Below are 72,089 nucleotides of genomic sequence, written 5' to 3' on the forward strand. Positions count from 1 at the left end.
CACCCACCAATGGTTGTGGCTATTACAAGTCTACCTTGGGGGGTGATTGATAGAGGCTTGCTTTTGAGGAGATCTTGTGGAAGTTAAGGCCTTGAATGTAGCCACGGCAAGGTTGGATTTAACAAGGACATGGTTGTCAACTTAGAGGCCTTGAATATGGTACTACCCACCACCACCAGTGGTTTGACTATATTAGGTTAACTTAGGGGGATGGTTAATGTGGAGAGGCTCACTTTTTGAGGAAAGCTTATGGAAGTTAAGGCCTTGAATGTGGTCATGAAAAGGTTGGATTTAACAAGGATGTGGTTGTCAACTTAGAGGCCTTGAGTTGGTAACAAGGATGTGGTTATCAACTTAGAGGCTTGTAAGCATAAGGTTGAGGCACTTGTTTGAGGTCTTTGAGATTTAGAAGCCATGGTTCTAATTGGCAAGGTTTAGCCTTGAGGTGTTGGGGAAGTAGGGGATTCATTACTCTTAGAGACTACCATTGTGATGATGAAGACTAATCTTGAGTAGAGGGGTAGCCAAGGGGGACAATTATCGAGGATGAGGCTTTTTCTTATGGAAGGCTATAGGAAGATATACATTCCATTGCTGATTCTAGAGTGGGCTAGTCTTCCACATATTCTCCCACATCGTCAACTTTGAAACCACTATCATCCTCATTGAAAAGGACTTTAAGGAGACCCTCAAGTACATAGATATGTATCATGGACTTTGAAACCACTATTATCCTCATCCGAAAAGGATTTTAAAGAGACCCTTGAGTACAAAGATATGTACTTACAACCATTTACGATGACCATGTTCGATAGTGACACCCTTTGTGTCCCTTACAACCTCCTACGTTACATTAACAAGGGGATTCATACTATCCCAAGAGGACACGTAGGTACTAGCAACAAGGGGTGTGAGAAGATGGGCACTTCAAGGTGCTCACCACTCAGGAAAATCCCCTTGCTTACTCTCTAACCCTTTGATAACATCATTGATTAACTTGCAAACTAACCTTTGTTCCTCCAAAATTCCCTTACTCTCTAACCCTTGGATGGCATCACTAAAACCAACTTTGCAAACGAACCCTTGGATAGCATCATCAACTAACTCTTTTGTAAACTAACCTTAGATAAACTCCATCACATACAAAAATTGAAAAAGCATGCTAGATTAAGAGGAAGCGTACTTTGATACTAAACTACCATTATAATATATTCTAAAATTTTGTAGTGTTAAAAGAAACCATGTTTGGTCATATTTACTAGGATGCACATTCTAAAATTGGTGCAATTATGTAGATGAAAAAGGTGAAAACAAGCTACCTTTGGTGTATCTTGTTGCTCTCGTGATGTTTAAATGTGGAATGGAGTGATTATTTATTTCTTTAAATTCTTATGAACTCAAACTCTCTTATTGTTTAAAAAAATTTAATAATATTCTCCTTGAACTCTTTTGCAAACTAACCTTAGAGCATAGGTGATCCATTGCTCTAAAACTCAATATCAAAATGATATCAACTAACCTTTGGAGAATTGGTGGTTCATTGCTCCAAACAATATCAACCATACTCTAAGCCTCAAAAAAGCACAATAAAACATAAAAAACAAGAGGCATAAATAAAAAGAAAGCAAAGACAAAAAAAAAAAGGGAGAGGAGAAAAAAAATCTCCTCAGTATGTAGGACACAAAGCATTATTGTTTACATTAATGCCTACCCTTAAGTAGATTCATTTGTCCCAATCACAAATGAATCTATCCTCAGTATGTAGGACACAAAGCATTATTGTTTACATTAATGCCTACCCTTAAGTAGATTCATTTGTGATCAATCACTCACTAATACTCACTAACATCGGTCACACTACCATCTTTCCTTCATCACTAACATCATTACCCTGTCTCTTCTAGAGGGACATATACCAACTGTACCATACCTTTTATTGTTACAACATCTTCACCACTACCCATCGGCCATTCTTTTCAAATGATCGTGAGGATGTGATTATGTTTAGGAAGGGGCTATGCTAAACAATTTGGCTAACAAGGAGGGATGCATCGACGTGGATATACAATTAACAATCTACAATCAAAATGTCCAGCTTGATTCAACCAAAGACGTCCTCATCAAAATGTCCAGCTTGATTCAACCAAAGACGTCCTCATCAAAATGTCCAGCTTGATTCAACCAAAGACGTCCTCATCACATCACCATTATATTATAAAGGCTACATTGTAAAGGTATCTTTGCCATGTTGTAAATATCTAAAGGATGTCTACAAATCTTGGGCATTAAGCTTGTATCATGGAGAAATTGAAAAATAAGGCTAAGCCTATGTAAAAGAGCTAATACTAGCCATGGGCACCCTCATGCCACTTTCTCTTGGTCAACCTAGTGAGAAAAGGCTTATGAAGTATAAAAGCCAACTCCTTATTATTCTCATACTACCCATTTGTGCAATAGATTGAGTGTGGTCTCTCTACTCTCTCTCCTTGTAACTATATGTTAGTATGTGTGGATATGTTGATGCTATGGGTTTGGGAAGGCAATGCCATCCATTAGATTGTGCGTTCTTATGTTCTTTTCTTTTCTTTTCTTTTCTCTTCTTCTCATCTCTTCTCTTGTATTCTCTCATCTTTGATTCTTCGCAGATCTCTCTTTTTGAGGGCCTAGACATTGCAAAAGCGAGTAGATTGAAGCTTGAGCAACCACATAAGCTTGCTTTGGTTTCACCAATTGCAACACCTACAATATGAGGAACTACCTCGTTGTGAGAATGAGTGTGGGAAGATTGCTTGAGAAGCAAGCTTGCCAATATGAGGGTTGAACAGTAGGTCCAACAACTTGTGGTAAGTAATGTGTAATCTCTACGTATTAAATGGTGTTTTTACCAAGAACTAGGAAAAGATAGACCCATAGGTCTAAATTACAAGAATTGTAAAAAAGAGCATGTAATTTCCTTCCAAAACTTTTCTATATGATGACTTTTATATATTTCCCTCCTAGACTTGTGTGTGTGTGTGTGTGTGTGAGAGAGAGAGAGAGAGAGAGAGAGGAGGGGGGGGGAGGAAGGGACCTACTAGTCATGCATAATCTATATGTATCAAAAGTTTTCTTGACAATGCTTAGGGACAAGGATTGTAAAATAGCATGTAAATTCCTTTAATTACCCTCATAAAAGTTTCTATGTGAGAAGTTATATATACCAAAAACCACTCCAAAAGGTTTAACTAGTATAGATCATTATCTAAGTATGTAATTTTAGGATACCTTTGCAAGTACACGTGCCATTAAAGACTTTACTTTCTTTTAAAGTTTACCATTAATAAAAAGATTCACATTTATAGGGTTTAACATTGAAATAATGCAACGTGTGGGGCACCAAGCGAATGGAGGCGGAGTAACGGAAGACGGCAATTAATTAGCTGGGTCCCTCCCACCCAAACATCCCATGAGCCACCAATAAAAGTGGGGGATAAAGGGATACCAAGGGGCATTTTTCCCTATATAGAGGGGTTAAGTTGACCCCAACCCACTATGTGGGATAATAGACTGCCACATGGCAGCGTGAGAAGCAGAGAGCAAGAATCCATCCAACACCCCTTGGATGCGAAGCCCAAAGCCGAGCAAGAGATAACTTGGCTTTGATACCATGAAAGAACGTGGAGAACCAAGCGAACAAAGGCGCAACACAAGGAAGATGGCTATCAACCAGCCACGTCCCCCCACCCAAACATCCCATGAGACCAGCAATAAAGGTGGGGGATAATGGGAGACCAAGGGGCATTTTGCCCTAGATAGAGGGGTTAAGTTGACCCCAACCCACTATGTGGGATTATAGACTCCCACATGGTAGCGTGAGAAGTGAAGGGCAAGAATCCATTCCAACAAAGATAACCTTTTTTTTTGGGGGGGGCGGGAGTCATGTGTAATATATACGTACCAAAAGGTGTTTTACAAGAAATAGAGTAAGACAAATCCATAGGTCTCGATAACAAGATTTGTAAAAGAGTACATAAAGACTCCTCTAATCCCCCTCCCAAAAAATTTCTACATGATAAGAAGTCTCACATGTAGAGAACTATTTATTGTAGAATGTTCCACTAATGGATGCTTATGTAAGTAGTATGTAAATCTTATACACATTTGCAAGTAGAATGTTCCATCACGCCCTTTTTTTAAAGTCTGCCAACAAGAAAAAGATTCATGTTTGACGATTCAACATAACCTCTCAAGGTCATCCTGTAAGGATGAAGCACCCCCTATATAAACTCAACTTATAAATATTTATACATACATGCATACATACACACGCATATACATATATACATGCATACATGCATACATATACATACATACACACATACACACATACATATATACATACATACACACATACATATACATATACATATATACATACATACACACATACATACATACATACATACACACACACACATATATATTTGTACATACATACATACATACATACATGTATATATATATATATATATATATAATTTATACATATATATATTTGTACAAATACATACATACATACATACATATATATATATATATGTACATATATATCTGTGTGTGTGTGTGTGTGTGTGTGTGTGTGTATATATATATATATATATATATATATGTACAGATATATATGTGTGTGTGTGTGTGTGTATGTATGTATGTATGTATATGTATGTGCATGTATATGTTTGTATGTGCATATATGCTTGTCCTTGAAATTTACTTGCGTTATCTCTCTCTCTCTCTCTCTCTCTCTCTCTCTCTCTACACACACACACACAGACAAGTAAATTTCAAGGACAAGCATTGTTTTTTAAAAGGGATTTTTGGGTACATTGGCCCTTTATTACCATGTCACACCCCTCCACATCGATATTTGTTTCACCTTGCGCACTGTGTTGTTATGAGTACACAAAAGGCACATAAAATATTCAAATCAATCACACAAGTATTCTTGAATGTACATGTTGTCTAACTTCGTATGATTTATGTGTTGAAAAATTCACTTAAAATAGACGTAGGAAGGAAGGGGGGGTGGGGGGAGGCATGTGTAATATATATGTACCAAAAGATGCTTTACAAGAAACAGAATAAGATAAATCCACTGGTCTTGATAATAAGGATTGCAAAAAGTACATAGATTCCTCTAATCCCCTTCCTACATTTTTCTACATGATAAGTAGCATATATAGTTTGTGATCAAAAGAGAGATTGTGGTTACCTTTTAATGAGCTAACTAGTGCATACATGTATGTGGCACATGTGTAAGCATGAGCATTGCGTGTTTATGTGCATAAGCATAAGCATACTTATTTGGGTTTGCTTATGCATGCGTTAAGCATGAGCATTGCGTGTTTATGTGCATAAGCATAAGCATACTTATTTGGGTTTGCTTATGCATGCGCGTGCGCGCGTGTGTGTGCGTGTGCATGCGTGCACGCATAAGCATAAGCATACTCATTTAGGCATGCTTAGGTGTGTGTGTGCATGTGCATGCACACACGCACACACACACACACACACACATGCACGTGCTTTGCTTTGATATTTAACATCTTTCTCTTAAATAACTTGATCCACAACTCATTACCTTTTCTAGGTTTCTAGAAAGCATCAAGAACGAGGACTCTTGCATACTTCTTGGAAAAATATTTTTAATAAGGGTAAAGGCATTATACTTGCTTCATCCACCTTAAGTTTTAAGAGGTTTTGCAAATATTAGCATAGTCACATAATTGTGCTCAACATAGGCCACAACTAAGATACCTTGCCATTATAAACATTTTGATTATTACCATGATGTAGAGTTCTAATCTTTATGTCATCTAGTCTACCAGGTATAGAGGCAATGCACCCTTTATATCATCTAGTCTACCAGCTATAGAGATAATGAACCCTTTTAGAAAACAAGACTTAAGGCCATATAATAAGTAGCATTACCAAGGTCCCTCACTCTTATTTTCAAGAAGTTTAGAATGCCAAATCATTATATTAGCTCCTTTAGAATCAATGCAAGCGCTCATGTTGGACGATGGTTGTTTGTCAATTGCAATATAAAAAAGTTGATTGGTGTGTTATATGTTGGGAGGCTATAAAAGATAAATAGGGAAATTGGAGAGAGAGAGAGAGAGAGAGAGAGAGAGAGAGAGAGAGAGAGAGAGAGAGAGAGAGCCATGTTAATGTTTGCTAGAAGCCACAATGACCTATGATAAGACCATGTACAAACATAAAGACCATGAAATGTTTTAAACCAAATCAATAGTACTAAAAAAGAAACATTGAAAGAAAAGGAAAACCTACTAGTTAGTTGGTGATGTTGTGTCTCAAGGGATAATCATAATAATTGGAGGTTGAGGACCAATTGGTTTTGGCTTGCAAAAATCTTGGGTAAGGGATATCCATTGTGAAAGATTACACATTTGCCTTCTTTGTAAGATGTCAAACTTTAGCCACGTTGGTGCCTTTTTCCTTCATTTGTGCTTCCGTGACCTCCTCTTCTATCCATGGTTTCCCTTCAATTTCTTCAATGAGATGAGATTGCCAACATTGTCAGTTCCAGTGTTGTAGGTGATTACCAAGTTGGTTGCACCTTGTATATTCCACTTAATTGTCCATATTGCTAGGATACGTTCTCCCATGTTGAAAAATACTAACTTAAATGTAATGTTACTTGGGTAATCCTCCTACTCGGACATGCTTGCCTCCCTCATTTGTTTTCTTGGATTTTGGAGAGAGAGAGAGAGAGAGAGAGAGAGAGAGAGAGAGAGAGAGAGAGAGAGAGAGAGATGATCCTAAACATCTATTGATGAGATGGTTCTTTGACTTGTTAGTCTTCCTTAGGATTAACCTCCTTAATCATTTAGCCCCATGAGTTCACAACTTTTTGGGGAATATGCATACCCGTCAACCGAGCACACTATCTTGAAAGGTGTAGCTTGTTTGAGCTTTGAACACGTGTACACACACACACACACAACACCCCTTAGGGCCAAGTGCCTTAGCATAAGACGCCAGAGCGTGTTTATGCCATTATAGTGGACCTAGCTTTGGAGGCCAAAGTAAGCACACGAGTAGTCCTCTCATTGTAAAGCGTGCACTAGTAAGCTCACAACACTTGATCGAGCTAAATAGTGGTAACTAAGATATTAGTTTTTGTATAAAAAATAAAATTTTGTAACTCATACACAATTGCACGAGCACCATTGAGATGCAACAAAGCTTTTATAGGCTCCCTCATTTTCTTAAGTGGCCCCAAAACGTTCCATGGAGTTTGTGCGGAAGCGCTCACACTGGCACCTAAATTCAACCTAAAGCTTTCCATGATGGCACTAGTCTCATAGATCATGTGGCAATGTGTTCACAAACCTTTTACTTTCCACTACAACATACATTATTCAATTTGCGTGTAAAACTATCAGGTGAAAGATCATTTTGCATGGTCATGTACAACACCTATCATGATTCATCATCTCTGTCATTGTATCTATTAGCACATGCATAGATGATAATATCATGATAGTTGAAATTTGAATGTTGACCAACTCACATCCCAAAGGCCAACTCATCTTTTGTGTGGGATGTGAGTTGGCTTTTGTGAAAGGTGGACTATTGTATATGTAGTTGGACAGTTTATAAATATAAATATAATTATATTCTCCATTTTTTTTTGGAATGTTGAATGCTTCATGGTCCATTGAAAGTGGACGCTCGTGCGTGTGGTATATGTAGTTGGACAGTTTATAAATATAAATATAATTATATTCTCAATTTTTTTTTTGGAATGTTGAATGCTTCATGGTCCATTGAAAATCGAAGCTCGTGCGTGTGGTGCCCGGAGGTCACATGGAGTCAAAGGGCTGAAAGGCCAAAGGGGGGGGGTGTCGGGACCCAGGAATTGGTCAACGTCAACCGCTTGGGTTAATAATTTTTATGATAACCTTACAAAGGCTTAATAAATGACAATGTAGATACTCCCCTTCTGTGTGTTAGTTTGCAGAGAAAGAGAGCGAGAGCCGCTTCGCCATGAGGAGGAGGGACAGTCCGCGCGGCCTCAAGCTTACTGTTCCGGAGCAGCAGACGCCCATATCAGACTTTCTGTAAGCTCTCTCTCTCTCCCTCGCTTGAAGTAGGCCACATCTTCTTCATTTTGTGTGGATCGCTCCGTCTGTCTTACCTTAGCTCGCGTTTCAGTAACCCCAGCCTCAGTACATACCTTAAGTATTGTCTTATCTGTTTCCTGTACCCCCCCCCCTCTCTCTCTCTCTCTCTCTCTCTCTCTCTCTCTCTCCCCCCCCATTGCATGAAACATTGTACGGCAAAGCCCTAATTTCTTTGGAGGCTGTGCTTCTGATGCTTTTTTTTTTTGGGGTCCTCAAAACAGGACTGCAAGTGGAACTTTCCGGGATGGAGATCTTCTTCTCAACAAGGATGGGTTAAGGGTTGTTTCTAAAGAGGCCACTTCATCCGTAAGTGGCAAAATCCAGATCAGGCTGCCCTTCCATCTTTAACTTCCAGATGGAGCGAAGACTGCCATTGTTAGCATCCAAATTAAGCTAAGACCTCTATTGCATCTAGATTAAGTTAAGCCCTCCATGTTCACATGCAGATTAAGGTAAGATCTTCATGGTTAACAGCATACTAAGCTAAGCCTTTCATTGTAAACATCCAGTGAAAGCTAAGACTTTTTCTTCCATTTTCTGTTGAATTTTATTAATGTAATGTATGTTGACACATAACCTCATTAAGCATGTCTTAATTAATTGTCTAATCATGCAGCCTGCGGTGGCCCAACCTCCAGATACCAGCTTCTCTTTGGAAGATATGGAGACTGTCAGAGTTGTAGGAAAAGGCAGCGGAGGAATTGTTCAGCTTGTCAGGCACAAATGGACTGGTCAATTTTTTGCACTGAAGGTGATCAGGCCTAAAGTTTGGTTTTATCTCCTGTTTTCAAGTAGGATACATATTTGTGATGATGTTACACACATATCTTATTTGCCAATTAAAGCTGAATGGCTACATCTGATTAATTCCTATATGGTTGAGTACGGATGGCATGAGTAGGGATGCAATGGCATGTAGTCAAAAATGTATGATAGAGTCGATGCTCTCAAAGTTTTTGAGTAGACTGACATGATATCAAGATTCCTTTCTCTACCTTGTTTATTTATTTTGGGGGGTAAATCGAGCCTTTTGTGCTTTTCACAGGTCATTCAGATGAACATACAGGAAGAGGTTCGGAAGCAAATTGTCAGGGAGCTGATAATCAATCAAGCTTCGCAGTGCCCATATGTGGTAGTCTGCTATCATGCATTTTATAACAATGGCGTTATCTCCATAGTATTGGAGTACATGGATGGTGGTTCTTTAGCTGATGTCATAAAGGATTTTAGGAAAATTCCTGAGCCATATCTGGCAGTTATATGCAAACAAGTAAGTGTTTCACCATGTCTTTTAATTGTGTGAACATGTGGAAATTGGTCAAATTTGGCTGATAGGTGTGATCTTCAGGTTTTGAGAGGCTTGATCTACCTACACCAAGATAGGCATGTAATTCATCGGGACATAAAGCCGTCTAACCTTTTAGTGAATCACAAGGGTGAAGTAAAGATTACAGACTTTGGTGTCAGCGCCATCCTGACAAACTCTATGGGTCAACGTGACACCTTTGTTGGAACATACAATTACATGTCGGTAGGTGCTTGTGGACAAATGGCTTAGTTTTTTGTGCTCTTTTAACATTACCGTTATCTGAGTTTCAAATAGCTTGTACAGCCAGAGCGAATCAGTGGAAGTACATATGGTTATGACAGTGACATATGGAGCTTAGGCCTTGTCATTCTGGAGTGTGCAATGGGGAGATTTCCATACTTGCCTCCTGGTCAAGATGAGGGGTGGCTGAACTTCTACGAGCTTTTGGAGACTATAGTCGAACAGCCTCCTCCATGTGCTCCAGCTGATCAGTTTTCACCCGAATTCTGCTCATTCATCTCAGGATGGTCAGTAACTTGCCATGACAGCATGTTGTAATAGTTCTTAGTAAGCTTTTCCCATGTGCAGTTTTTTTGGAATAACAATGTGAAATAGATAAGTAATGTATGAAAATGAGCTAATGCTATGGCTCATCATGATAGCTTACCTCTTCACAACCAGCCTTTGCCAAGCAAATCAATTTAATCTAGTATATGTATATGTGTTTATAGCTTACCTCTTTACAACCAGCCCTTTGCCAAGCAAATCAATTTAATCTAGTAACGCCAGAAGGTATATGTGTTTTCCTTTACTGTTTGGGCTACCCGCTGGGCTCCATTTACTGTCTTTTGATGTGCTGGGGGGGTAAGAATGCCCAAAACGGCTGGGGTATTCCCTGTATGGGGTCTCATTAACCCCTATATGCAGGTTGGCTGGGCTTGCATCCAACCTGTACTGGTTAGAAATATGTGCATGGTGGGCTGCCAACCTGGGTGGGCCACAGTTCTTTGACCTGTCTGGGCTGCTTAACATGGCATTTGTTTGCCCCAGAACTGTGCGTTTCTACCGGGGTCACTTTCTTCTGCATGGTTTTGTCCTTCATCTGCAACCTTTCTCCATGTTTCCATACCACACACACTTGTGACTTTATAAGCCAGTAACTTTTGCTGATTTCCATTCTTGGTGGCACACTGTGCATCGTACTTGTTACGTTCCAAGGCTAATTAGTATTGAGACCTTCAGGTTAGGTTAACCATCGTAGGGGTTAGGCATCTTAAGTGGGGGGTTAGTACCTTTTAGGAGACAAGTGCTATATATTTATTTGGCTCTTGGTTTAGAGGAGGCCTATATAAGTGATTTAGATGTGGAAGATGTACCAATCATGTCTTCAAATGTGATATGCATGTAACCTGGTAAGCATCGAAGACAATGATAGTAGTACATAATTTGCTCCTCTATAGGCCCCCGCTATTCATGTGAAAGCATAAGACTTCTTTATTATAATTCTCCACCATAGTGATAGCACATCTTTTGCGATGGAGAGGATTCAACTTGTGGAAGATGGTAAGAGTTTCAAGAACTAATAAAGTTGTAAAGGTTATGAGAAAAGCTGGCCAATGACCAAGCTAATTAGTTAGTTTTGGCGTCCAAATGTGAATAAGGACTAGTTATATACAAGACACTTTCTCATAATGCAAAGACACAATCCCCCTTTGTGCTAAGTGAGTTCTTTCTATCTCCTTGCTCTTGCTCTTGTCTATATGTGTGGGAGAGAGAGAGAGATGAGAGTAGATGCTTGCTTGCTTCTACCACATGTGCCTTTCTATGCTTAGTTAGAGATAGTGGTGAGAGTGAGAGTGGTGTTATGTATCTGGTTACTAATCCTCGGATTAGTGGACCCGATCTAGCAGGGCTAGGAGAGCCCTGGGATTAGGAGAAAGCAAGCTAATATGTGTGGCTAAGGTTATTATTAATAAATCCATGTGAATTGGCTATTTATAACTCTTGAATTGTTATAAATAGCCAGTACACATGGATTTATTAATAGTAATCTTAGCCACCCATATTAGCTTGCTTTCTCCTAATGCTAGGGCTCCCCTAACTCTTCTAGATTAGGCTCACTAATCCGAGGATTAGTAAACAGGTACATAACAAGTGGCGAGTCCTTGCAAGGAGGTGTAGCAAACCTCTCTTGTTGACAACAAGAGAGAGACTTGGAATCTCAAAGCTAGCAACCATTGGTGGAGCTTGGAGGTCACGGAGATCTCGGGCTCGGAACCAAGATGAGTATTTCATGACGGTTATTGTTTGTTTCAATACTTGCATGAATGAGAGAGAGTTCTTCAAAGGGTAGAAACGGACCATAACATTTTTGGCACTAGTGTTGGAGACTTAATCTTCCTTCTTCCTTTTTAATCTTCCTTCTTCTTTCTTCTTAGAGCACTTAACTCCTTCCTTGCATGCTTAAAAGTCTATATTTTTAGTTTTGGTGAAGTTTTGTGTGAAGAGTGGAATAGTGAAAAGTATATTAGAAGTTTGATTTTTTGTTATTCTTGGTTGAAAGGTTAGTTTGTGAGTATTTGGGAAGCTTGGAGGGAAGTGATCCAATCAATTTTTTGTTTGATTTATTTTTTATTTTTTATTTTTTATTTTTTTATTTTTTTGTTTGCAGCATTTTTGCATTCTCACATGAAAAGCCAGGGTGTTGTGTTTTCTTGCTTTTTTACAAAATCACAAAATTATAAAAAACATTGTTGTTTAAGTCTTGCTGAAGTATTTGTTGGCTTAGCTATGGTAAGGAGGCTCAAATTGCACCTTTTGAGCGGGTAAAAACAACATTTGGATCCCCAAAAATTAGATGAAAGACAAGAATTGGTTTTTCACGATTGAGAGTTTTTCATGGCCGTGAAAAACCAGGAAAATTCATGCTGACAAAAACCTCTGGCCACCCAAGGTTGCATCAGTGCGTACGTACCTTATTATAAGGTACGTTTTAGTGTAAAGTACAGTACTGTATCATACTGTACGGATCCGTATGTGCCATTTTTTTTCCTCCCTCCCTTCCCCCTCCTTCTTGACTGACCTTTGGCCCAAGATCCTCCCGTAGTTACTGATTTTTCACCACCCATAGGCGCCCGCCTATAGCCGCTTATTTATCCACTTGTAGGTGATGCCACCGAGGAAGCACCAATGGGGATTTTGAACCCAAGACCTCTTGTTCCTAGGCAAACACCTTCACCACTTGAGCTATCACCTCATTGGCAAGTACGTGGCAGTTTTTAAAAACATTTTGGGCCAAAAAAAAACCTAGGCCGGCCGCCGTCGTCGATCTTAGTCTACTTATGCAAAGTGTGAACATAGCCATTTCTCTCATTGATACAAACATTGCAGCGAAAGATGATGATGATGTGGTGCCAGCGATAGCGAAGGAAACATGCTGGCTGGTGGAGCTCTCATTTTGGTAATTGTGTTGTTGTTGAATGTTCAGAAATGAATTGTTTTTTCATTCATTTTTTATATATATATGTAGTATATTTTTTATGTTTTTACGGACCTTACATATTTAACGTACCTCAAAATCTCAACCCGTACCTGAATGCGTACCTTACTGTACCTCTCCACCTTGTGGCCACCAATCACGAGTGGGCAACGTCCCATATGTACTTGGACTTCTCTCTCTAACATAAAAGATAATTCCCAAAGGGTGGGCCGTGATTTGAGAGATCGCCTTGTCAAAAATAGAAATTCTTAAACTTGAAATCGGATCCGCTTATCTTAAAAATTTTTTGGTGTGAAAACTAGAGTTTTTCACGTTGTGAGTTGCTTGAGAAAATCACACCAAAATAATTTCATCTATTGAGGTCATTAAGGTGACTACAAGATCTAGATTGGTTGTCTAAGTTCATTGCAAGAGAATTTGATATTGAGAGATCAAAATATTTGATGTGAAAAACTAGAGTTTTTTCATGATCGTGCATTTCTTGAGAAAATCACGTCAAAATTATTTCATTTGTTTAGATTGCTAAGGTGACTATAGGCTAAGGCTCGACTGTGAAAGTCTGCTGGTAAAGTCTGGGTTATTCACACATGACTATCTCTTAGATATTCACCTCATGATTATCAATTGGAATAGCTCAATTATGGATGGTGCTTAGTCTAATCAGTCGTGTGGGAACAATACTAGTCCATGTTATGACTTTAAATTTAAAGAATAAGTGAGATGGAGGTAGAAATGAAATTCAGAGAGACTAAAAGGCAAATGCAATTCTTAAATCAAAGGAAACAAGAACTGGAAGATGGACCTTAGCAAAACAAAGAAACCTGGAAGGAATGCAAACTCTAGAGCTAGACGTCTAGGAAAAGGATAGAATGGAGGCTGTGGCGTAAGCCCAAGCCCATACACAAGCTTTGGTAGAGGGGATTTCATCCTTATAGCCAATCTGGGAAGATCCAAAGGGAGAATGGAAAACAACTACCCCTCTTGGGTTTGAAGGACCCAAGAGGCAAAATCTAAAGAACAGCTCTATACCAAGGAAGATATCAATAGAATGATGACTGATCATGAGTTTCTCACATACATGTAATCAGTGCTATTTATGTAAGCCCAACGGGGCGTGGAGTGACAGATTCAACCACGTGTCCAATAGATAAAGATATATAGAGAGAGGGGAGAGAGAAGGGAATAGGGATCTTGCACAATACACTACACTGAGCGGGGAATAGGCCCCGCCTCCTTTCAGGAACTTATTTAGGAACAATCCACGGACACGTTGGCTAGGATTAATACAACTAGTGAATACAAAATCAACAAATATGTCGGTGTAGAAAGTTGAAACCCAAGGAGTCACGAGATCTCTGATGCCGAGCACCCCACGGGGATGACCCACAAGTATCTCTCACCGGGCTAGTACCAGATCCAAAATCCAAATCCAAGTCCAAATCCCAAGGCCAAGTTCCAAGTCCAAGTTCCAAGTCCAAGCTCCAAGTCCAAATCCCAAGTCCAAGCTCCAAGTCAAAATAAGACTGCCTGAGAGTTCGCTCAAGGCCATCTGGTGACTAGGACCGCTCGAGAATTCGTCGAAGGCCATCTGGTTCACTAAGACCACCTGAGAGTTCATTAATAGTCATCTGGGCCATTTGGTCGCATTGACCGCTTGACTATGAAATCCAATACAGTCATCTGGGCCATCTGGTCGCTATGACCGCCTGACTGTGAAATCTAATACAGTCATTTGGGCCATCTGGTCGCAATGACCGCCTGACTGTGAAGTTCAAGATATTTGGCATCGTTGTCATCCAATGGGTCATCTGGAATCTTTCTTGATAGCAAGAAAAGTCAAAATTTATATTCTACAATCTGTTTCAATACAATCCTAGAAATCCTCATCTAAGACTTTTATAGGCCACAACATGGCCCTCATGGTACAAGATTGCTCCAATGCAATCTCCTCTTGACAAACTTCTTGGCGGAATGTCAATCTGATGATCTTCTGAGCACCTCCCCTTTGAGGCGTGGCTGGCTGTATGGTAAGTGGGCGTGTGTCATCACCACACACGATGCCCCAAAGCCCTTTGGCTGCCAGCAAATTATGGATCATGAAACTCCAGAGGGAGTAGTTAGATCCATCCAACTTGTCCTCCTGGGTGAGCACACCAAATACATCTGAAGCATTCTGTGCCATGTCAACAAAATATACCTGCAAGCAAACCAAGCACCAATGTGCACTGCCAGGCAACCAAATGTCGTGTGCAAATGTATGCCTGCAAACCAAAGCAAGTGTAAACCTGCACCAAATTGTCCAATTACACACAATGTGTATACATACGCGACAAATCACAGTTGTAATGTCCAATTACATGCTCCAATCTGAAAATCCCCAATTTTTATGCACTCCAATCGCTTCAATGTGCATTTAATTGGCCAATTTTCACAAAAGCCCCAAATTTCTGCAACTGAAAGAGGTTCAATTTGCTGATTTTGACCTCAATTTTGAAAACCCCCAAATTCCAAACCAAACAAATTGAATGGCACCACCTGCAATTTTTTTGGCAGAGGGTAACCTTTGGCAAATCCCAAGAGATTGCTGAACCTGTACCAGAATGCTTGCAACCCTTTTTTTTAAAAAATTTTGTTTATTTTGAAATAAAAGTACCTGCAGGCTAGAGCGTGGATGTTTCAGTACTACGGAGTGGGCCTGGTGTCAGCCTGCCAGGTACAAGTGGCACCGCTGGTTGGCTGGCTGGCTGGTGCGACTATATGCAGACGGAGGCGCTGGGCGCGAACAGGGGACCGAGGCGGGCTTGGATCGCAGCAGCAGCAGGTGTGGTGGCTACCGCCAAGCTCAAGGTTCCGGAAATCGCAGACAACCCTGATGGCTGGGGACCTCCAGATGCGCCAGCGACGGTACAGAACCAGCTACGGGCTGGAGTCGTGAGGAGTGACGGCGATTGTAACGGAGTAGCGACGGTGCGGCTGTTGGGGAACCGGAACGGAGCAGCAACGTCGACGACGGCTCTGGGCGGCCGGAACGCAACGTCGACAGCGAGGCTCTGGGACGGAACGGAGCACCGAGGGACGGACGGCGGGTGGGAGGCGCACGTGGGCGCAGTAGCGCCGCTGGCTGCAGAGGAGGGTGCTGCCCGCGGGCTGAGCGGCGGTGGTGGGCTCCCCACTAGTGCCGGAAGCGGAATTGTTTGACGGAACTGTCGGACGGAATTGTCTGACGGAAGCGTCGGCGACGGAAATTCGCAGGGCGACGGAATTATGCAGGTTTTTTGCAGCTGTTCAAGGGGCAGATTCTAGGGCCAGCTCCCTGCTCCTAGCTCTGATACCAATTGTTGGGTGTTGGACTCACACTCACACACACAAACCTGCACATTAGGGTTAGGTGCAGGATGGAGAAGCTCACACACAGAAAATGAGAGAGAGAGAGAGAGAGAGAGAGAGAGAGAGAGAGAGAGAGAGAGAGAGAGAGCCAAAAGTGTGGTATCCACAAAATGCAAGTCAACCCTTGCATGTGTGCCACATCCATATAATATAGAAGTACAAAATATTATATGTTAAGAGTGTCCTTTCACACTTGATATCCAAGGGGAAAAACCACATGGGAAAAAGTGCCCTTGGTTAAGCCCTGTTCACACATAGCACTACCATAAGTGAGCATATGCCTACAGGTCACAAGATAAGCATAAAATGGCTGCTGACAAGCATAGAAGCGACATGCAATGGTACATTAATGCACATGAAGGCATCCAGAGTCTTCACAATGCTTCCCCCTGGCCACATATACATCCAATACATAAAAGCCCCTTGATTTACTGGCACATTGAATGCTTGACAGGCATCAACACATTGCCCAAAGCATCAAATGCCAGTGCCTGCATGCAAATCAACCCAATTGGCACAAAAGCCCTTTGATTTGCACTCCAATTTCCTGCAATTTAGCCCCGAATGTGAGATTGCTCACATCATACAGCATGTATGAATGCCCAATGGCACAATTACATCAAAAGCCCCAAATGTTAACACCCAATTTCTTGCCAATTGACCTGGAATGTGACCAATGTCACCCAATGTTGCCAATTGTGCTCAAATCTAAGCCATTAGGACCTGTACCTGCTCAATTGATGATAATGGACATGCAAATCCCAAAATTGAAGCAAATACCTCTGAAAATTTTTGATTTCTGTTGCAGAAAGGGGGGGGGGGCGTCGTATTTCAAGTTCTTCAGGCAGGCGGAGGTTTTCTGTACGGGGAGCTGGTGATGACGATAGACGGAACTGCAGGCTGGTTGCGGCGTGACGGGGATGGAACTACAGGCTGGCAGTGTCGGGGATGGAACTGCAAGCTGGTGGCGTCGAGGACGGAACTGTAGGCTGGCGGAGCTTCGCTATAGGCGCCTCATGTGCTGCGAGCGCTGCCCCAGCGAGTCGGGCGGCAATGGTTGTCTCCCCACTAACTCCGTCGATGTTGGAGGCCGGACCGGGCGAATGGTGGATGAGGAGGAGCTGAGCCTGCATGAGGCGAGTTGCGCTATCAAGGTCGGCGATGATGGAACGGAGCCTCTCCCGCACGGCGCCCGACTCCTCCAGCTGCGCGCGAAACTCCTCAAAACTGCCGGTCCATAGACACTACAGACGAAGCCATATGACCTTGTTTGCCAGTGTACACAGCAGTACAATGTGCCCTTCTTCCCTCCACAGAGCAGTAGTAGAAACACCCACACAGCCGATGTCGCTTTGAGTAGTTGGAGAGAAATGCCCACCTTGCCTTCGTGCTAGCACTGATACCAGTTGAAGGGAGCTAAAGAAGCTCAGCTGAAACAGTTAGGGTTTCATGTGGGAGACACACACAGAGAAGAAGGGAGAGAGAGAGACGTGTGGGGATAAGTCAACTCACAAAGTATGAGTGTGTGACTCCCCTATCACACATGTATATTTGCTCTAGTGCACATAGTGCACTTGGTACATTAAAAGTACTAAGTGTTGTAATATGCGGAAGCTTCGGAGAAGGATCGGTACTTCAAAACTCAGAAATCAGCACTCTTTTCGCGACGGAATTAACGCACAAACTGAAAGACGATGTGCAGAAAATAGAGAGAGAAAGGGGAGATGGAGAAGGACACAGTATTGGGTCCCAATTACCCTCTGTAGGGCCCCCACCACGGATGGTGTATTTGCTTTATTAGAATGATGTAAATCTGAAACAAATACAAAGTACTTGACCTTTTCTTGGCTGGAAAACCTGCCCTTGACCTTCAGTCCTTCACCCCTTTGCTTTAGCAATGTTCTTGGCTGTCCTGGCCCTTGGTTGCTTGGAGCTCTTGGTGAATTATGAGATGGATTCAATGAGATCTTGGCTGGGCTTTTATACCCCTCCCTTCATGCAGTCGGCTGGCTTCAAGAAGCTCCACGACTGAGTATTTTAATAAAATACTTTCACACTTTAATAACTGCTGCTTTCACACTTATGCAATAATCTGGCCATTCTGCGCATGCTTCTGGGCAGCACCCTGGCTGCTGGGCATGCTACGCATGGGTGTGGGGACTGCCCCTACATCTGGCCGCCTGCTGTTTAGGGCTTTGGACCCAGACGGCTGCCTGTCCAGCAGTAGTACAGCTGGCCGACAGCCCCTCCAGCCCAAGCCATGGCTGGTGGGCACAATGTGGGCCCTCCTGGCCCCTTGGGGGTGGTTCTATACCTCCCCCATGCCCATCCTAAGAATGCAAATGCATATCCGTGCACTGGGGTAGCCCTATGGGCTGGCCCCCATCTCTACATGCAACCTACATGCCTACAGAGGCCTGGCATCCAGTTGCAAACCAGATACTCAGCACATCTGACATCATTCCAGAGGGAGACTCACAGCGCGGACTGGCACTGCTTCATGTGCAGGACAGTGCACACCTGACCTTGGACTCATGTGCAGGACAATGCACACCTGACCTCGGACGACTGAGATGGTGTCACCAATTGGCCGACCATTTGGTCCATTCCTAGTTTTTGCGTCTCGTTCACTTGAGGCCAGGCCGGTGTCTCATGTGAAGAGGCCAGTATTTTGCTGACATGGACGGGAGCCAGACTGGTGCCACCCGTGTGTTAGCAGGATGGTGTCGTATGGACGGGAGCCAGATCAGTGCCACCCGTGTATGACCTGGACTGTGTTCGATCCATGGGACTGTCACGCCATGGAAGAGCCAGTATTCATGCCGTGTTTTACCTATGGGACTGTCACACCTAGGGAAACTCGTGCCTGGAACTGTGTCTTACCTATGGGACTGTCACTCCATAGGAAGACCAGGTTTTTATGTTTTATGTCGTGCCAGTTTTGTGCCGACAGATATTTTGTACATGTTCCATGAACGGGAGATATGTCCATGTTACTATTTGCACATGCACACATATTTTGCATGTTTGAAACTGTTTTCGCATGACATGTATTTGTGTGTTTGCCTGCTTGACGTGTTACTTACTGAGCGGGGACGCCTGCCAGTGAGTCGTGAAGTTTGCCCTGTATTCTGACGAGTTTCAGTGCATGTGAACAGGTGGTAAGTATATGGTACATGTTGTTTAATGTTATTATATTCTAACCCTTTGATTTATAAGGTTAGGGGTTCACACTTATTTAAAAGTGGGCACCCCCTTTGGGCACCCACTTTGGGGCCAAGGTGGGGAGCCTCACTTTTAAGTGAGTGTGGGGGTGGGCATGGTCACCTACCCCCACTAATCCCCCACATGCAAACGTGGGTATGACCAAGGTTAACTCCACTTTCAATTTTATTAAAAAAAAGGGCCCCCTTCAAGCGTTGAAGCCATCGCATCTACCTGGCGTTGATCCTTCACCCATCGCTTCATCTTACGTGAGAATCGGCTGCCATCTCCTACAGAATAGCAGCGCATACTCCCCAGGCAGCCATGAAACTGCTGCGCATGTTTTCCACAGGCAGCTACTACTGACAGGCTGCGCCTCTTTTCCTACAGGCGGCCAGCACAGACTGCAGGTGTGCTACACACAGGCTGCGCATGTTTCTTTGAGGCGGCTGAATACTCTGCTGGTGGCTGCGTGGAAACGTGCAGGGAACTGCTGACTCTGCTGCTGGCTGCGCCTGACTCTCTACGGCTGACCCTGCACTACTGGCTGCAACCAAACTCTCTACAGGCGGCTGACTTTACTGCAAAGTGGGCTGCGCCTGACTCTCTACAGGCGGCTACTCTCCCAGGTGACAGTACTTGCTAGTTGCCCATCCCCTTCCGGCTGCGGGTTGCTCATCTTCTACCGGCTGCATCTCTCCAAGCTACGCATGTCCCTACAGACGGCTGGGGTTATGTGCTTGTGTTCCGGCCAGTAAGAACATTGCCCTCAGGCAACTCTGTTTGGGTTCCTCTACACTGCAGCCAAGCCTCTCCTCCTTTGCAAGTGGATACCTTTTCTCTCAGAGCAGGCGGCTGTACCCTTCGTGGTGGTGCTTGTCTTGATGCTACTACTTGAGGCAACTCTTTCTTCGACAAGGGTGGCTTCATAGTCTACACAAACACCACAAGTTTTGGTTTTCTATCAACCATTTGCAAGTAAGTAATTTTCAGATTTGAGTAAAGTATTATATGTTTAAATCTGATAAAAGATTCGTCCCGCTCGGCCAACACCCGTTCGGTGCCGGGTTGTCCAAGCTGTATTGGCGAACCTCGGTCCAAAGGTGCTGAGATCGGGAGAGCCAGGCGTTAGTACGAGAGCGCCTGTTTGTGCGTGGTCTCGGAACACCAGTGAGGCGCTCTCCGCGGAGTCCAGTGAAAGCACAGGACCGTAGAGATTAGACCACACTAGTGGTCGTTCTGCTTCGAGTTTTCTTCATCGAAATTCGAGCCTACTTGTTTGGTACTGTTTTCATATGTACATGGACATTATCTGGTTCTCAGAACCCATGGAGAATTGTATTCTTTAAATACTCCCAATAAATATATCATATATTGAGGGGGGGGTCGGCCCGTTCCGGCCCCAGTGCTGGTGTCCATCTTTCCATTTCTGTTCATTTAAATTCAAGTTGTTTTAAAGTTGTCCATTTCAAATTTGTGGTTTTAAAGTTGTGCTATTAAGCGTGTGGGTGTCCAACGGAGTCCTTCCCACTTGACGGGATCGGTTTCATTGGTATCAGAGCACGGTTGTTTCCCTCTTCCTAGTGGGGAAACGAACCTGTGTACTGGACATCCCGCTTTTAGCAAACTTAAAACACAATGGACAGCCAAGGCAACCCTTTGGAAGTACCAAATTCGAGGGGTCCCTCTAGTGCTTCTCGTGGGTCTGATGCCCTGCGTGGTAGGCACAAGCCCCTTGAAAGGGTTATGGATAGTGAATCCAAGGGTCAACTGTCTCCAGGAAAGACAGTTATGCTTGAACAAGACCCTGATGCTATGAAAGCTGAAATGGAACATATGAGAAAACTTTTGCAGGCTCAAGAGCAAGAATTGAAGTTTTTGCATGAAGATCCTCATCTACAAAGTGCTATTGAAGCCAGGAAGGCTGATGCTATGGTTGATGTAACCTTTGAATCAATGGCTCGTGAAGTGGGCAAGAAACCAAGGGAGTTGGCACTTGCCTATCTCCTTCGCAAAGGTGATATCAAAGAGGGGGATGACGGGGAGCTGATTTTCAGAAATCCACCTCGTTTGAAGCATGGAGATCCCGCATCCTAGAGGCTGAAATCTTTTATGCAAAAGGAAGAGGTGACTGTCACCTCTCGACATGCATCCTCTCCCCAAGGCACTAAGCCTGACAGATTTATGTATGCCAGTGCTCATGGAGGGCACGAAAGTCACATGCATGCAAGATATATATCTCATGGTGACAGGTCTACTTCCAGAAAAATTTTGCCTTCTGAGTTGTCTCATGGAGAGACCATGCCACATGCAGGTAAGTCACATGCATCTGAGCTTCGAGTTCGTGGAGCACATGCCACCGTGCCCCATGAAGCTTCTATGACGGCCCATGGAGCCCATGCAGACAGGGCTACCCTGTTGGATAAGGGGAAAAGAAAAAGAGAGGACCATGAGCCTCATGCCAGGAAGCTCAAGGAGTTCAAAGCAGGTGATAAATCTGTCAAATTTGATGTCTTTCATGGTGAACATGATGCTTCTAAGGTGCTAGCGTTTGTGGCACAGTTCGACATTGCTTTTAGCGATGAGGACTTTACAGAAAAGTCAAAGGTGCGCCATGCTAGCATGTTTCTGAAAGGCACTGCTGCCCATTGGTGGATCACCGAAAAGATCACCAAGGATCCCATTTCTACTTGGAAGGAATTCAAAGATAGATTTTATGCTCAGTTCTTGCCACCCAATGCAGAGCAAACTCTCACTCAAAAGTGGGACAGGCTAGAACAAAAAGATAATGAGAGTGTGCAACAGTATGTTAACAAATTTTGGAAAGTGTTGCTGGAAGTGACTCCCTTCATGCTAATCACAGAGGATGAAAGAAAGAGGAAGTTTCGTTCTGGATTGCAACCTGCATATAGATCGGGTATTGAATTGCACCCAAAACATACGTTGCAACAACTCACAGCTTCTGCCCTTGCTACAGAGCAATTGGTGCTCAAGATCAAGCAGGATCAAGGAGGTTCCAAGGGGAAGGACAAGGCTGCCCCAAATCAGCAAAAGGGCGGACAGCCATCTAAAAAGAACTTCCGAGAGCCTTACAAGGGTGGTAAAGCTGAAATTAACACATCTAAAGAACAGGGCCCAAGGAAGAACAAATTTGGACTAACTCCGGAGCAAAGAGAGCAATATGCTAAGGATGGAAAATGCTTTTCTTGTGGTAGCAAAGACCACATGTTTCGACAATGCCCAGATCGCAAATCAAACCACGAGGACAAGCACACCAAAGCAAATGTTCATGCAGTTCCTGATGTGCAAGGTAATACAGGTCATGATGCAAAAGAGCGTATGGTTTGCAAGGCTTGGGGGCAAATCAAGGATCAGCCCGCACTCTTTATGTTTGATGACTGTGCAACTGACAATTTCATCTCTATGCAAATGGCAGCTGCATTAGGTATTGAGGTTGAAAACATGGGACCTCAGATTGAAGCTGAAGCTGCATTTATTGGCAAAGAGGTGCAGGTTACCCCTTTGATTGGGAAGTTGCGTATCCATATCCAGGGCTACCTTGACAATGAGCATTTCCTAGTTGCTCCACTGAATGGATGTGATGTATTGTTGGGCAAGCCGTGGCATCATAGGCTTGAGCCCCGCAAAGACTACAAGTCCAATATGATTTCTTTTATGCATAAAGGCCGCATGCATTTTATTGATGCTGGCAAAGAAGGGGATTCTATCCCAGTTGTATCACACATCCAAATTAATGAAGCAATGAAAAAGAGTCTTTCAGCGTACTTGATTTTTGTGCGTGATAGTCTTGTGCCAAATCATCAAAATGTGGATGCTATGTCTAATGATAGGCTGAATTTTCTTAATGCATTCAAAGACTGTTTTGCTGACTCGTTGCCAGGTGAATTACCTCCCCAAAGGCCCGAAGATCACCGCATAGATCTTGTGCCAGGTAGTTCTCCACCTAACAAACCCGCATACCGAGTGAGTGCTGCACAACAAGAAGAAATTATGAAGCAGGTAAACGAGCTTTTAGAGAAAGGTTTGGTTCAGCCCAGTTCCTCACCTTACTGCTCTCCTGTGCTTCTAGTTCAAAAGAAGGACGGATCATTCCGTATGTGTGTGGACTATAGAGCTTTGAACAAGCTTACCATCAAGAACAGATTTCCTATTCCACGTATTGATGATATCTTGGATAAGCTTGATGGTTCAGCTTGCTTTAGCAGACTTGATTTGAAGAGTGGTTATCACCAGATTCGCGTGGTGCCACAAGATGTCCATAAGACTGCATTCAGGACAGCCTTCGGATTATATGAATTCTTGGTAATGCCTTTTGGTCTCACCAATGCTCCTGCTACTTTTAATCGTATGATGGATAGGATATTCCGACCCCATCGCAAGTTTACAGGAGTCTTCTTTGATGATATCTTGGTTTTCTCCAAGAATGAGCAGGAACATGGCCGACCATTTGGTCCATTCCTAGTTTTTGCGTCTCGTTCACTTGAGGCCAGGCCGGTGTCTCATGTGAAGAGGCCAGTATTTTGCTGACATGGACGGGAGCCAGACTGGTGCCACCCGTGTGTTAGCAGGATGGTGTCGTATGGACGGGAGCCAGATCAGTGCCACCCGTGTATGACCTGGACTGTGTTCGATCCATGGGACTGTCACGCCATGGAAGAGCCAGTATTCATGCCGTGTTTTACCTATGGGACTGTCACACCTAGGGAAACTCGTGCCTGGAACTGTGTCTTACCTATGGGACTGTCACTCCATAGGAAGACCAGGTTTTTATGTTTTATGTCGTGCCAGTTTTGTGCCGACAGATATTTTGTACATGTTCCATGAACGGGAGATATGTCCATGTTACTATTTGCACATGCACACATATTTTGCATGTTTGAAACTGTTTTCGCATGACATGTATTTGTGTGTTTGCCTGCTTGACGTGTTACTTACTGAGCGGGGACGCCTGCCAGTGAGTCGTGAAGTTTGCCCTGTATTCTGACGAGTTTCAGTGCATGTGAACAGGTGGTAAGTATATGGTACATGTTGTTTAATGTTATTATATTCTAACCCTTTGATTTATAAGGTTAGGGGTTCACACTTATTTAAAAGTGGGCACCCCCTTTGGGCACCCACTTTGGGGCCAAGGTGGGGAGCCTCACTTTTAAGTGAGTGTGGGGGTGGGCATGGTCACCTACCCCCACTAATCCCCCACATGCAAACGTGGGTATGACCAAGGTTAACTCCACTTTCAATTTTATTAAAAAAAAGGGCCCCCTTCAAGCGTTGAAGCCATCGCATCTACCTGGCGTTGATCCTTCACCCATCGCTTCATCTTACGTGAGAATCGGCTGCCATCTCCTACAGAATAGCAGCGCATACTCCCCAGGCAGCCATGAAACTGCTGCGCATGTTTTCCACAGGCAGCTACTACTGACAGGCTGCGCCTCTTTTCCTACAGGCGGCCAGCACAGACTGCAGGTGTGCTACACACAGGCTGCGCATGTTTCTTTGAGGCGGCTGAATACTCTGCTGGTGGCTGCGTGGAAACGTGCAGGGGACTGCTGACTCTGCTGCTGGCTGCGCCTGACTCTCTACGGCTGACCCTGCACTACTGGCTGCAACCAAACTCTCTACAGGCGGCTGACTTTACTGCAAAGTGGGCTGCGCCTGACTCTCTACAGGCGGCTACTCTCCCAGGTGACAGTACTTGCTAGTTGCCCATCCCCTTCCGGCTGCGGGTTGCTCATCTTCTACCGGCTGCATCTCTCCAAGCTACGCATGTCCCTACAGACGGCTGGGGTTATGTGCTTGTGTTCCGGCCAGTAAGAACATTGCCCTCAGGCAACTCTGTTTGGGTTCCTCTACACTGCAGCCAAGCCTCTCCTCCTTTGCAAGTGGATACCTTTTCTCTCAGAGCAGGCGGCTGTACCCTTCGTGGTGGTGCTTGTCTTGATGCTACTACTTGAGGCAACTCTTTCTTCGACAAGGGTGGCTTCATAGTCTACACAAACACCACAAGTTTTGGTTTTCTATCAACCATTTGCAAGTAAGTAATTTTCAGATTTGAGTAAAGTATTATATGTTTAAATCTGATAAAAGATTCGTCCCGCTCGGCCAACACCCGTTCGGTGCCGGGTTGTCCAAGCTGTATTGGCGAACCTCGGTCCAAAGGTGCTGAGATCGGGAGAGCCAGGCGTTAGTACGAGAGCGCTTGTTTGTGCGTGGTCTCGGAACACCAGTGAGGCGCTCTCCGCGGAGTCCAGTGAAAGCACAGGACCGTAGAGATTAGACCACACTAGTGGTCGTTCTGCTTCGAGTTTTCTTCATCGATATTCGAGCCTACTTGTTTGGTACTGTTTTCATATGTACATGGACATTATCTGGTTCTCAGAACCCATGGAGCATTGTATTCTTTAAATACTCCCAATAAATATATCATATATTGAGGGGGGGGTCGGCCCGTTCCGGCCCCAGTGCTGGTGTCCATCTTTCCATTTCTGTTCATTTAAATTCAAGTTGTTTTAAAGTTGTCCATTTCAAATTTGTGGTTTTAAAGTTGTGCTATTAAGCGTGTGGGTGTCCAACGGAGTCCTTCCCACTTGACGGGATCGGTTTCAGATGGATCCCTGGCTGACTCGTCCCGGACTGGGCTCACATGGGACCAGTTCACCATCCCAGGTCCTGCACCTACTGTACAGAAATGTCTACGTGGCATCCAAGTGCGGGATGCACGTGACATCCCCTTCCGCTTAACTTGACGGAAGCTGCATAGCCTCGAAATAATCCGTCAATAAAGCCGGATAGTCTTCGAAAAATTCTTTGTCGAGCCATACCGCTTCATGAGTTCCTCGGTCCTGAAACTTCGTGAGGAACTGTCGTAGTCTTCGGCCTGAGCCATGCTTGAAACGGTGCAGAAGGATCTGTTCTGGAACCGTTACTTCTGCTTCATCAATGATGTCTGGTTCCGCTTCGTCTTTGACCTCTGAAGGGGGTGGACCTGCATATGGCTTTAACCAACTGACATGAAATACATCGTGCATAGTCCAACTCGGAGGTAGCTTTAACTGCATAGACACCTCATTAATCTTTTCCGGATGGGAAATGGTCCGAAGCTCCTGAAAGACAACTTTGGGCATCGCTTGCCCACCTGCTTCAATCTTTGCTTCATAATCCGAAGATATACCCAATCTCCTTCCGAAAACTTCATGTCCCTTCGGTCTTTATTGGCCTGTCGAGTGTAGACCTCTTGCGCTTTAGCCAATCTGTCTTTAACGGACTCTAGGATCTCCTGGTAAGACTCCGTCACTCTGTTCGCCTCCGGTACTGAAGACGAAATCCTGGTTAACAACGACTGGAAAGGCCTTCCAAACGCTGCCTCATATGGAGTCCTGCCAATAGCTGAAGAAAAAGAGTCATTCAAAACAGCTTGAACTAAAGGCAGAAACGATTCCCACTTACCTTGCTGATCGTGGACATAACACTTCAGCACATCAAAGGCCAACTGGTTGTATATCTCTGTCTGGCCATCTGTCTGTGGGTGGAATGCACTGGAAAAATTCAACTTAGTACCAAAATTATCAAACAATGCCCTCCAAAAATGACTGGTAAACTTGGCATCTCGGTCTGACACTATGGTCCTAGGAATCCCACCAATCGGGTACCAATGCTGAATGAATAGCTGGGCAACATCCTCGGCGGTCACATTGGCCCTGCAAGGAATAAGCATCACAAATTTGCTGAACCTGTCAACAATAGTCAAACACTGTGTATTACGCTTACTCGGACTGGGAGGCAGATTTGTGACAAAGTCCATCGAAATGTCTTGGAAAGGACCCTCAGGAATTGGCAAAGGCTGTAACAACCCTATCTTCTTTCCACGAGGAGCTTTCACCTTTTGACAAATGTCACAGCGTTGTACATATGTAAACACATCACGCCTCATCTTTGGCCAATAGTATTGCCGTTCTAATTTCTCCAGAGTCGAATTCATGCCCCTATGACCACCTGTAATGGCGTCATGGGCATCATGGAGAAGAGCTGCCCGGAATGATTTCATGACACACAATCGACCTTTGTAGTAAAGCCAACCATCGCGTATCAGAAAATGGCATGGTCCTGTGGCATCCAATGCCTGTTTCCACTGTGTACCGAATTCCTCGGAATCCGCGTACGTGTGCTTCATGTCTTCTAGTCTTGTACCAACAAGGTCCAGTCTAGTGGTCTGAATCGCAGATACTTGTCCCTTCCTGCTCAAAGCATCGGCCACTGGATTGGCCTTTCCTGGAAGGTACTCAATCATGCCACCGAACTGCTGGAATATTTGACTCCAGCGGTGTTGTCGATCACTCCACTGTGCACTTGGCATCGTCTGAATCCAGCGCAATGCCTGATGGTCAGTGCGAACCTCGAAATCACGGCCATACAGGAAATGTTTCCAATGTTTCAAGGCCTGTATAACTGCTAGGAGTTCACGATCGTAGACTGAGTAGTTCTTTTCGGTGGGCAGTAACTTACGAGACATGTAAGCTACCGGATGACCATTCTGTTGTAATACACCTCCAATTGCGATGTTACTCGCATCGGTGATCACCTGAAATGGTTCGTCCCATGAGGCAAGGGCTAAACAAGGCGCTTCAGACAAAGCCACCTTGAGGTTCTGGAATGCCTCCAACGCTCGTGGAGTCATTCGAATCTTTTGCCTCCTTGTTTTCACTCCCTTTAGCAGATCGGTGAGGTCTGCCGAGAGATCAGAAAACTTGTCAATGTGGGTGGAATATGCCTGGCATATACCCACAAATGATCTAATGTCATAAGCAGTCTGAGGTACTTCCCAGTTAACAATCTCGGCTACTTTAGCCGGATCAAGTCGAATGCCTTCGGCACTGATTATATATCCCAAGTAATGTACCTGGAACAGATAAAATTCTGACTTCTTTTCATTGATATAGAGCTCGTTGCTTTCCAGCAACTTAAGGACTTTCTCCACATCAATGTCATGCTGCTCAACTGTAGCTGAAAATATGAGTATGTCGTCCAGAAATATGAACACACACACTCCAATCAACTCCCGGAAAATACGCATCATCATGCGGTTAAATGTAGCTGGGGCGTTCGTCAAACCAAATGGCATGACCACAAATTCATAGTGGGCCCGTTCTGTACGGAAAGCTGTCTTGGGGATGTCCCCCTCAACAATCCGAACCTGGTGGTACCCACTCTTTAAATCTAATTTAGAGAACACCTTAGCTCCATTCAGCCTCTCGAGAATATAGTCAATTCGAGGCATCGGGAATCTGCTCTTGATAGTCAGCTTGTTGAGTGCACGATAATCGACACACAACCGAGAAGACCCATCTTTCTTCTTGACAAATAAGATCGGTGCTGCAAATGGCGACACACTGGGGCGGATGAAGCCAGCTTGCAACAATTCTTGGAGTTGGCGGTCCAACTCCGATTCCATTGCCTTAGAAAGGCGATACGGAAACTTGCTCGGGGGTTCCGAGCCTGGGAGGAGGTCAATCTTGTGATCCTCCGGTCTGGACGGGGGAAGCTGGGGAGGGAGACTGTCCCGAAGAAAAATCTTCTGGAACTTTTCATGGAGAACCGAGTACTTCTCGGAAGCACTGGCCACCGTCTGGGCTGTCTGGATGTAAATCATCGCACACTGTGCGCCTTTCCTAACTGCTCGCTTAGCCTGCAAGTGGCTTATGAGCGGAAAGTTTGGAATACCTGGCTCACACTTAATGGTCACAGGGGTGTTTGACACATTCCGATCGATCTGGAACGTGTGCTTGTCCCACTTGACATCAGGAAGAAACTTGTGAAACCACTGGATACCCAAAATTATGTCTGCTCCTACAAGAGGGGCAACCATAAAGTCACGCACAAACTCTATGCCCTGAATGACTAACTTAGCACCTAGAGCTTCATACTTGACGCTCGTTGTCATACCTGTGCTAAAACCCTCAACTTGTTTGTCCACCGGAGTTAGCTCGAAACGGGCACGCCTAGCGGCCTCTTCCGTGATCACATCCTCCGTGCTGCCGCTGTCAAACAAGACGACGACTCTCTGGCCACCTATGTAGCCAAAGGACTTGAGCAATTCGTTGCGCTCATACTCCTGGTCATGGGCGCCCTTCTGCTTATCTTCAAGCTCCCGGCTAATAATTGCTCCAACTGAAGCACCGGGGGTTGAAGAACTAGGGGTAGCCACTGGGGTCTGTGTGGGAGCTGTGCTCACCACGGAAGCTGTGGAGGCGGCGGCGGCCTTTGGAGGCTTCTTCGGACAATCCCGAGAAGTATGTCCTTTTGTGTGACAAAAGTAACATCTACCCTCCTTCCTGTACTGAGAAAGCTCCTCAGCACTCAACTTGCCACCTGTCTTGCCTGCCTCCGCTTTCTGGTCTGGAGTAAGCTTAGACGCATTGTTCGAGTTCTTGGAGTCAGAGGCTCCCGGGCTCTGTCCTGGGGAAGACCCCGTCTGGTTCTGGCTTTTGCCCCCCGAGGTGTTAGCCTTAGGAGAAGCCGGCTGGGAAGTCTTGGGCTTGCCACCATTGTGTTTCATTTCTGCACTCTGCGCAAGCGAGAGTGCGTCCTCAAAGGTGGCTGGCCTAAACATACGCACCTCCCATTGGATTTGCGTGTCCAAGCCATACAAAAACTGCCCTTTCTTGTCCGCATCAGATAAGCCTAATTGTAGACACAAGGTCGAAATTCTATTGGCAAACTGAAGGACTGGTTGCGCATTCTGACGCGCACCCCTGAACTCGTCTTCGAGTCGCTCAAGGTAGTGGGGCGGTAGAAACCGCTGCTTAAGGTCACGGACGAACTCGTCCCACCCATAAGCTGCCATACCTGATCTGGTGTGGGCATGAGCCCACTGAGTCCACCAAGGAATGGCCTCACCTTCCAAGTACCAACTAGCTAAGATCACTTTGTCAGTATCTGTTTTCCTAACTGCGGCAAAGTAAGCTTCAAATTGATGTAACCATGAATACAGAGTAGTGGGATCGAGTTTACCATTATACTTGCTGAAGTTCATTTTCAAGGTCAATCTGGCGTCCAAAGCTCGGAGGTAACGCTCGTGTTCCACTCGTCGCATGGCTTCGTCTTCTCGTTGTCGAATCTCCAATGCACGCATCTGCATCTCAAGCAAGGAGCTTGGCTGCGGCTGTGACCCCTCGAGAGGGTCCCTGTGACGAGGATCTGGTATCTGGGGTATGGAAGGAGAGGGAGGAGGAGATGGAAAACGCGACGCTGGAGAGTGAGAACGCTCCTCCAGAGCCAAAATCCGCGCCTTCTGCTCATCCAACTTGGTTGTCTGGTCTGCGATTGCTCGCATCATCTGCTGGAACATGTCTTGTACACTCAAGCCGGGTGCCCTCGCTGGGCTGCCTGGTGCACTCTGGTCCCATGGTTCTGGTTCTCTCTCGTCGCCAAAGCTCCCCATAGCGGGAATATGCAATTCCTTTCCGGAACGCAATTTGACCATCCACTATCTGTGTGGGAGACTTCCGGAGGCTAAAAACCAACCGTCCTTCGAGGGACAGGAGTCACTCCGAAAGGGGTAGTCCACCGGCGTCTAAAAACCAACCACACGAGCGAAAAAATTTTCTGGTTTTCTTTGCTGAATCTTTGTCCTTCAAGTGAGCTCTGATACCACTGTAATATGCGGAAGCTTCGGAGAAGGATCGGTACTTCAAAACTCAGAAATCAGCACTCTTTTCGCGACGGAATTAACGCACAAACTGAAAGACGATGTGCAGAAAATAGAGAGAGAAAGGGGAGATGGAGAAGGACACAGTATTGGGTCCCAATTACCCTCTGTAGGGCCCCCACCACGGATGGTGTATTTGCTTTATTAGAATGATGTAAATCTGAAACAAATACAAAGTACTTGACCTTTTCTTGGCTGGAAAACCTGCCCTTGACCTTCAGTCCTTCACCCCTTTGCTTTAGCAATGTTCTTGGCTGTCCTGGCCCTTGGTTGCTTGGAGCTCTTGGTGAATTATGAGATGGATTCAATGAGATCTTGGCTGGGCTTTTATACCCCTCCCTTCATGCAGTCGGCTGGCTTCAGGAAGCTCCACGACTGAGTATTTTAATAAAATACTTTCACACTTTAATAACTGCTGCTTTCACACTTATGCAATAATCTGGCCATTCTGCGCATGCTTCTGGGCAGCACCCTGGCTGCTGGGCATGCTACGCATGGGTGTGGGGACTGCCCCTACATCTGGCCGCCTGCTGTTTAGGGCTTTGGACCCAGACGGCTGCCTGTCCAGCAGTAGTACAGCTGGCCGACAGCCCCTCCAGCCCAAGCCATGGCTGGTGGGCACAATGTAGGCCCTCCTGGCCCCTTGGGGGTGGTTCTATACCTCCCCCATGCCCATCCTAAGAATGCAAATGCATATCCTTGCACTGGGGTAGCCCTATGGGCTGGCCCCCATCTCTACATGCAACCTACATGCCTACAGAGGCCTGGCATCCAGTTGCAAACCAGATACTCAGCACATCTGACATCATTCCAGAGGGAGACTCACAGCGCGGACTGGCACTGCTTCATGTGCAGGACAGTGCACACCTGACCTTGGACTCATGTGCAGGACAATGCACACCTGACCTCGGACGACTGAGATGGATCCCTGGCTGACTCGTCCCGGACTGGGCTCACATGGGACCAGTTCACCATCCCAGGTCCTGCACCTACTGTACAGAAATGTCTACGTGGCATCCAAGTGCGGGATGCACGTGACAAGTGTACTATGTAATATAAAACTTATGGGCTTGTACACACTACAAGGGTGGGCATAATGCCTTTACCCCAACAGTGGAGTGCCACAGCCAAGGTGAAAAGGGCATGTCAAGAACAGATCTTTGGATCTACAGATTTGCGTTATTGTACATCATTCTAATAAAGCAAATACACCATTTGTGTTGGGGGCCCTACAGAGGGTATTCAGGACCCAATACTGTGTCCTCTCTCTCTCTCTCTCTCTCTCTCTCTCTCTCTCTCTCTCTATTTCTACACATCTTCTTGTATGTTGTGCTTTATCTTCATCACGATCGATTACTGAAGTCTGAGCATTGAAGTTACCAATTCTTCCACCGAGCTTCCGCATGTTACATTGGTATTAGAGCCTTCTTTAAGTGTGAAGATTCAACCAGAAAACCAGGAAAAAAAGAAAGAAATTTTTTTCTCGCATGTGTGGTTGGTTTTCAGACTCCAATGGACCACCCCTTTCGGTGTGACTCTTGTCCCTAGAAGGATGGTTGGTTTTCAGCCTCACCCTCCGGAAAGTCTACCACACACATAGTGGATGGTCAGATTGCGTTTCAGAAAGAATGTGTATATTCTAGCTATGGCGAGCTTCGACGAAGAGAGAGAATGATGAACTTCTTGCCGTGCACATCACGTGTAAGGACCATTCTTGTATGACCCTTGGGCCTCAAGTTCATTTTGGAATGGCCCTCACCTTCTCTCAAACCCTTGCACATCTGCATGAGGGATTTCTCCTTTTCTTGCTTTCCCGTACATCCATGTGGAGAAACCATGGCTCTCTCGCCAAAACAGCCCACATGAGGGTACTATCTTGTACATCCTGAATGCCTCGGGTTCTATCTTGTCAGATCTGCGCTCTGATACCAATGTAATGTCTCCACAAACCAAGCCCAAGGATCATTTGACCTAGAACCGAAACCCTAACAAGGTTTCATAGACCTGACATCGTACGCATCGCATGACTGCGATGGACTGTGGCTAGTGACTCACCACCACAGACCCAACATTGTATGCATCGTATGACCGCGATGGATTGTGGCTAGTGACTCACCACTCAACTGTAGGTTCAATGCCTCAAACCATCACTGAGTCCGAGGTCTGATTTTCCGTGAGCTTGCTTGGTATTGATAGCCCCAACCTAGCATCCCATGCCACTAGGCCGAACCACCCACCTTGTAGCTCCATGGCCATGAGGTCTTGCATGCCCTTGGTAGCCCCCTTCTGTCTAGCACGTGGAGATACTTGAATAACTTGTAAGTGTCCCCAAGGTCACTTATATAGCAATAAATTATGATCGACTCTTTATTTATTTATAAGCGTTCTTGCTTTATTTATAAGCTTTTAGCTATTATTAGTCTTCGGCTATTAATTATAAGCTCTTAGCCAATCTAGACCTCATCTTGTTAGAGTCCTTAATCCGCGTGTGAACCATCTAGGTCCCCATGTTCTAAGCCCTTAACCTTAATCTTGGATTAATCTTAACTTTAATCTTGGATTAGTGTAGGTCCCTAGCCCTAACCCTAGGCTTGTTGGCCATTGGGACATAACATATCCTTACCCGTGTATTACTTCTTTTGCTTGCCTCTTGAGCTCGTTACGTGAACCAACACTCTGATATCGTGAGAAGAATGCGGGGGGGGGGGGGGACGGTGAGCTTAAGCTTCGTACTTCTCTATAGCCATAACATAAAGATAAGAGTATATGCTACAAGGGAAAGTACTCTAGTACTAAAACATACAAGGTTCATAGTGTGAACCTGACTATATGAGTCGGCACTTTAACTATGCCATAACTCTAGTAACCAAAGTGGTTTTTGTCATACAACTTGTAAACCACTCGCGGTATATTAATCATAATATCACCAACCATGCCAGTGGTATCAGTGTGGAGGTGTCATCTTGGCATATTATCCATATTTGCACTAGTTGAGCTTGATATCTCAACACACCCCGCTTTCTTCCTCACTCCCTCCCTTCCCCCTGCCGTCTTCGCCCTTTAGTCGCCTCTCTTCCTTGCACAGCTTGCACGCTCCCCACCTCCCGTGCCTTCACCTTGCCTTCACGTGCCTGTTGCTTGCTCCTTTGCCTCCCGTCCGTCTTCTCCTTAGCCTCCCGTCTCCCACCCGCTTGCCTTTGCGCACCTGCCTCTGGCCTTTCCGCTCGCCTGCCCATCCCTTAGCCACGTCAATTAATCTGCCTTCTTGCACTCTTCCACATAGTCTTCATCTTTGCAAAGTTGTAACACATACATTTGTCCTATATTTCTGAGCTCTCTCTTGAGTTGAGCTCCATTAATCAATGTCAATGCAGCAAAATCCATGCAAAGTGAAACTCCATTGTCCATGCATAAACCTCATGAAACCTTGCTGCAAATTCATGGAGAAAATTCCTAAGAGTGGATAGTCAATCGCAAACCAAAACAAAGTCAATTGGCCCCATGTCCAATGTGAGCAAGTTTGCTTTGCAAGTGTAATCCCTTGACTGCAACACAACCACATCATTGCAAACCATTGTACAATCCATAGCATCCCCATTTGCCACTGCATTGTTGACAAAGCATCCGGGTATGAATTATAATTTAAGATTGCATACTACCAGTTCACAAAACTGTCCCGGTTGTGTGCCTCCGTGCCCCAGCCTCCTTGTCGTTCTTCTTCACCAGTCCTCCATAGCCGATTGTAACTCACCTTGCCTTCATGCTGCTGTCACCTGTCCTCTTGCAAACCTCTCCAGCCCCTTTCCTCTGTCTTGTGCCAATCCTTTTGCCTCCTTCCGTGGGCTCTTGCCACGTCACCCTCTCATTGTTTTCTTCCCGTCCATTTTCCCTACAGGTTCCAGTGTTGGGGTTTTTTGTTCTTTTGGCGAGGTGTGGCTCCTCTAGACTTTTCCCTTCCAGGAGGACTCCATGGTAGCCTCTTGTCATTCCCCACCAAGAGCAAGCAGACCTTCATCTCTTGCCATCTACAATCTTCTCCCATGTGGCCTCTTCTTAGGTTGGCAAGATTGTTGGGAGCCTTTTGGACCCAAGCAGAAGGCACGGTCACTGGGATTTTTTCGAGCTATCAGACCCCCACCATCGCAGAGATAGGGTCCTTAGGCTAAGGAGTATAGCTGATATCATTGAGTCAGACCCTCCCCAAGTTCGTGCCATTGCCACAGATTTCTACAAAGGACTTCTATCTGCTTCTCTGGGTTGGGTAGCAAGAGATAAGAGTTTGGAAGTACATACGGAAGGTGGTCCCTCTAGGATTATAGAGTTTCTTGTGTTCTCCCTTCTTGCTCAACAAGTTTAGACTCTTTGGGCCTTGCCTCGTGGTAAGTACCCTGGTGAGGATGGCCTCCCAGTTTCCCTCTTCATTTTTCACTATTTCCCTCTTCGTTCTTCATTGTGATCTCATGGAAGGTGGTTTTCGGGCTGCCTTCAATGAGATCATGGTCTTTGGCCACATGCCGGAGCGGCTTTTGGAAGGGCTTCTCCATTTGAATTTCAAGGAGGGAGGTGTGATCGTTTGGAGGTACAATACTGGTGCCCCATTACCCTCCTTGGAAGCGCTTACAAAATCCTTGCCAAAGCCATCAGCCTCATCTTCCAGATTTGATCCATGGCACCCAGTCAGGGCTCATTCAGGATAGGAGCATCGTGGATAACATCTTCACCTTCTGGGAGGCGACTGCCACAACTTGACTTCAGCGGGAGGACATGACAGTACTACTCCTGGACTTCAAGCAATCCTATGACAGAGTAGATCAGGCTTTCCTCGAGGGCACCATGCTTCGGATGGGATTCCCTGTCGGTTGGATTAGGGGAGTCTCAACACTTTATTATGCTGTCCACACCCAGGTCCTCATTCAGGGGGCCAAAGGGGACAGGTTTCTAATTATCAGATCAGTTCGATAGGTTTGCCCTCTCTCCCTATTCCTCTTCCTCTTGGTTGTAGAGGCGATGAGCAGCTTTCTGTCCACATAGGGGGCATAGTGACCTGAAACGTTCCGTCCGTTTCATTGTTTCTTTGTTTCGACATGTTTCGTTTCGTCTCCTACATGGATGAAGTTGTGTGTCAAATCAAAGTGAGAATTTAAGAAAGATGTAGGAAATTTCAACAATTGGGTGTGAAATTAGATGCGATTGATGTCTAGAGTAAGAAATTGGGATTTATAAACTAGGGGAAAGTGAGAAATTGTAGAAAACTTCAACGATTGGGTGTGAAATTGCGTTGATAATTATGAATATTTACAATGATGATTCAGGTCTATACTCCTAATTGAGGACTGATTGTACTTGTTGCTTCAATGATGCAATCTACTGTTCTAGGCATTTGAGTTGATTCTATCATGCATCACAAATGCTTCACACCGTGCCATGAAAGTTTCATTTCTCAAGTTATTGCAGTTTCTATTTTTGTTTAGTTGCAGGTGTTGGCCGGTAATGTTTTTATTGATTGTACTGTTTCTTGAGATATAATGGTGGTAGGTTCTTTGCTTGTTACAGTGTCCAGAAGGAGTCCAAGAACAGGCTGTCGGCTTTAGAGCTTCTGGTCTCTCTCCCCCTCTCTTTCTCTCTCATCATCTCCTTTTTTGTCTGCTTTTACTGGTATTTTTGCGCATTGTTTGTGGCATGCACCATTGCACATATTTACATTTTGTCTCCTGTGTGTCAGAACCATCCATTTATCCGGAAGTACGAGGGACAAAGTACCAAATTGCTAGCAACTTTCCTCGAAGATTGGTCGCCCATATCATAGATGCCATCTATTAAACTTCATTGGCATAAGTTCAAAAAGTTTTTAGAACAGTCTTGTTGATCTTTAAGTTATGGCACACTATGTGATGCTGCCATGGTGATGGCGGTTATATTTGAACTTCTGTAAGAGAGCGACCCCACGTGCTATTTGTGTAAGGTGATTAAGTGATCTCTTAATTTGGGATCTTTTGGGTGCTGGATAGACAAGGCATCATCAACACGACAATGCTTTCAAAATATGCTTCATTAGGACTCTGGGGCATAACTCTGTAAATAAGTGGAGGGTGAGAGGCTGGTCCAACAAGGCATATTCTTGATAGATAAACATGAGAGATACTGCCTAGAGAGCTAGATGGAGATATTGGGCCAAACTGTGGTGCTGCAGCACCAGTGTTTGTGATCTAGTGGCACTTCTCTGAGTGGCTGGTTGGTGTTTTGAACAGCCATAAGAATGCCTGCTTGGACTTTTCCAAGAAAGCATTAGTTTCCTTCAAGATCTTTGACATGGTCTGCATGTAAGATAGAAATAAGAGAAGAGTTGGGTTATATCAGCAATTATATAGGGCTTAGATATAGGAGGGTAGATGAATTTCTCCAAGTCTGTAAAAAATAAGTTAAGTATGAGTCGTGTGAGTGGTATATTTATGATTGAGAAATCATAGAAGAGGTAGAGCTTGTTTAACTCTTTTATGTAAAGTGTTATCTATTGTTTTTTCCTTGTGACAAGGCTCTCACACTATTACCCACCATGAAGAAATTTAGCATGGTATTAGAGATTAGGTTTATGATTTGACATTTTCTTTTTGCTTTATGGTGTAGTTTAGGCTTGTCCACACTAGTAGAAAATGTATTGGTTCTTAATTAGAACACACTGTTTTAGGAGTACTTTGTTCGTGTCATTTTTAAGATTCTAAAATTTTAGCTCAGGTTTTCTTTTCAATTGAGAGATGATGCTTTATAGTGGATTGCACTAACTTTGGGCATCATCTTAGGCAACCAAAGAAGGGCTTGCTGCTCTCAATTTATGCAAAACTTGACAGACTTCTTTTACAAAGTTGAAAAGTTACGCGGGCGTAAAGTTTGAGCTTGGCTTGAGCTTGGAAGTGAGAGAAACCAACTTGTCAAAAAGGTCTAGTTTTGTAAAAAGAAAGCAATTGGTGAGCAATTAATTAAGCATCATAAATAGACATCATCTTGCATTTATTTTATCATAGACTTGTAAAGGCTTGCTTTTGTAAGAGTCCATCTTTATCATTAACTTAATGGTTAATCATCTTCCATATTGTTGGCCATCATAGGTCAATTATGTGATCTTGAAAGTCTCATACACTATGATGTTCTCTTCCCAAACAAGTTGTCTAAAGGAAGAACCCAACCTTGTGGAGCTAAGAATTATAATGAATCCCATGTGTATAGAACAATATGCTATTACACAATGCTGGGTGCTCAACCTCCTAAAAGATGCCCAAAAGATTATGTGCTAAAGATGGTGCTAAGGTTAAGCTCATAAGGTGATAGAACTACATGGTATTCGTGAACACTTGATGCTGGTGCTTAGGTTGGGTTCATGCACTTGGAAGTTTGTACAAGGGTGGATCTTATGGCATGGGAGTCAACTTAGCATGACTTTGAGGTACTCGTTATGTGAGTGTGAAAGTCTCCATATTTAAAATTGTGTGATGGAGTGTAAGAGTCTCCACCTAGAGAACATGTGTTGAGACAACAGCCTTTAGATAATTACTATTAACCGCTTCATTAGTTAATGTGGTTTCACTCGCCCATTCTATCATAAGGCATTTTGCAATCTTATTTGCATGTAATGGAAGCCCATCTTTTGTATGACAATGTTGCTTGAACACATGAAGTTGCCTTACCTTGAGCTTAATGCTAAATAGGGAAGTAACAAACTTTGTGTACATGATTAAGACTAGAACTAGTGGTCATGGATCTTATTTAAGTTGTGTCTGGCCTAGTGTAAAAGGTAGTTATTTTTATAGAAGTAATTTTTGACATTAAGCAATACATTTTTATTCTCTTACATTACAATACTTGTGAGATCTTCCTCTTCTCTGTTCTATTGCTTGCTTATTTTCTCATGGATCTATGCATAGCCTTTGATGGTTTGCTTGCTAAATAGGATTGAGTGTAGGTTTGTCTTTGCCTAAGCTTCTTCTCTACTATCTCTTATAAGAGAGAACCAGCGCGAAGGCCACCTCCTTGCTTGAGCTTCTTCTCTACCATCTCTTATAACATGTAAACCAACGGGATATCACCGATGATCTCACTAACCATGCTAGTGCATAAGTGTGGAGTTGTCATCTTGGTATGTCATCCATATCCACACGGCATGTCATCCATATCCACACTAGTTGAGCTCGATATCGTAACAAGAGTGAAGGTAGAGCTTTCTCTTCCTACTCCTTAACTAGAATCTGGTTTTGAAGTGATTGAATTTTCTCTTGAATGGTTGGGGGTACATGGTTCATAATGAAAGAGATGTGGAAAGATAGAGGGTGTAGATTTTAAATGTAAAAATGAAAATTGCTAAAAAAATATTAATACTTAGCTCATGTGATATGTGGTTGAGTAGTAAAATGTTGCCCATGTTCTTGAATTCGAGAAGTTGGTAGAATATTCAAAGTAAAGCTTATATGTCGAAAGATAAGTGGTAGAAATAATTTTGTTGATGTTGAATAGTTAACAGAAAGCCATGATTCCACAAATCTTTAAAAGCTCAAGAATATTGTCCAAGAAACGTGTTTGAGGTAGAGAAAGCTCTACCTTCACTCTTGTTGAGATATCGAGCTTAACTAGTGTGGATATGGATGACACGCCAAGATGAAAGCTTCACACTTATGCCACTAGTATGGTCGGTAAGATCATTGGTAATATCTCAATAGTTTACATGTGTGACAACTTTGATTCACTGGAGTTATGTCATAGTTATAGTGCTAATTCATGCAGTCGAGTTCACACTAAGATCAACCTTGTATGTTTTAGTAGGAGAGTACTCTCTCTTATAATGTGTTCTCCTATTAGTATGTTATGGTCAGCTTATATAGTTGAGTTTACATTATAGATCGAACCTTGTATGTTTTAGTAGGAGAGTACTTTCTCTATAGTATATACTCTTATTTGTATGTTATAGTTAGAGAGAGGAGAAAAGTATAGAAGAAAGTTCAACCATCCATCTCTCTTGTGTGCTTGTGTACTCGTGTGTGTGTGAGTGTGTGTGTGTGTGCTTACAAGGATCTCAAGCTCACTATCTCTTCTTATATTCTTTTCACCGGTTTAAGTGACGAGATCAAGAGGCAAGCAAAGGAAGCGGTACATGGGTAAGGGTGACTCCATCTCTTTTCTTTTGATTTGGAAGAAAATCTCTGCATGTGGTTGCTAGTCAAGAGCAACAGATAGGTACAACAATAAGGTGCACTGTCACATCTTGAGCCATCTTTCGATGGTGAAGCAAAGAGCCATTTCATCATATACGGGGACCTTAAGGTTTTTAAAATTTAGAGTCAAGGCCATTTTGGGTTCCCATTTTAGCTCTAGAATGTTTCTACAAGCACCTTGTAGAAGTGTCGATTTTGATCGTGTATGCTAAATTACGGGTTTGGTACATAGTTGCAATAGAAATTATAGGATATTATGTGTGGGTTATGAGATTTGTAGGTTGTTGTGACTGATGTATGCTTGTGTGATTGGTTCACATAAGCATACATATAGTGACTAGTTTACATAAGCATACATATAGTGATTGGTTTATATATAGTGGAAATATAATATCATAGGAGGTGACTATTTTAAAGATTGTAAGTTTGTTGGAAGTATAGAAGTTTTTGTAAATACTATTGGTATGTTTGACAATCTATTCTAGATTGTGAGCGAGAAGTTGGACACGAAAAACTTCAAAGCATAGAAGTTCATAATGAGAAACTAATTGCATGAAAAATGATATTGTGTCACGTGATCAAAAAGAGCTGAAGCTTCTAAAGAAAATGTCACTTCTCAATAGGTGAGGCCTTGGCATGAGAAAGCTAGCAAAGTGATGTACTAATTGTTTGTTAAAGCATTGGATGCTATCCTAAATATGATCGATCGTATGTAGGATGTAATGATACCCGAGGATGCATGCGATACCTTGGTTAAGATGTATAGCACAAGTGCCAATGTAAGAAAGATGTAGTTAAGCAAGAGTTGCATAACGTGCAGAGGTATTAGCTGGGTATCAGTGATTACTCATTGAAAGTGAAAGGGATTGGAGATACCCTTTTCTTTATAGGAGCTTTCGAGAAAACTTTCCAAACTTTGAGGATCTTATAGTCCTTATAATCACTAAGAAGATGAATGTTGGGAGTAAATCATCTTTCGAAAATATGCAAGAGTAGGCCTTCTATATGGACACATGTAGAGATAGAGGTGGATCTTCATCTAATGGTCCAGGTGCGAGCCTTTTTGAAAACGGTCAGTAATGCACAAACATGTGGAGACCACTCTAGAGGTAAGGGAGACAAAGAAGTCGAGCTAGATGACAAAGAAATCAGAGTGTAAATAGAACAAAGTGCTAATTTACTATGATGACAAAGAAATCAAAGTGAAAATAGCCATAAAGTGCTATATTTATGGTAAACCAAGGTATATAACAAAGGAAATCAAAGTGTAAATAGCATGGAATGCTATTTTCACTTTGATGACAAAAAAATTAGAATAAAAATAGAATGGAGTGTTATTATTATGGCAAACAAAGGCATATAGCAAAGGACTGCTATAAAAAGAAGAATGACATTAAAAGTGAGAAGTTGTCGCAAACAAAAGAACTATAAAAAGAAGAATAACATTAAAAGTGATAAGTTGTAGCAAATAAGAGAGCTATGCACCTTCAAGCAAGAAAGTCAAAGATAGAAGTAAATAGCTTTTTGTGATGTAGTATATGCTTAGTTTTACGGTTACAGATGCACAAAGTTGTAAACATGTATGGTATGTTAATTGAGGTGCTTCTAGACACATGGCCAATCATGGTGAGTGGTTTAGAGATACACAAAAAATGAAAAAAACAAGGATATGGGTATGTAAAAATATGTGATGATACTACTTATTCTATGACATATGTGCCATTATCTATGCAGGCTGGCAAAACGAATTACTTAGCTGATCTACTTCTTGTTCCAAACATTACAAAGAACATGTTTTTGTTGGACAAATGGTTGATCACGGTCTTTAAAAGTGAGGTTCAACTCTCATTATGTAGAAGATTTCAATAAGCAGTGCTGTGTGGTTGCAAAGAGGAATATAATTGCGAGAATGTTTATATTAAATGTAAATATGTTTATATTAAATGTAAATATACTTGAAGTGAAAGCTCCAATGTTTGTTTAGACATTGATATTTAGTATAAAGGCATTGGTAATGTGAATATTTAATGGCTAAAAATTATGCACGCCCAAAGTATTGTTACAGGTTTACTGAAATTCAAAGTGGATGGAATACACAAAGTATGTGAAGCATGCCAATTGTGATGACAGTCTCACATGGTAAGAATGTAAGGACCAATAAAGATGATATCAATGCCACTATTTTGTGTCTTCATTTATTATTACACTAGGAAGGTGTTGGTATACTACTTCATGAAAGAGAAAAGTGAAGCGTTTACGCAAGCTTTAAGGCTATGGTTGAGAAAGACAAAGGGATGCACATAAAAGGGACATAAAATGCCTGAGATCAGCTGGTGTGGTATAATATTCCACCTCTAATGCGTTGAGAAGTAAATTGGATGCCAATGCATATTTATTGGATATTCCCAATTATAGATTTCATAACCCCACTACACGAGAGATGCGAGTGAGCAAGGATATTGTGTTTAATGAGATGAGCAGCTGCTGGTACACACTAGTGGAGTATTCCATAGAGGTTGATGTAAACAAAAATATGGATACAACAAATGGAGAGCATCAAAGATGTGTACTTAGTGGACTAGGAGAGTCCTCTAATAGTGGGTCTATTATTAAACCTTAATTGAGAAGTTTGAGATTTCTTCTGGGGGCCAGGGGGAATTTCTCCTTCCTCTAGGGGAATAGTGATAGGAATTGGGGAGGGGTGAGATTCCTCGTGGTGGGTAGGGGTTTTCGATCTTGAGGCTGTGGCGCCGAGCAAGGTATCAAGGAGGGTGGGTGGGCGTGCCAAGACGGTTTGCCATGGGGGAATAGTAGCAGGCCCAATCTAATATAAAGGGAGAAAGGTGGCGAGGGTGGCATCGGAGAAGGGGGTAGCAAGGGTAGGTGCAGAGGGGTGGCATGTGGTGAAGGAAATAGAGGAAGGGTGGTCGGGGAGGAGGTTGGGGGAGAAGTTTGTGTCGGAGGTGAGTTTGGCATAGAGGGTGGGTGGGTCGAGCGGATGATGGTGGGGGACTAGTGGTGGTGGCGGGTGTTAAACAAATTCATATAAACCACATCAGAGAAAAGAGAAGGTGGATCAGCTTTTCATAATGCTTGATGTTTCAGTAGGTTATTCCTTTATTTTCATAGGGGTAGTGGCTCAGAATATAGCATTGATCAGGAGATTGGTATCCTGACTATTATTACTACACACACCTGCTTTAAAAGAAAATATGTTCTCATTGTATGTGAAAGAACAATGGAAAATTACCAGTGATCCAAGAAATATCAGATAAAGCAATGAGGTCTAGCACCCCATCTAGTGAAATTCAAAGTCAAATCAAAGTACTAAGACCTATCCCATTGCCCCAAGATGAGAACAAGTCTCTAGTCAAGAGTCGTAGTGAACACCACACTCAAAAGACCATGCTTAAAATTGTTAGTTGGAGACAAACTCAGTAATTGATATTGAACCACATCTTGTTTAACCCAAAAGAATTTCCCAAAGCCAACAAGAAGAGGAGGATTGATTTACTTTTCAAGAGGAAGAGGCAGTGTCTATAAAACCAATCCATCAAACCACGACGAGGATAAATCAAAAGAAGAATCTGTAGAGACGATACTATAAGTTGATATTCAATAATTGAGGATGAGATTATAATATCTAGGGAGTCTATGATGAAGGATGTTGATGCACCTCAACATATAATGATGTAACTTTCATCTTACAACCCTCCAATATAATTGTGATTTGTACCTAGATCTAAAATGATGCAACTTCCATATTTACACCCCTCCAATATAATCCTGACTTGTACCTAGATTTGAAAGCCTACATAGAAGGGTGTTCTAATAGCACATGTGTGAACCTCCAAGATCTTCACAAGCTTCTAAACAAGTCTTAGCAAAACATAGTAAGGGGACCTATATGCCACTATACACATTCAGCACCACATTGGGTCTCTAAAATATTGAGAGCCAAAATGAGGAAAACCATGCTTTAGACAAACTCTTCAACTCTTTGGGGATAAATAGGGGAATGAAGATTTAATGCATCCATCTCAAAGTGAATGGGAAATTCAAACTCAAACATCCATGATTCCATTTGAGGAGCCTATCAAAGTTTAGCTAGATTTCCTTATGGGAAAGAATGTTGAATGGAAAAAAGTAGTGATTAGCCCTAAAGTGATGGATGCTAGTCACACATTGATGTGATGGATGCTAGTGGAAAATACATGAAAATATGGGGTTATTTCACTATTCTCATTGAGGGGATTAACATAGAATGGGAGTTCACTATTCTCATTGAAGGGATTAAAATAGAATGGGAGTTCTAGGTTACTCCTGTGACGTTAACATGTTCTATGAACTCCTTCTTTTCCTATGCTAGATATTTATAGCGCACGGAAAATCCAACCACCAACGGCACATTATGAACACTTTAGGGTCCCAAAAATCTTCGGTTTGTAATTTGGTGTTCGACATTATCTCCATGGAGTTTTGGTCTATCCACTGCTTGACTGGAGGCAATGGCATTACCTTTAGTTGTTTACCTATAAACACAATGCTTTGCTGCTTACTTTACACCAAGTTATTTGTTATGAAAATGTTGTGGGTAGCCTCAACTTGTAAGTTTACTCTTGGACCTTGATCCGTGTGTATCATGCTCGATAGCCTAGTACCTCCTTCTTCAAGAATTGCATATCTATGTTTTATCCAAGAGCAAAGGTATTAAAAAAAGAGAAACATAGAACCAAAATCAAAGTTTTGTGAGTCTCACTTGCACCTAGGCTACCTTATCAGGAGTATTGTGTGCTTTTCTTGTCTTGGTGGTGCCTTCTTCTTTTAACAAACAAAGCAAGTTACTCTTATCATTAGGTGATAGGGATGAGCATGTGATAGAATAAATTATATCCTCTATTAGGCCCCTTGATTTCTCATCCTAATTTATTTCACTAGTTGGCTACACATGATAGTAGGTGCATCTTCCATTGTCTTCAACATTTTCCACTTGAACATTTCCAAATTTTAAATGTACTAAACTAGCATGTATAAAATAGGAAAATGACTTGCTAAACTTGACTTGGCAAAAAAATCAAATGATTTTAGAACATATTCAAGCATGTTCATATGAGCATGTTTGAAATGGATGGGATAGAGGAATATTTTTCCCAAAATTTCTTAACCATAACCCCAATATATCCTTTTGAAAAGGATGGGATAGAAAATGTTTGAAATGGATGAAATAGAGGAATATTGTTTTCCCAATATTTCTTAACCATAACCCTAATATGTCCTTTTGACAAGGGCATGCTATGCACGGTTTGACTGGTGGAAGTTTGCATAACTTTGCCCTTACAAACTTTGCAACCCTCGTGAAAGATACAACATACACACGTACAAACTCCTACAAGTATAAGTCTTTATTAACATGATCCCCTCTAGGAAACGACCACCACAATCGAAGAGCATTGTCTTTACGTCTTGCCGCCCATCATCTCGCATCCATCCTTGGGGGAGAGGTTGACATCAACTCCTACAGGGGAGGGAAAACATTCAACTAAATTATAAGTTTCCTACTACCAAATTAGAAAGTACCTCATTAGAAGTGACTTAATTATCCCATGATAATGGGATAAAGCGAGTTTTGGTGACCCTTTACGTTCCTTAAAAGAATGTGGTTTTGTTCTTTTGTAGGAGGTGGTATCCCTACATGACCACACATATTCACCTATAGTATCACATGGATACTTTTGCTATTTAACTAGTTGTGATACATGTGTCATGGTAGCTGCATGTGCTGTTCCTCTTCAACTAATGTGACCCTTGTTTGCCACAATTTTTTATTTAGTTCGGATACAACATTAGTAGCCATGCAAGGTTTCTTTGAAAGAGAGCATGCTCATAGGCGGGGAGGCTTTCATGTTCGCCCTCTAAGTCTCTCTGTCTCTCTCTGTCTGTCTGTCTGTCTCTCTCTCTCTCACACACACACACACACACACACACACACACACACACACACACACACACACACACACACACATTATGGAGAAGTAACTAGGCTATGTATGCACTCTACCTTTAAAACCAATTACAATATAACATAAAACTATCTTGAATTTTCTTTGAAAAAAAATCTCGGCATTCACTCTAACTTAAGCCATCAAGTATAGAATTGTCAGGTGTAATGTGTTGAAAGATACACTCTTATGCCAAGAGAGAAAGGGGGATGCAAAAAGGGCCATACACAAAATGAGTGAAAAAAAGAGGGAGAGCAATGCAAGAAGAGAGAGAGAGAGAGAGAGAGAGAGAGAGAGAGAGAGAGAGAGAGAGAGAGAGAGAGAGAGAGAGAGAGAGAGAGAGAGAGAGAGAGAGGCCAAATAGAGGGTAAAATAAATAAGGAGGGAGGGATGGAAAAAAAGATAGGGAGAGATGGAGCAATGGATGGCAAAGAAAGGAGGGTAAGATAAGGGAGGGATGGCAAAAAAAGGAGGGTAAGATAAGGGAAGGATGGCAAAAAAGGAGGGTAAGATAAGGGAGGGATGGCAAAAAAGAGAGGGAGGGATGGAGCAATGGATGGCAAAATAAGGAGGCCAAGAGAGAGGGATACAGAGCGAGGGAGACATAGCAAAATAGAGCAAGATATAGGGAGGTCGCAAGGGCAAAATAGAGAAGTGAGAGGGAAAAATCGAGAGGGAGATAGAGGGGGAAGAGAGCACAAAACAAAGGGAGAGAGGGAGCAATGGAGGGAGGGCGAGAGGGAGGTAGGGCAAAACTCAAGAGGGAGTGAGGGGTAAAAGAGAGGGAATACTTGGGAGCATGCACACACACGAGAGAGAGAGAGAGAGAGAGAGAGAGAGAGAGAGAGAGAGAGAGGTAAGTTTTATTTAAGAAAACTTAAAATCAAAATTGAAAAAAACCCACATCTCCCCCCATCCCAAGTGGCAAGCTCACAACTTGAGATGGGGAGCTATGGGTTTTTTAATTAAAAAAACTCTAAAATTCTTGTAGTTAAAAATAAAATCCCCCTCTCTCTTTCTCTCTTTCTGACACCCTCTCTCAGCCCCTGCCACTTGGGATGGGGATTTTCTTCAATTTTGGTTTTTTTCTATATTTGTGTGTGTGTGTGTGTGTGTGTGTGTGAGAGAGAGAGAGAGAGAGAGAGAGAGAGAGAGAGAGAGAGAGAGAGAGAGAGAGAGAATTAAAAATCAAAATTGAAAACAAAAAACCCACATCTCTCTATCCCAAGTGACAGGCTTGCCACTAGGGATGGGGGAGGTGTGGGGTATATTCTTTCAATTTTGATTTCTTTTCTTTCTAAAATTCTCTATTTCTAGAGAGAGAGAGAGAGAGAGAGAGAGAGAGAGAGAGAGAGAGAGAGAGAGAGAGAGAGAGAGAGAGAGAGAGAGAGAGAGATGTCTATAGGTTCACACATCCATGCTCATAGCTCAAGTGTCACGTGGCTAGGTTTATGTCTCTAGGCTCACGTCTTTTTTTTGTATGAACTCGGCTCATGTACTTCCTTGGTGTGAAAATAGGTCTATTTGGGATAGAAAACACGACCTATGACAAGACTAGTGTGTACTTATTAGATAATAAGTGTAATTAATTTCCTAATAATTGCAAAGTATAAGAATTTCCCTTGGAAATTATATAACCTTGTATAGATTGTATGATAAAAATAACTTCTAAGAACATGGGTAGGTGTGTCCATATGGGTTTTTATGGTTGTGATAATTGGTTTGTAAGGTATTAGGTATACCTTACAAACCTACCTCTAGGCCCATTGCTTATTAGGTATTAGGTATATGAGCAATGGGCCTAGAGGTATACCTACCTCTAGGCCCATTGCTCATGTGTCGAGGCTTATAATTGACGTCCCAGGCTCACAACTCACATGTCCAAGCTCAGAGTTCACAACTCACATGTCTAGATCATATCTTTTTTTTTTGCACTTTTTGTGATTCTTTGGACTTGATAGGGTGTGCTTAGTGTTCTTAATCCTAATAAAAGATTGTGATGTAACTAATTAAGTATTATAAAATTATTTTTATATAATTTAGCATGCTTCTACTTTACCAATTCCGCAATGTATGAACAATTTAAGAAATATTATGAAATGCATGAAAAAAAATTGATAATTTCACTCTAGTATTCAAAGCTTACTCTGTAGAGCCAAGTTTCAAGAATCTTGGTGTAGAAATTTCAAAGTTTCCAAAGCTTGTTGTGCAAAAACAGATCTTGGTGACATGTGGGGACAGCTTATTGATCAAGAAAGTGTGCAAACATTAAAGTTCTTCTGAAAATCAACCATAGCAAGGGATTGGAGTGCAAGAATTGATGTAAATGCTGCATATTCCAACTTATTTTATAATTTTTATTGATTTCTTGCAAAAGTTTGCAAAGAAAGATCGCACATAAAGTAAGACAACTGGTTAGCAATGATTTATGCAAAGATTTTAACAAGTTTAAGACTTAATCAAAGTGATAAGGGCAAATCTTGCAAGCCTTGCTGAATCAAGGATAATTAAGACAGTATCTTGATTTTAAAAAGATCAATAACAATAGATTAAGTTGAAAAGTTGCAAAAGATTGAAGAGAACATAATACAAACAATTTACAAAACTTTTAGCAACAATTTTTAGTATACAACCCTATTGGGAATTGAACCCAATCCACTAGTGTAAGGCAATGTGCTCCGTAATTTACCATATCATGTCATGTATCGTATATCTTTGGTCACATTTGCACATGCCTTTGGCACTTTGAGGCTTATTGCTATAATGAGGTGGCCAATATTAGATGTTTGAGCTTTAGATTTTGATGCCTGGTCATTTTGAGTATTTGTTCGATGAGGAGGAGATACATGCCATATGATCCAGGTGGTCCACACATGATGATTTTAGGTGGTCCACACATGACAATTTCATGGTTACATCGACACAGATGGTTCAACATTGTTTGCATGGGACAATTTTGCTTTTGGTGACTTTATTGAGTATCCCACACTCTTGTGTCATCATGATTATGTTCTTGATGATGCTGACTATACCAACATGGTTTCAAATGTTCATGAGGATGCCAACTATACTGACATGGTTTCAAATGTTCATGAGGATGCTGACTACACCGGCATGGTTTTAGATTATGATGATGATGTATTACATCCACATACGTATGATAGTATTGTTTCACATCCCTATTGGGAATTGAGCCCAATCCACCAGTGTAAGGCAATGTGCTCCATAATTTGCCATCTCATGTCATGTATCGTATATCTTTTGTTGCATTTGCATATGCCTTTGGCACTTGGAGGCTTATTGGTAACATGAGGCGGCTAGTATTAGATGTTTGAGCTTTAGAGTTTGATGTGCTTGGTCATTTTGAGTATTTGTTCGATGAGGAGAAGATATGTGCCATATGATCTAGGTGGTCCGCACATGATGATTTTAGGCGGTCCACACATGACAATTTCAGGGCTACATCAACACAGATGGTTCAACATTGTTTGCATGGGACGGTTTTGCTTTTGGTGACTTTATTGAGTATCCCGCACTCTTGTGTCATCGTGATTATGTTCTTGATGATGCTGACTATATCGACATGCTTTCAAATGTTCCTGAGGATGCCGACTATACCGACGGTTTCAAATGTTCCTGAGGATGCTGACTACACTGGCATAGTTTTAGATAATCATGATGATGTATTACATTCACATACACATGATGATGTATTGCACACACATACTCATGATAGTATTGATGCACGTGTACATGATGATACACATGCACATGATATTGATATACATGCACAGGATGATGACACATGCATATGAGGAAGTTATATGTGATAGTGATGTGTGTGAGTCAAATCATTTGGACATGATTTCAAGGGCAGGTATGGCATTGAGCACATCGTCGAGCATTTCAAGTGATGATATTCCTATGTCTACTACCTACCTTCCTAGGGATCATGGTGATGCATTTGTCGATCATAAGGGTCTTTTAGATGATCATGGCAATTCAACTAGTGATACATGTATTGTTACTCATGAGATGATACTTTACATATTCTTGAGTGTATGATAGACCATGGGAGGTATAGACCCGAGTTCTTGGTGTTATATGTGTTAGGCTACTCCTCTAGAGATTGCACATTTGAAGACAGTCCATATATGATCACTCACCCTAGTATTCATAGCTTACTTGGCAGCGTTCATGTTGGGATCTTCCTCATATGATCACTAGTCCTCTAGATATTTCACATTTGGAGGCAGTCCTCATATGATCGCTAGTCCTAGTATTCATAGCTTACTTGGGATAGTTCACATGTTTGAGCAATTAGGCATAGTGCATGAGAGTAGTAGTGATGAGTTTGTTGAGGTGACCTCACAGGAGAGGAAGATTTATACACATGGATCTAGAGTGTTTTACTTTTGATTTGGAGATCTTTTTAGATCCAGTAGTGATAGAGATTGAATTATCATAGGATATAGTACCATTAATTGAGATAAATCATACCTATGGGGATTCCCTTAGTGAGCTTGAGGATACCATGATTAGTGATGTGGTTGATGATGCCACCCATCTATCATGTGTGGATACCTTGTTGGTATTCTATGATGACTATGATGATTTTGATGATCGTACTTCTACTTTGGATCATCATATAACATAGGGAATTTTACACATGAGGATCTGATGCATGGTTTGGATCATGCTTATACACATATTGGTGTAGTGTGCCTTTGACTCTTTTAGCGATGCTACATGGGATGAGATGGCATAGATTCACATATTGGTGTAGTGTGCCTTTGACTCTTTTAGCGATGCTACATGGGATGAGATGGCATAGATTCACATTTGATCCTGCATGATCTTGACTTTAAGCCATGTCCTATGGCTTCCATGATTGTTTACATGATCCTATTTTCTTTGGAGTCGGGACATTTACCTTTGCGTGTATCATATGTCATTTGAGATGTATGGTAGATTATTACATGGCATATCACTTAGATGAATGTGATAGATCTTGGGCTTGGCCTACATGATGATTCTTTTATACTAGGATAATTTGACATTCCATCTATGGGATATGGTTTCATTTGGTGTATACCCTAGATGTCGGCTTCACACCGTTGTCTCATGAGACCAGGACGGGCCTATGATCTTTCCCTTGGACTCGAGCTTTCTCTTTGATCTAGGAGCTATTGCTACATCAATTTTAGGGATACGCAATGCATACCACGGCTATCCATTTGATCTTGGTGGATACATAGCTAGCTTTGAGACGTTGACATTGGTTCTTTATATTCCATTTGATCTAGGTGGATGGAAAGCCATTGCTTTGGAGCTTGCATGGATCGGATTTCCTTGGTTAGCTTAATCATTGACGTCCATCGTCCTTTCTGTTTGATCCAGGGGGCTTTTATGACTTTGGGGATTCATGTTCGGCATCTACTTTCCCTTCATCTCCTAGGCATTGACACTATAAGTATGGGAGATTTTGGCTTCTGTATATAGCCTTTTGTGTATGTCTGATTTTTGCACAACCACCATTGATTTCCATGACAAAATCATTATAGGAGAGGATGGTTTGTAATGAAGTGACAATTTTATAGATTAGGTCTAGGACCATGGTCATGGGCTTAAGTATATAAGGGGCTTATGGGCCATCATTTGTATCTTTTGGAAATTTTATCATTTGAGACCTCTTGGTATGTTCTTGGAGCCTTTGGCTACTGGAAGTTTTATTCCATCCTCTCGGTGTGAGGTTAAACCACTTAGGCATCGTGATTAGTAAGCTTGATTGCAAGCTTCCATGGCAATTTACCCTATATCTCAGCTTAAGTCTCACTCCATTACTTTTGCCAAAGGGGTGAAGGGAGAGCTCTTAATGCCAAAGGGGTGAAGGGAGAGCTCTTAATGCCTAGATGGAGGGAAGAAGAGATGATCCTTCACGGTGGTTCTCTCTCAGAAAAGGTCGGGGAAGAGGAGGAAGCTAATGCAAGAAGAAAACCTACAATCAAATCATCTAGCATACATTCATCAATTAGCAGACAAGATAGGAAGCAAGCAAGAAGGAGTGCTCAGAAGAGAACTATTGCAAGGGAATGATTGTGTATTTCTTATTCAATAGTTAGTAAGAAAGCAAGAAGAGGGAAGAAAGAGAGCTCACAAGAGAACTTTGCAAGGGAATGATTGTGTATTACTTATTGTTAAAATTGACTTATATACAAGTGACTAGTTTTCACACTAGGCCAATTAAACTTGAAAATGGTCTGGCCTCTGTCACTATAAACCTATATAGACTAAGTCCGTAGACTTTCCTTATTTGACATTAAGCACATAGTAAGCCGCTTTATATATTCCGGCACCATCATACACAACAGTTAAATGTCCGTTCTTGTGTGGGTTATATGGCAAATCACCTTATGGTAGGTCGGGCAGGTGAAACCATGTTAACCAATGGAGTGGTTAATAACACACATAGGCAAGCATGAGTCCCACTTTTTCCAAGAGCTCATTATAGAAGCATCTTTATCATAGCACTTAGTTCTTCTCTGTTTGGATAAGCAACATGGACACTGTAGGGAAGGGTAAAGAGCCAATGTCCAAGACTACCTCATTATAGAACGATCTTCATCCATAGCCTTCACAACACCTAGTATCTCTCTATTAAGATAAGGAACATGGAATGTAGGGAATGGTAAATAGCTAGTGTCCGAGACTACATTCACATAACATGTCCTTTGTCGATTGAGCATGCAGCCTCAAAGTCAGGCCAACGAAGGACAAGTGACATTGGAAATGACATAGTCCAACCGATGGGTTAAGAAATCCCAAACCCTCAAATAGAGGGTTTTGTGCAATCAGCCTCTTACATTCCACCACCACGTGAATATGTAGAAGACATGCTTAAGATGGCGCTTGAAATGGGAAGGGTGTTTGCCAAGCCTAATAACTAGAGGCTTAGAGTTAGGCAAACTAAATCCAATCCCCATCTTAAGGATTATGACCAAATTTGAGGGAAGTGAAGATCCTATTTAGAATTTTGACCAAATTTATAAGGTTATGGGAATGATTGATGATCCCACCAAAATATGTTCATTCAGACTTTGCCTTAAAGGTAAAGCAAGCCATTGATTTAGGTGTATTAATGCACATGAAAAAGCCAGTTACTACGAGGTCTTGAGACACATTTAATGTGGGATTCTTGCACAGTGGAGCCAGATGCACAGTGGAGCCAGATGCAGACCCATTGTGATCCCACCAAAATATGTTCATTCAGACTTTGCCTTAACAAGCCATTGATTGAGGTGTATTAATGCACATGAAAAAGCCAGTTACTACGAGGTCTTGAGACACATTTAATGTGGGATTCTTGCACAGTGGAGCCAGATGTAGACCCATTGTACAAATCTATAATCTCAAACAAGAGAAGGAAAAGCAATGTAGGACTATACTGCTAGAACCAACTATCTCCACATGAGATGCAGACCTCGTAAAAGACTAGACTTGTCGTGCCATTGATCGATTTGTGATTGGTCTCAAGAGCAAGAGGCTTCATGACCATCTCTACAGGTTTAGACACTACATATGTGATGAGTGTTACCACCGTGAGGCAATAGACCTAGTAGAAAATTTGCAAGCTAAGGATGTAGAAGTTGTCCATTAGAACCAAGCTTGATAGAAGATGCATCATCAAAAGCCTCATCGGCCAAGGGTGCCCAACTAACACCAGCTAGAGTCCTAGTGAAGGACATGAGCATGGATAAGTTGCTAGAACATTTGCTCAACTGTTTAGGCTAGCAGTGGAAACGCAAGCCAATGAAAACATGCAACACAAACTTGAATTTCACTTTGTGGTCCTAGATAAAACTCTCAAAATCAAATTGATAAGTGTAATTAATTTCCTAATAATTACAAAGTATAAGAATTTCCCTTGGAAATTATATAACCCGGCTGGTGTAGATTGTATGATAAAAGTATCTTCTAAGAACATGGGTAGGTGTCCATATGGGTTTTTATGGTTGTAATAATTGGTTTGAACTATAATTGGTCTGAACTATATTCGGTATACCTACCTCTAGGCCCACCGCTCATGTGTCCAGGCTTATAATTCACGTCCCAGACTCATAGCTCACATGTCCAAGCTCCCAGTTCATAGCTCACATGTCCAGAATCATATCCTTTTATGCACGACTATGAGCTCGCATCGCCTACTCTCAGAGATGGTTTTGGTTTTTTGTACTTTTTGTGATTCTTTAGACTTGATAGGGTGTGCTGTGTGTTCTTAATCCTAATCAAAGATTGTGATGTAACTAATTAAGTATTTTAAAATTTTTTTTATATGATTTAGCATGATTCTACTTTACCAATTCCACAATGCATGAACAATTTAAGAAATATTATGAAATGCATGAACAAAAATTGATAATTTCACTCTAGTATTCAAAGCTTACTATGTAGAGCCAAGTTTCAAGAATCTTGGTGTAGAAATCTCAAAGTTTGCAAAGTTTATTATGCAAAAACGGATCTTGGTGACATGTGGGAACTTATTGATCGAGAAAGTGTGCAAACATTAAAGTTCTTCTGAAAATCAACCATAGCAAGGGATTGGAGTGTAAGAATTGATGTAAATGCTCAATATTCCAACTTATTTTGTAATTTTATTGATTTCTTGCAAAAGTTTGTAAAGAAAGATCGCACAAAAAGTAAGACAGTTGGTCAACAATGGTTTATGCAAAGATTTTAACAAGTTTAAGACATAATCAAAGTGATAAGGGAAAATTTTGCAAGCCTTGTTGAATCAAGAATAATTAAGATAGTATCTTGATTTTAAAAAAATCAATACAATAGATTAAATTGAAAAGTTGCAAAAGATTGAAGAGACAACATAATACAAACAATTTACAAAACTTTTAGCAACAATTTTTAGTATACATCCCTATTAGGAATTGAGCCCAATCCACCAGTGTAAGGCAATGTGCTCCATAATTTGCCATCTCATGTCATGTATCGTATATCTTTTGTTGCATTTGCATATGCCTTTGGCACTTGGAGGCTTATTGGTAACATGAGGCGGCTAGTATTAGATGTTTGAGCTTTAGAGTTTGATGTGCTTGGTCATTTTGAGTATTTGTTCGATGAGGAGAAGATATGTGCCATATGATCCAGGTGGTCCGCACATGATGATTTTAGGCGGTCCACACATGACAATTTCAAGGCTACATCGACACAGATGGTTCAACATTGTTTGCATGGGACAGTTTTGCTTTTGGTGACTTTATTGACTATCCCACACTCTTGTGTCATCATGATTATGTTCTTGATGATGCTGACTATACCGACATGGTTTCAAATGTTCATGAGGATGCCAACTATACTGACATGGTTTCAAATGTTCATGAGGATGCTGACTACACCGTCATGGTTTTAGATTATGATGATGATGTATTACATCCACATACGTATGATAGTATTGTTCCACATGCACATGATATTGATATACATCCACATACACATGATGATGTATCGCACACACATACGTATGATAGTATTGTTTCACATGCACATGATGTGATGACACATATGCATATGATGAAGCTATATGTGATAGTGATGTGTGTGAGTTAGATCATTTGGACATGATCTTAAGGGCAGCCATGGCATTGAGCACATCGTCGATCATTTCAAGTGATGATATTCCTATGTCTACTACCTACCTTCCTAGGGATCATGGTGATGCATTAGTCGATCATAAGGGTCTTTTAGATGATCATGGGTGGGGAGTATATACCCTAGTTCTTGGTGTTAGATGTGTTAGGCTACTCCTCTAGAGATTGCACATTTGAAGACAGTCCATATATGATCACTAGTCCTAGTATTCATAGCTTACTTGGAAGCGTTCATGTTGGGATAGTCCTCATACGATCACTAGTGCTCTAGATATCTCACATTTGGAGACAGTCCTCATATGATCACTAGTTCTAGTATTCATAGCTTACTTGGTAGTGTTCATGTGTTTGAGCAGTCAGGCATAGTGCATGAGAGTAGTAGTGATGAGTTTGTTGAGGTGACCTCATAGGAGAGGTATATTTATACACATGGATGTAGAGTGTTTTACTTTTGAATTGGAGATCTTTTTAGATCTAGTAGTGATAGATATTGACTTATCATGGGATATAGTACCATTAATGGAGATAGAGCATACCTATGGGGATGCCCTTAGTCACCTTGAGGATACCATGATTAGTGATGTGGGTTGATGATGCCACCCATATATCATGTGTGGATACCTTGTCGGTATTCTATGATGACTATGATGATTTTGATGATCGTACTTCTACTTTGGATCATTATATAACATAGGGAATTTTACACATGAGGATTTGATGCATGGTTTGGATCATGCTTATACAGGTATTGGTGTACTGTGCCTTCGATTCTTTTAGAGATGCTACATTGGTTGAGATGGCATAGATTTGAAAAGATGCAGGGGAGAAGAGAGGTTGAGCTGTTGCAAGCACACATACACTCACACAAACCCTAGAAGAGAACACACAAGGTGAGAGGTTGAAATTTCTTCTTCTTCGTCACACACCAAAAGAGGTCTACAATAAAGATAAAGTGACTAACACACATAATAGAGTATGTACAAGCGATCCATCATGTGAACATGCTAAGAGGAGTGGGTAGATGTGGACTAGTCGGTGTAGTCCAGCTGCTGTAGAATCTCTGGCGAAGATACGTTGGTGCCAACTATTGTCCCGGGTACCAGGGAAAAGAGTTCCCAGGCCCCCTAGCTGGATCTTCATGCAAACTTCAAGCTAGTCACACCACTTACACACCCAATATGAAATTGCCTTTTTCATAGATTCAGCTGTCTTTAAAACAATCTTTTAATGAAACAATAGTGTCATTGATCATAATCCTCCAAAATATCCGGTTGAATTCTCATTTCCAATCATTCCTTCATCGGTGTACCTATGGCATCATTGGTAACCAAAACGCTCACCACCTGTCCACTCAGGGGTCTTTTCGATAGTTCCTAGCTCATAGTACCCGGCAATATATTCACTTATAAAAATCTAGATGGAATCTCCGTTGAAGATCAGCAAGATCAACCAACAATTCCATATAAAAGAGCCATGGACTCATCCGTTGAAGACGAGCAAGGTCAATCAACCAGATCCATGCCCGATTTTAGAAAACAACTCTAACTCCTTGTTCCTCTTCCTCGGCGCGCATGCGTGGGTATCTGTGGCGCGACCCAAAGCCCGAGCACCGTATGGTCAGCACCCTCTAGGATCCTTCGTCGTAGGTCACCTAGCGCTTCACTCATAGGTCGCTTCCTTGGTCCCTCATCCACCGTACCGGAAGCTCACCATTTAAATCGAGGTCAAGACCTCGGCCGACCTTGCTATGCGAGACGTCCTCCGTTGACTCTCCATCAGCTGTTGCAACTTTATCAGCTCCACACGACCTCATTCACACGAGGGTCAAAATCTTACCCCAACATTATTGACATAAAACACTCATTTAAGAACAGGTCATAAATACAGTTTCTAAAATGAACTCTCGTCTTTCCACATTGTTCCACATCAGTCCACTTTATTTAATCCACGTCCAATTCATATGTATTCCCATTCTCATCCACATCATTTTCCATCTCATCACATCTTTCCTCATTTATCCTCATCACATCTCATCCACTCGCATCTACCCATATCCACATCTCATCACATCACATTCATTCACATCTCATCCATTCATATCTACCTTGATCCACATCACATCACATCACATCTAATTCACATCACATCTCATCCATTCACATCAAATCTCATTATTCACATCTATCCTGATTCACATCACATCACATCACATCCATTTACATCACATCTCATCCATTCACATCAATCCCAATTTACATCATATCACATCACATCCATTTCACATCACCTCTAATTCATTCACATCTATCCGATTCACATCATATCCACCCCAATCTCATTCATTCACATCTATCCGATTCACATCACATCCATTTCACATCATATCTCATTCATTCACATCTATCGAATTCACATCATATCACATCACACCCATTCACATCACATCCCATCCATCCATTCACATCCATCACATCCATTCACGTCCACCATCACATTCATTCACATCACATCCATTTACATCCATCACATCGCATTTATTCATATCCATCACATTCATTCTCATCACCATCCCATCACATACATTCTATCCACATTACATCACATCACATCTATCCACATCATATCTCATTCATCCCATCCACATTACATCACACCCACATCATATTTCATTCGTCCCATCCACATTACATCACATCCACATCATATCTCATTCATACACATCTCATCTCATTCATCCACATCCATGCAATCATTTACATGTACGACTACCCACATCTATCCATACATTCACATCTATCGCTTCACATCCACATATATTCATGTCACATCACATCTCTTTACATCACATCACATCTCATCCATATCCACATCACATTCATATCCACATCTCTTTACATTACATCACATCTTATCCATATCTACATTACATCCACATCATATTTCATTCGTCCCATCCACATTACTTTAAGGATTGACATCCTTGGAAGACAAGAACCTCAGTGCAACTTGTACCCTGGCTTGGTCAGTATTCACATCCACATCATATCTCATTCATACACATCTCATCTCATTCATATCCACATCCACTTACTTCACATCTCATCCACATTTATTTTCATTACACCACATCCTATCACATCCTTTTTACTTTTTATCACATCCCATTTACTTTTTATCACATCCATTCACATCCTATTGCATCCCGTTTACATCTTATCACATCCATTCACATCCTATCACATCCCATTTTCATCTTATCACATCCATTCACATTCTATCACATCCCATTTACATCTTATCACATCCATTCCACATCCTATTCCCATTTAGTAGCTTTTTCTACTTCCATACTGATAATGGGACTTTTTCTAAATTTCTATCAATTCGTTGTCCTAGATAAAGGTTCTTTTTCTCGACGACTATTTCCATATTCTTTCTCAATTCCTTAAATGAATTATATTCGATATTCCTCTTTTGAGTAGAAGAATTCATGGGATTTACAAAAATTAATTCTACCCATATTTTCACTTTTGATAAATAATCATAAATTGAATTATACTAAAAATTTCTCTTTTTCTCATTTAATGTCTTGGACCTCAGTTATCATGGGAATTCCTCTTTTTGCATTTAATTATTTACATTCCAATGTCATGGGAATTCCTCTTTTATCATCAAATATATCTCATAAAATAAATTCATAAAATATCCATTAATTCAATATGCTAGGAATTTCTCCTTTCCCATTTAAATGATTGAATTCCAAATGTCATAGGAATTCCTCTTTTATCATTTAAATATTTCTCATACATAAAATAAATTTATCTAAAATTCATCTTTGAATTTAAATACAATATCCATTAGTTCCAATATGCTAGGAATTTCTCTTTTCCCATTTAAATGATTGAATTCCAAATGTCATAGGAATTCCTCTTTTATCACTTAAATATTTTTCATACATAAAATAAATTTATCTAAAATTTATCTTTGAATTTAAATAAAATATCCATTAATTCTAATATGCTAGGAATTTCTCCTTTTCCATTTAAATGATTGAATTCTAAATGTCATAGAAATTCCTCTTTTATCATTTAAATATTTCTCATACATAAAATGAATTTATCTAAAATTTATCTTTGAATTTAAATAAAATATCCATTAATTCCAATATGCTAGGAATTTCTCTTTTTCCATTTAAATGATTGAATTCCAAATGTCATAGGAATTTCTCTTTTATCATTTAAATATTTCTCATACATAAATTAAATTTATCTAAATTTTATCTTTGAATTTAAATAAAATATCCATTAATTCCAATATGCTAGAAATTTTCCTTTTCCCATTTAAATGATTGAATTCCAAATGTCATAGGAATTTCTCTTTTATCATTTAAATATAATTACCATAATTTTCTCTTTTCTTAATTATTTAATTACACATAAACCTTAAAAATTAGTTTTCCATTTAATGTGACAAAAATCATTCTTTTAGCCTAGGATATTCAATCCTAGAATATGGTAGGAAGTCCTCTTTTCACGTTATGCATAAGAATGAATTATGTATCAATTTCTTAAAATTTTTGCCATAGCTCCGCTGCTATTACTGGCAAATTTTAACATTTTTGAAAAGAATAAGACATAGTAAGATAATTATGATAGTATAACTATCTTTTAGCCTTAAATCCAATTTATGGATTTATCTCATAATATTACTATAATTTTCAAGCATATAAGTATAAAAACCATTTTTTTAAACCCCTAGCTTCACAAGCCTAGAGTTTGATTTGTGAATTAAGAATTTCTCCATGAGAAGCATCAATTGAATAGAGAATTGGTCATAGGAATGACCATTCTTTGGGGGAGAGAGAGAGATAAACATAAAAGCATTCTAATTTAAGCATAAATGTAAAATTTATGTGATTAATCAATAAAATTCATTAGAGAGCTTCATTTACATTGAAGAACCATTCAATTGAATACTTCTCAAGTTTGAGAGGGGTTGAAAAGTGAAAAACATTTAGAAGATTAAGAAAAAGACCATAAAGTCACACTTTACCTCTTGTTTTGCTTGATTCTTTAGTCTTAGGAGAGGCCCCCAACCAATCAATTGGTTAGTATATTGAGGAAGGCTCCAAAGAAGGTTGAAGAGAGAGAAAAGCTCCAATCTCTCCAAATTATAGAGGATTTTTAGAGGATAATAGAAAATATCATTATTTTAGTATAATACTGGCATGGTATAGTTCACATATTTTTTACAAAAGACTAAGGATCTATTTATAGGTGAGAGAGGCCTCTAACCAAGTTCAACTAGGTTTTAGAATTTTCCAGGTTTAGTTTGGTTGAATTTGGACAAGATTTGGACCTAGTTTGGCTTTTGATTTGGTTTGATCCGGGAGAGAGGAGAGATAAAAATATCACATTTTTTTTTGAGTTAAAATCTCCACCACATGTGTGAAATAGGCACCTCCTTGAAGTCTTCCCTTCTCCTTACCAAGGTGTCACAAATGTATCATTATACCCAAAATATCTCATTTTTTTAAGTAATATCTCATAGTTTTTAACTAATAAACCTTGTACTCAGTCAACTCTTCATCTTATGTGGGCATTTACTCATTTTTGGTTATTTTCTTTTATTCATTGGATTTATCTCCTCCCCACACTTGGATTGATCCTATTGGTCCATAGGAACCTTAATTGGACCATAATCCAAGAATTTCTGAAAAATCTAGACCCTTAGGCTAAGGTCCCTTATACACATTTTCAATTAATTCCAATTGCACATTGGAAAGTTCTTTTTGAATTTCTGTTTCAAGGGAAACCATTTTAGACATAGGAGGATTTTTATATCCAAAAATATCTCAATTTTGGATTACCTCCCTCTAGACATTTTCTCTCTCTAGGCCAAAACATGGTAAAATAGGATCTTTCTTTTATTTCAGAGAGGGGAATAATTACAAGATTAGGAGGGGAGGTTCTTACTCCTTTACACCTCAAAAGCTAGAGGGAGGAATCTTACATCCTACCCCACTTAAAAAACGCGATATGTCCTCATCTCGCAGCTGGAAGACAACTCTTTGCCTTAAGATCCAACTAATTCTGGGGTTCCTTATAAGCTAGTCAACCCAATAGAATCCTGGCATAAAGATCCCTTCATATAGAACTCATTATTAGATAACAATTCATTCAGAACATATCATTCATATCCTTAACAGAATGATGGTCCATCATACCGAAAATCTCATATGAACATTTCTCCGCGGGAATTCCAGTTATACAGGTTTTTAATTTATCATCCCTTAACTTGATCTATTGGATCAAGTGTTAACAGTAGCAATCTGTTTTAGCACAATCCACTAATCTCATAGGGATTTTCTGAAGTCATAATCATCATTCCAGTTATTATCATCATCACTGGGATTCGTCTCATTCATTCTCATTGTGGCTTTGTTCAACTTATCGCTTTTCATCCAAAATTTAGGAATCATCATTTTTCAATCAGAATCCAAATCAACTCATCAATTCTCAACCAAAATTTTAAAATCATATCAACCACATTTGAATTCATCATCTGGATAGCATTTTTGCTTATAATTTCAAGGTCTTAGATTTACTTGTATATACTCCCAGTAAAGAGCTGCAGTTATACCCTCGGTATATACGGGTAGTCACGGTCCTTAGAATTATAAGGTAAATACCATCATGTCTAGGCCTCAAGCAAGTTAGGGATTCCATACAATTGTGGTATTTCCATATGAAGACCCAATTACCAATTTATGAATTTCATTTTGAAATCAATTTGTATGAATTGCATCACACAATTCCAACCTTTTACTGTTACTTCATAAAATTTTGACATTTTTGGCTTCTCGGTTGATCCACTTTAGCAAATTCGCTCTGATACCAGCTAAAGGATCCCTACCCCCTCTGCGCAACGAATTTGGGGGTGCTAGCAGCGGAAGTGGCACTTCTTGCGCGGGGCAGGGCCTCTCACTTGGGGCCTCGCGGATATCCGGACAAGAGACTAATCCCTCGGTTCTTCCAAAACCGAACCCGGAAAAACTTCCCTCACCCGGAAAGCAAGGGCGATTCCTCTAGGATATTTTACTCTAACGTAGTCAAGGTCATCACACTGACCAAACTAATCCGACCAAACCTGTAAGTCACTTGGTTAGACCAAGGAAGAAACTTGCACTTGGATCATAGAGACCAACGCTTTTTTCCTTATCGAGAGGCACAACCGTTGATTCTTTTTCATAGAACAAGGACTGTTCGAGATTTACTTCATCTATCATACCATAACAAAATGTAGTCTCATTTTAGGGATCCATCAATCCAGCCTATCCAGTCCCATGGGTTAGCCAACCGTCCAACCACTGTAGTGATGGGATCCTTTTAGGAATTTGGTTAGGTTTTGTCCCGGGTACCAGGGAAAAGAGTTCCTAGGCCCCCTAACCGGATCTTCACTTACACACCAATTATGAAATGGCCTTTTTCACAGATTCAACTGTCTTAAAAAAAAACTATGATTGAAACCATAGTGTCACTGATCACAATCCTCCAAAATATCTGGTTGAATTCTCATTTCCAATCATTCCTTCATCGGTGTACCTATGGCATCATTGGTAACTAGAACACTTACCACCTGTCCACTCAGGGGCCTTTTCGATAGTTCCTAGCTCATAGTACCCGCAATATGTTCACTTATAAAAATCCAGATGGAATCTCTGTTGAAGATCAGCAAGATCAACCAACAGATCCATATAAAAGAGCCATGGACTCATCCGTTGAGGACTAGCAAGGTCAATCAACCGGATCCATGCCCGGTTTCAGAAAACAACTCTAACTCCTTGTTCCATTATCTTCCTCGACGCACGTGTGGGTATCTTTGGCGCGACCCAGAGCCCAAGCACCGTATGGTCAGCACCCTCTAGGATCCTTCGCACGTCACCTAGCGCTTCACTCATAGGCCACTTCCTTGGTCCCTCATCCACTGTACCGGCAGCTCACCATTTAAATCGAACCGAGGCTGGTCAAGACCTCGGCCGCCGCGACCTTGCTATGCGAGACGTCCTCTGTTGACTCTTCGTCAGCTGTTGCAACTTTATCAGTTAGGTCTCCATGACCTCATTCACAAGACGATCAAAATACTTCCTTAGCATTATTGACATAAAACAGTCATTTTAAAACAGGTCATAAATATAGTTTCTATAATGAACTATAGTCTTTCCACATTGTTCCACATCAGTCCACTTTATTTAATCCACGTCTAATTCATATGTATTTCCATTCTCATCCAATCACATCATTTTCCATCTCATCACATCTTTTCTCATTTTTCCTCATCACATCTCATCCACTCACATCTACCCATATCCACATCTCATCACATCACATTCATTCACATCTCATCCATTCATATCTACCCCGATCCACATCACATGACATGACATCTAATTCACATCACATCTCATCCATTCACATCTCATCCATTCACATCAAATCTCATCCATTCACATCTATCCCATCCACATTACATCACATCCACATCATATCTCATTCATACACATCTCATCTCATTCATCCACATCCATCCAATCATTTACATGTACGACTACCCACATCTATCCATACATTCACATCTATCGCTTGACATCCACATATATTCATGTCACATCACATCTCTTTACATCACATCACATCTCATCCATATCCACATCACATTCATATCCACATCTCTTTACATTACATCACATCTTATCCACATCTACATCACATCCACATTATATTTCATTCGTCCCATCCGCATTACATCACATCCACACCATATCTCATTCATACACATCTCATCTCATTCACATCCACATCCACTTACTTCACATCTCATCCACATTCATTTTCATTACACCACATCCTATCACATCCTTTTTACATCTTATCACATCCCATTTACATCCATTCACATCCTATCGCATCCCATTTACATCTCATCACATCCATTCCGCATCCTATTTCCATTTAGTAGCTTTTTCTACTTCGATACACCGATAATGGGACTTTTTCTAAATTTTTTATGAATTGCTTGGCCTAGATTAAGGTTCTTTTTCTCGACGAGACTATTTCTATATTCTTTCTCAATTCCTCAAATGAATTATATTCGATATTCCTCTTTTGAATAAAAGAATTCATGGGTATTACAAAAATTAATTCTACCCATATTTCCACTTTTGATAAATAATCATAAATTGAATTATACTAAAAGTTTCTCTTTTGCTCATTTAATGTCTTGGACCTCAATTATCATGGGAATTCCTATTTTTGCATTTAACTATTTGCATTCCAATGTCATGGGAATTCCTCTTTTATCATCAAATATTTCTCATAAAATAAATTCATAAAATATCCATTTATTCAATATGCTAGGAATTTCTCTTTTTCCATTTAAATGATTGAATTCCAAATGTCATAGGAATTCCTCTTTTATCATTTAAATATTTCTCATACATAAAATAAATTTATCTAAAATTCATCTATAAATTAAATAAAATATCCATTAATTCTAATATGCTAGGAATTTCTCTTTTCCCATTTAAATGATTGAATTCCAAATGTTATAAGAATTCCTCTTTTATCATTTAAATATTTCTCATACATAAAATAAATTTATTTAAAATTCATCTTTGAATTTAAATAAAATATCCATGAATTCCAATATGCTAGGAATTTTTGTTTTCCCATTTAAATGATTGAATTCCAAATGTCATAGGAATTCCTCTTTTATCATTTAAATATTTCTCATACATAAAATAAATTTATCTAAAATTTATCTTTAAATTTAAATAAAATATCCATTAATTCCAATATGCTAGGAATTTCTCTTTTTCCATTTAAATGATTGAATTCCAAATGTCATAAGAACTCCTATTTATCATTTAAATATTTCTCATACATAAAATAAATTTATCTAAAATTTATCTTTGAATTTAAATAAAATATCCATTAATTCTAATATGCTAGAAATTTCTCTTTTTTTATTTAAATGATTGAAATTAAAATGTCATAGGAATTTCTCTTTTATCATTTAAATATTTCTCATACATAAAACATATTTATCTAAAATTCATCTTTGAATTTAAATAAAATATCCATTAATTCCAATATGCTAGGAATTTCTCTTTTTCCATTTGAATGATTGAATTCCGAATGTCATAGGAATTCCTCTTTTATCATTTAAATATAATTACCATAATTTTCTCTTTTTTTAATTATTTAATTACACATAAACCTTAAAAATTAGTTTTCCATTGAATGTGACAAAAATCATTCTTTTAGCCTAGGATATTCAATCCTAGAATATGGTAGGAAGTCCTCTTTTCACGTTATGCATAAGAATGAATTATGTATCAATTTCTTAAAAATTTTGCCATAGCTCCGCTACTATTACTAGCAAATTTTAACATTTTTGAAAAGAATAAGACATAGTAAGGTAATTATGATAGTATAACTACCTTTTAGCCTTAAATTCAATTTATGGATTTATCTCATAATATTACTATAATTTTCAAGCATATAAGTATAAAAACCATTTTCTTAAACCCCTAGCTTCACAAGCCTAGAGTTTGATTTGTGAATTAAGAATTTCTCCATGAGAAGCATCAATTGAATAGAGAATTGGTCATAGGAATGACCATTCTTTGGGGGAGAGAGAGATAAACATAAAAGCATCCTAATTTAAGCATAAATGTAAACTTTATGTCATTAATTAATAAAATTCATTAGAGAGCTTCATTTACATTGAAGAACCATTCAATTGAATACTTCTCAAGCTTGAGAGGGGTTGAGAAGTGAAAAACATTTAGAAGATTAAGAGAAAGACCATAAAGTCACACTTTACCTCTTGTTTTGCTTGATTCTTTAGTCTTAGGAGAGGCCCCCAACCAATCAATTGGTTAGTATGTTGAGGAAGGCTCCGAAAAAGGTTGAAGAGAGAGAGAGAAGCTCCAATCTCTCCAAATTGTAGAGGATTTTTAGAGGATAATAGAAAATATCATTATTTTAGTATAATACTGGCATGGTATAGTTCATATACTTTTTTACAAAAGACTAAGGATCTATTTATAGATGAGGGAGGCCTCTAACCAAGTCCAACTAGGTTCTAGAATTTTTCAGGTTCAGTTTGGCTGAATTTGGACAAGATTTGGACCTAGTTTGGCTCCCTTTTGATTTGGTTTGATCCGGGAGAGAGGAGAGATAAAAATATCACATTTTTTTTGAGTTAAAATCTCCACCACATGTGTGAAATAGACGCCTCCTTGAAGTCCCCCCTTCTCCTTACCTAGGTGTCAAAAATGTATCATTATACCCAAAATATCTCATTTTTTTAAGTAATATCTCATAGTTTTTAAATAATAAACCTTGTACTTAGTCAACTCTTCATCTTATGTGGGCATTTACTCATTTTTGGGTATTTTCTTTTATTCATTGGATTTATCTCCTCCCCACACTTGGATTGATCCTATTGGTCCATAGGAGCCTTAATTGGACCATAATCATGGAATTTTTGAAAATCTAAACCCTTAGGCTACGGTCCTTTATACACATTTTCATCTAATTCCAACTGCACATTGGAAAGTTCTTTTTGGATTTATGTCTCAAGGGAAACCATTTTAGACACTAGGAGGATTTTTATATCCAAAAATATCTCAATTTTGGATTACCCCCCTCTAGACATTTTCTCTCTCCAGGCCAAAACAGGGTAAAACAGTATCTTTCTTTTATTTCATAGAGGGGAATAATTACAAGATCAGGAGGGGAGGTTCTTACTCCTTTACACCTCAAAAGCTAAAGGGAGGAATCTTACATCCTACCCCACTTAAAAAACGCGAGATGTCCTTATATCGCACAGCTGGAAGACAACTCTTTGCCTTAAGATCCAACTGATTCTGGGGTTCCTTATAGTCTGGTCAACCCAACAGAATCCTGGCATAAAGATACCTTCATATAGAACTCATTATCAGATAACAATTCATTCAAAACATATCATTCATATCCTTAACACAATGATGGTCCATCATACCGAAAATCTCATCTGAACATTTCTCTGCGAGAATTCTAGTTATGCAGGTTTTTAATTTGTCATCCCTTAACTTGATCTACTGGGTCAAGTGTTAATAGTAGCAATCTGTTAGCACAATCCACTAATCTCATAGGGATTTTTTGAAGTCATAATCATCATTCCAGTTATTATCATCATCACTGGGATTCGTCCCATTCATTCTCATTGTGGCTTTGTTCAACTTATCGCTTTTTATCTAAAATTCAAGAATCATCATTTTTCAATTAGAATCCAAATCAACTCATCAATTCTCAAAACAAGAATTTTAAAATCATATCAACCACATTCGAATTCATTATCTGGATAGACTTTTTGCTTATAATTTCAAGGTCTTAGATTTACTTGTATATACTGCCAGTAAAGAGCTGCAGTTATACCATCGGTATATACGGGTAGTCAGTCCTTGGAATTATAAGGTAAATACCATCATGTCTAGGCCGCAAGCAAGTCAGGGATTCCATACAATTGTGGTATTTCCATATGAAGACCCAATTACCAATTTATGAATTTCATTCTGAATATCAATTTGTATGAATTTCATCACACAATTCCAACCTTTTATTGCTACTTCGTAAATTTTTGACATTTTTAGCTTCTCGGTTGATCCACTTTAGCCAATTCGCTCTGATACCAGCTGAAGGATCCCTGCCCCCTCTACGCAACGAATTTGGGGATGCTAGCAGCGGAAGTAGCACTTCTTGTGCGGGGCAGGGCCTCTCACTCGGGGCCTTGCCCATGGATATCCGGACAAGAGACTAATCCCTCGGTTCTTCCAACATCGAACCGAGAAAAACTTCCCTCACCTGAAAAGCAAGGGCAATTCCTTTAGGATATTTTACTCTAACGTAGTCAAGGTCATCACTCACTGACCAAACTGATCCGACCAAACTTGTAAGTCACTTGGTTAGATCACGGAAGAATCTTGCACTTGGATCATAGAGACCAACGCTTTTTTCCTCATCGAGAGGCACAGCCGTTGATTCTTTTCCATAGAACAAGGACTGTCTAAGATTTACTTCATCTATCATACCATAACAGAATTGAGTCTCATTTTAGGGATCCATCAGTACAGCCTAACCCCATCGAGTCCCATGGGTTAGCCAACCGTCCAACCAATGTAGTGATGGGTTCCATTTAGGAATTTGGTTAGGTTTTGTCCTGGGTATACTAGGGAAAAGAGTTCCTAGGCTCCCTAGCCGAATCTTCATGCAAACTTCAAGCTAGTCACACCACTTACACACCCAATATGAAATTGCCTTTTTGACAGATTCATCTGTCTTTAAAACAAACTATGATTGAAACCATAGTGTCACTGATCATAATCCTCCAAAATATCTGGTTGAATTCTCATTTCCAATCATTCCTTCATCGGTGTACCTATGGCATCATTGGTAACTAGAACGCTTACCACCTGTCCACTCAGGGGCGTTTTCGATAGTTCCTAGCTCATAGTACTCGACAATATATTCACTTATAAAAATCCAGATGGAATCTCCGTTGAAGATCAGCAAGATCAACCAACAGATCCATATAAAAGAGCAATGGACTCATCCGTTGAGGACCAGCAAGGTCAATCAACAAGATCCATGCCCGGTTTCAGAAAACAACTCTAACTCCTTGTTCCATTATCTTCTTCACGCACGCGTGGGTATCTTTAGCGTGACCCAGAGCCCGAGCACCGTATGGTCAGCACCCTCTAGGATCCTTTGCAGGTCACCTAGCGCTTCACTCATAGGTCGCTTCCTTGGTCCCTCATCCAGCGTACCAGCAGCTCACCATTTAAATCGAACCGTGGTTGGTCAAGACGTCGGTCAACCTTGCTACACAAGACGTCCTCCGCTGACTCTCCTCTCCATCAGCTGTTACTTTATCAGTTAGGTCTCCCATGACCTCATTCACAAGACGGTCAAAATACTTCCCCAGCATTATTGACATAAAACATTAATTTAAAAACATGTCATAAATACAGTTTTTATAATGAACTCTCGTCTTTCCACATCAGTCCACTTTATTTAATTCACGTCCAATTCCCATTCTCATCTAATCACATCATTTTCCATCTCATCACATCTTTCCTCATTTATCCTCATCACATCTCATCCACTCGTCGTAACTACCCAGATCTACATCTCATCACATCACATGCATTCACATCTCATCCATTCATATCTACCCCGATCCACATCACATCACATCACATCACATCACCTCTAATTCACATGACATCTCATCCATTCATATCAAATCTCATCCATTCACATGACATCTCATCCATTCACATCAAATCTCATCTATTTACATCTATCCCGATTCACATCACATCACATTACATCCATTTACATCAATCTCATCCATTCACATCTATCCCAATTTACATCATATCACATCACATTCATTTCACATAACATCTCATTCATTCACATCACATCCACATCTCATTCATTCACATCTATCTGATTCACATCACATCCATTTCACATCATATCTCATTCATTCACATCTATCCGATTCACATCACATCACATCACATCCATTCACATCACATCCCATCCATATATTCACATCCATTCACATCACATCCCATCCATATATTCACATCCATCGCATCACATCACATCCATTCACGTCCATGACATTCATTTACATCCATCACATCGCATTCATTCATATCCATCACACACCATCCCAAGCATATACATTCTATCCACATTACATCATCACATCACATCTATCCACATCACATCTATCCACATCATATCTCATTCATCCCATCCACATTACATCACACCCACACCATATTTCATTTGTCCCATCCACATAACATCACATCCACATCCACATCATATCTCATTCATACACATCTCATCTCATTCATCCACATCCATCCAATCATTTACATGTACAACTATCCACATCTATCCATACATTCACATCTATCGCTTCACATCCACATATATTCACATCACATCACATCTCTTTACATCACATCTCTTTACATTACATCACATCATATCCACATCTACGTTACATCCGCAGCATATTTCATTCCTCCCATCCACATAACATCACATCCACATCCACATCATATCTCATTCATACACATCTCATCTCATTCATACACATCTCATCTCATTCACATCCACATCCACTTACTTCACATCTCATCCACATTCATTTTCATTACACCACATCCTATCACATCCCATTTACATCTTATCACATCCCATTTACATCTTATCACATCCAGTCACATCCTATCGCATCTCGTTTACATCTTATCGCATCCATTCACATATCACATCCATTCACATCCCACATCCATTCACATCCCATTTTCATCTTTTCACATCCATTTACATCCTACCGCATCCCATTTACATCTTATCACATCCATTGCACATCCTATTTTCATTTAGTAGCTTTTTCTACTTCGATACTGATAATGGGACTTTTTCTAAATTTCTGTCAATTGCTTGGCCTAGATAAAGGTTCTTTTTCTCGATGACTATTTCCATATTCTTTCCCAATTCCTCAAATGAATTATATTCAATATTCCTCTTTTGAATAAAAGAATTCATGGGATTTATAAAAATTAATTCTACCCATATTTCCACTTTTGATAAATAATCTTATATTGAATTATACTAAAAGTTTCTCTTTTTCTCATTTAATGTCTTGGACCTCAATTATCATGGGAATTCCTATTTTTGCATTTAATTATTTTCATTCCAATGTCATGGGAATTCCTCTTTTATCATCAAATATTTCTCATAAAATAAATTCATAAAATATCCATTAATTCAATATGCTAGGAAT

At 41.0% G+C, this 72,089-nt stretch overlaps 1 protein-coding gene across 2 annotated transcripts; it reads left to right on the forward strand.

Moving 5' to 3' along the window:
- Positions 1-7,917: 7,917 nt before the first annotated feature.
- On the forward strand, positions 7,918-37,838 carry LOC147625965 (mitogen-activated protein kinase kinase 1a-like). 2 transcript variants are annotated; one of them, XM_086817509.1, is made up of 8 exons: positions 7,918-8,126; positions 8,411-8,495; positions 8,806-8,940; positions 9,235-9,459; positions 9,538-9,720; positions 9,802-10,025; positions 36,864-36,909; positions 37,033-37,838. In XM_086817509.1, exons 1-8 carry the CDS (start codon positions 8,053-8,055, stop codon positions 37,114-37,116), a joined length of 1,056 nt encoding a protein of 351 aa, XP_086673635.1. In that variant the 5' UTR covers positions 7,918-8,052; the 3' UTR covers positions 37,117-37,838. The 2 variants fall into 2 exon arrangements, with proteins under 2 accessions (XP_086673635.1, XP_086673636.1); XM_086817510.1 differs by having other exon boundaries at positions 7,994-8,126; positions 8,411-8,641.
- Positions 37,839-72,089: the final 34,251 nt, after the last annotated feature.

The sequence above is a fragment of the Cibotium barometz genome, chromosome 23 (genome assembly GCF_041138505.1).
Source record: "Cibotium barometz isolate CiBa-2024 chromosome 23, ASM4113850v1, whole genome shotgun sequence".
Lineage (NCBI taxonomy): Eukaryota > Viridiplantae > Streptophyta > Polypodiopsida > Cyatheales > Cibotiaceae > Cibotium > Cibotium barometz.

Bases quoted from the DNA above. Each gene is read 5' to 3' on its own strand.
- LOC147625965 (XM_086817509.1), top strand. From the start codon at position 8,053: ATGAGGAGGAGGGACAGTCCGCGCGGCCTCAAGCTTACTGTTCCGGAG. The intron at 9,721-9,801 runs GTAGGTGCTTGT...TAGCTTGTACAG, and splicing joins GAACATACAATTACATGTCG to CCAGAGCGAATCAGTGGAAG. The intron at 36,910-37,032 runs GTCTCTCTCCCC...CCTGTGTGTCAG, and splicing joins TGTCGGCTTTAGAGCTTCTG to AACCATCCATTTATCCGGAA.